General features: G+C 51.8%; 1 protein-coding gene across 1 annotated transcript; it reads left to right on the forward strand.

Moving 5' to 3' along the window:
- The first annotated feature begins 32,331 nt into the window (after positions 1–32,331).
- Positions 32,332–58,105, forward strand: LOC130336635 (mucin-2-like). The gene is made up of 6 exons (XM_056553934.1): positions 32,332–33,136; positions 54,756–56,587; positions 56,673–56,746; positions 56,942–57,078; positions 57,162–57,283; positions 57,511–58,105. The coding sequence occupies exons 1-6, from the start codon at positions 33,073–33,075 to the stop codon at positions 57,667–57,669; spliced, it is 2,388 nt and encodes a 795-aa protein (XP_056409909.1). The 5' UTR covers positions 32,332–33,072; the 3' UTR covers positions 57,670–58,105.
- The last annotated feature ends 13,984 nt before the right edge of the window (positions 58,106–72,089 follow it).

Consider the following 72,089-nt stretch of genomic DNA (forward strand, 5'->3'; position numbering starts at 1 on the left):
ATGTATATATGTGAGTGATTGTATGTCAGTGTATGTATATATGTGAGTGATTGTATGTCAGTGTATGTATATATGTGAGTGATTATATGTCAGTGTATGTATATATGTGAGCGATTGTATGTCAGTGTGTGTATGTATATATGTCAGTGTGTGTGTGTATATATGTGAGTGATTGTATGTCAGTGTATGTATATATGTGAGTGATTGTATGTCAGTGTGTGAATGTATATATGTCAGTGTGTGTGTGTATATATGTGAGTGATTGTATGTCAGTGTGTGTGTATGTATATATGTCAGTGTGTGTGTGTATATATGTGAGTGATTGTATGTCAGTGTGTGTGTATGTATATATGTCAGTGTGTGTGTGTGTGTATATATGTGAGTGATTGTATGTCAGTGTGTGTGTATGTATATATGTCAGTGTGTGTGTATGTATATATGTGTGTGTTTGTGTGTGTGTGTATATCTCTATGTATATGCCTATATATGTGAGCAAGTGAATCTATGTATGTATAGGTGTGTGTGTGTGTATATATATGTGTGTGTGTGTGTATATATATATATATATATGTGTGTGTGTGTATATCTATATATATATGTGTGTGTGTGTATGTATATATATATGTGTGTGTGTGTATGCATGTATGTATATGTGTGTGTATGTATGTGTGTACATATATATATATGCAAGTGTCTCTATGTATATGTGTATATTACCTATGTACTGTATGTGTCTTTATGTTATGTGCTTGTATGTATTGTATGAAGCACATTATTAGGGAATTATTGGAGGAATGTAAGCACAGTATATAGGGAATTTATGGAAGCACAGTATATATTTCATTGTATTGGAACATTATATTTTTTATGTATGCTGGCACTGTGTATAGATCCTTAGGGTGCGTTCACATGTGCTTATTTTTGCTGCAGATTTTGCTGCTGCAGATTTTGCTTCCCATTGACAATGGAAAGAGAAATCTGCTAAAGCAAATCTGCAGCAGAAAATACGCACGTGTGAACGCACCCTTAGTGGTGGCACAGTATAGTTAAATAATAGTGGCACAGTATATAGTTCATTAATGGTGGTACAGTATATAGGGAATTAATAGATGAATGGTGGCACAGTATATAGGGAATTAATAGATGAATGGTGGCACAGTATATAGGGAATTAATAGATGAATGGTGGCACAGTATATAGGGAATTAATAGATGAATGGTGGCACAGTATATAGGGAATTAATAGATGAATGGTGGCACAGTATATAGGGAATTAATGGTGGCACAGTATATAGGGAATTAATAGATGAATGGTGGCACAGTATATAGGGAATTAATAGATGAATGGTGGCACAGTATATAGGGAATTAATGGTGGCACAGTATATAGGGAATTCATAGATGAATGGTGGCACAGTATATAGGGAATTAATAGATGAATGGTGGCACAGTATATAGGGAATTAATGGTGGCACAGTATATAGGGAATTAATAGATGAATGGTGGCACAGTATATAGGGAATTAATGGTGGCACAGTATATAGGGAATTAATAGATGAATGGTGGCACAGTATATAGGGAATTAATGGTGGCACAGTATATAGGGAATTAATAGATGAATGGTGTCACAGTATATAGGGAATTAATAGATGAATGGTGGCACAGTATATAGTTCATTAATGGTGGCACAGTATATAGGGAATTAATAGATGAATGGTGGCACAGTATATAGGGAATTAATAGATGAATGGTGGCACAGTATATAGTTCATTAATAGATGAATGGTGGCACAGTATATAGTTCATTAATGGTGGCACAGTATATAGTTCATTAATAGATGAATGGTGGCACAGTATATAGTTCATTAATAGATGAATGGTGGCACAGTATATAGGGAATTAATAGATGAATCGTGGCACAGTATATAGGGAATTAAGGGGGGTATGGTATATAATTAAAGGGAAACTGACAGGCTGTTTACTCGCACTAAACCCAATAAACCAGGTTACGGTGCATATATACAAAAATTGGTCTTTCCATTTTCTAGGTATTGCCCCACATTGCTAGTATGCGAAGTCAGTCTTGTGCGCAATGGAGGTGGAGCTTCCCTGCCTCCATCCTGTATGCTGTGCTATGCCTGGACGTCTTTGTATATTTATAATTCTTTTTTTTGCCAACTCTTGTATATTGTAGACTGTAAGCATATATTTGTTGTCACGATTCGGCTTACAGGTAGTGGATCCTCTGTGTCAGCGAGGGATTGGCGTGGACCGTGCCGTTGGACCGGTTCTAAGATGCTACTGGTATTCACCAGAGCCCGCCGCAAAGCGGGATGGTCTTGCTGCGGCAGTAGCAACCAGGTCGTATCCACTAGCAACGGCTCAACCTCGCTGACTGCTGAGAAGGCGTGGGACAGAAGGACTAGGCAGAGGCAAGGTCAGACGTAGCAGAAGGTCGGGGCAGGCGGCAAGGTTCGTAGTCAGGGTGGATAGCAGAAGTTCTGGTACACAGGCTTTGGACACACTAAACGCTTTCACTGGCACAAGGCAACAAGATCCGGCAAGGGAGTGCATGGGAGGAGGTCAGATATAGCCAGGGAGCAGGTGGAAGCCAATTAAGCTAATCGGGCCAGGCGTACCAATCATTGGTGCACTGGCCCTTTAAGTCTCAGAGAGCTGGCGCGCGCGCGCCCTAGAGGGCGGAGCCGCGCGCGCCAGCACATGATAGCAGGGGACCGGGACGGGTAAGTGACTTGGGATGCGACTCGCGAGCGGGCGCGTCCCGCTGTGCGAATCGCATCCCCGACGGCCATGTCAGTGCAGCGCTCCCGGTCAGCGGGACCGACCAGGGCGCTGCAGGAAGAGAGACGCCGTGAGCGCTCCGGGGAGGAGCGGGGACCCGGAGCGCTCGGCGTAACATTTGTGTGGTGTCCATCTCTTGTGTAAGAACCAGAGCTGTGTGGAGATTCCTGCATAAGGTGGGTGATTGGTGCTGGGTGATTGGTAACTGGTGATGGGTGCTGGGTGATTGGTAACTGGTGATGGGTGCTGGGTGATTGGTAACTGGTGATGGGTGATTGGTGCTGGGTGATTGGTAACTGGTGCTGGGTGATTGGTACTGGGTGATGGGTGCTGGGTGCTGGGTGATTGGTAACTGGTGATGGGTGATTGGTGCTGGGTGATTGGTGCTGGGTGATGGGTGCTGGGTGATGGGTGCTGGGTGATGGGTGATTGGTGCTGGGTGCTTGGTGCTGGGTGATTGGTGCTGGGTGATTGGTAACTGGTGATTGGTGCTGGGTGATTGGTGCTGGGTGCTTGGTGCTGGGTGATTGGGGATGGGATCTGTCATATAGAGCTCAGGTGGGGGCATATAGGGGGAGATTTATTAAAACCTTTGCAGAGGAAAAGCCCTCTGCAAAACGATCTGATTGGTTGCTATGGGCGACTGCTCCGCTCTTTCTCTGCACAGGTTTTGATGAATCTCCTCTATAATACAGTATATTATAGGGCAGCTGTCACATGTTTTCTGTAAATAAGACTGACAGCACAGACAAAGTGTATATACACATGGCCGACCTCAGAGAAACTGTTCTTGACTCGATTTTACAAAAACACCAACTTTTATGGGGATAGGAATGTCGAGGAGGCCTGGCGGGAGTCCACTGTGTCCCTGGGCCGCAGCACATCTGCCCATTAAGTCTGGCAGACGTTTTTTAAATTATGAAAAGTGCCCTCTTTTTTTTACTTGAGCCCCTGCCCTTCAAAATGTCTGTGCACGTCCCTGACTGGGCCAGTACCTGTATGACCGAGCCGGTGCCTGCATGACTGGGGAATGACCCCATTCCCTGAAACCTGACCTTGAGTGGACCAATAATGTCTCATCTCAGGCCCGGTTACAGTCCCGGTGTGGCCAACAATCCGACCATCTTGTTACCAGCAGATACAAAGAGTAACAATAGACCCCACTCATACTTCATTGGATTGCTCCCACACCCAGCTCCTCCTCCGTCTTCTAATTAGCGGGATCACCAGGGTTGAATCATTCATTCTCCTCAGCCTTCTACAATATGGTGGCCTTACTTTTGGATCTTTGGTTTCCTCTTAAGTCCCTGTGAGATCCTCAACACAACAGGTGTTGTCCACCAAAGAACCTGGATCTGAGATGAGATGGTGCCCGCACTGGACCTGCACAAAATCCCCTCATGACCAGGCAGCATGTCTACCATCCAGATGGGTGCAGAGGACAGGAGTAGTGGCTTCAGTGTGAATACGCATAACCTACTCCCTGATGACCAATGGAAACAATTCACACCTGACAGTCTAGATGCTGTAGACACTCTCTGCTGGGCCCCTCATTGTCTATAGTGTCTGAATGATAAGGTCAGTACCTGTATGACTGGGTCAGTACCTGTATGTCTGGGTCAGTACCTGTATGTCTGGGTCAGTACCTGTATGTCTGGGTCAGTACCTGTATGTCTGGGTCAGTACCTGTAATTCTGGGTCAGTACCTGTATGACTGGGTCAGTACCTGTATGACTTGGCTGGTGTCTGTATGATGAGGCCGGTGCCTGTATGATGAGACTGGTGTCTGCATGACTGGACCGGTGCCTGTATGATGAAGCCGGTGCCTGTATGACGAGGCCGGTGCCTGTATGAACAGGCCGGTGCCTGTATGACGAGGCCGGTGCCTGTATGACTGGGCCAGTGCCTGTATGACTGGGCCGGTGCCTGTATGATGAGGATGGTGCCTGTATGATGAGGCCGGTGCCTGTATGACCAGGCTGGTGTCTGTATGATGAGGCTGGTGTCTGTATGATGAGGCCTGTGCCTGTATGACTGGGCTGGTGTCTGTATGATGAGGCCGTTGTCTGTATGATGAGGACGGTGCCTCTATGACCAGGCCGCCGGTGTCTGTATGACCAGGCTGGTGTCTGAATGATGAGGCTGGTGTCTGTATGATGAGGCCTGTGCCTGTATGACTGGGCTGGTGCCTGTATGATGAGGCCGATATCTGTATGATGAGGCTGGTGTCTGTATGATGAGGCCGGTGTCTGTATGATGAGGCTGGTGTCTGTATGATGAGGCCGGTGTCTGTATGATGAGGACGGTGCCTGTATGACTGGGCTGGTGCCTGTATGATGAGGCCGGTGCCTGTATGATGAGGCCGGTGCCTGTATGATGAGGCCGGTGTCTGTATGATGAGGCCGGTGTCTGTATGATGAGGCCGGTGTCTGTATGATGAGGATGGTGTCTGTATGATGAGGCTGGTGTCTGTATGATGAGGCCGGTGCCTGTATGATGAGGCCGGTGCCTGTATGATGAGGCCGGTGCCTGTATGATGAGGCCGGTGCCTGTATGATGAGGCCGGTGCCTGTATGATGAGGCCGGTGCCTGTATGATGAGGCCGGTGTCTGTATGATGAGGATGGTGTCTGTATGACCGGGCTGGTGCCTGTATGATGAGGCTGGTGTCTGTATGATGAGGACGGTGTCTGTATGATGAGGACGGTGTCTGTATGATGAGGCCGGTGCCTTTATGATGAGGCCGGTGCCTGTATGATGAGGACGGTGTCTGTATGATGAGGACGGTGTCTGTATGATGAGGACGGTGTCTGTATGATGAGGCCGGTGTCTGTATGACCGGGCTGGTGCCTGTATGATGAGGACGGTGTCTGTATGATGAGGACGGTGTCTGTATGATGAGGATGGTGTATGTATGACCGGGCTGGTGCCTGTATGACCGGGCTGGTGCCTGTATGACCGGGCTGGTGTCTGTATGATGAGGCTGGTGTCTGTATGATGAGGACGGTGTCTGTATGATGAGGCTGGTGTCTGTATGATGAGGACGGTGCCTGTATGACCGGACCGGTGCCTGTATGACTGGGCTGGTGCCTGTATGATGAGGCTGGTGTCTGTATGATGAGGCTGGTGTCTGTATGATGAGGCCGGTGTCTGTATGATGAGGATGGTGTCTGTATGATGAGGCTGGTGTCTGTATGAAGAGGCTGGTGTCTGTATGATGAGGCTGGTGTCTGTATGATGAGGACGGTGCCTGTATGACCGGACCGGTGCCTGTATGACTGGGCTGGTGCCTGTATGATGAGGCCGATATCTGTATGATGAGGCTGGTGTCTGTATGATGAGGCTGGTGTCTGTATGATGAGGCTGGTGTCTGTATGATGAGGCTGGTGTCTGTATGATGAGGACGGTGCCTGTATGACTGGGCTGGTGTCTGTATGATGAGGCTGGTGTCTGTATGATGAGGCTGGTGTCTGTATGATGAGGATGGTGTCTGTATGATGAGGACGGTGCCTGTATGACTGGGCTGGTGCCTGTATGATGAGGCTGGTGTCTGTATGATGAGGCTGGTGTCTGTATGATGAGGATGGTGCCTGTATGACTGGGCTGGTGCCTGTATGATGAGGCCGGTGCCTGTATGATGAGGCCGGTGCCTGTATGATGAGGCCGGTGTCTGTATGATGAGGCCGGTGTCTGTATGATGAGGCCGGTGTCTGTATGATGAGGATGGTGTCTGTATGATGAGGCTGGTGTCTGTATGATGAGGCCGGTGTCTGTATGATGAGGATGGTGTCTGTATGATGAGGCTGGTGTCTGTATGATGAGGCCGGTGCCTGTATGATGAGGCCGGTGCCTGTATGATGAGGCCGGTGTCTGTATGATGAGGATGGTGTCTGTATGACCGGGCTGGTGCCTGTATGATGAGGCTGGTGTCTGTATGATGAGGACGGTGCCTGTATGATGAGGCTGGTGTCTGTATGATGAGGATGGTGTCTGTATGATGAGGACGGTGCCTGTATGACTGGGCTGGTGCCTGTATGATGAGGCTGGTGTCTGTATGATGAGGCTGGTGTCTGTATGATGAGGATGGTGCCTGTATGACTGGGCTGGTGCCTGTATGATGAGGCCGGTGCCTGTATGATGAGGCCGGTGCCTGTATGATGAGGCCGGTGTCTGTATGATGAGGCCGGTGTCTGTATGATGAGGCCGGTGTCTGTATGATGAGGATGGTGTCTGTATGATGAGGCTGGTGTCTGTATGATGAGGCCGGTGCCTGTATGATGAGGCCGGTGCCTGTATGATGAGGCCGGTGCCTGTATGATGAGGCCGGTGCCTGTATGATGAGGCCGGTGTCTGTATGATGAGGATGGTGTCTGTATGACCGGGCTGGTGCCTGTATGATGAGGCTGGTGTCTGTATGATGAGGACGGTGTCTGTATGATGAGGACGGTGCCTGTATGACCGGACCGGTGCCTGTATGACTGGGCTGGTGCCTGTATGATGAGGCCGATATCTGTATGATGAGGCTGGTGTCTGTATGATGAGGCTGGTGTCTGTATGATGAGGCTGGTGTCTGTATGATGAGGCTGGTGTCTGTATGATGAGGACGGTGCCTGTATGACTGGGCTGGTGCCTGTATGATGAGGCCGGTGCCTGTATGATGAGGCCGGTGCCTGTATGATGAGGCCGGTTTCTGTATGATGAGGCCGGTGTCTGTATGATGAGGCCGGTGTCTGAATGATGAGGATGGTGTCTGTATGATGAGGCTGGTGTCTGTATGATGAGGCCGGTGCCTGTATGATGAGGCCGGTGCCTGTATGATGAGGCCGGTGTCTGTATGATGAGGATGGTGTCTGTATGACCGGGCTGGTGCCTGTATGATGAGGCTGGTGTCTGTATGATGAGGACGGTGTCTGTATGATGAAGACGGTGTCTGTATGATGAGGCCGGTGCCTGTATGATGAGGCCGGTGCCTGTATGATGAGGCCGGTGCCTGTATGATGAGGCCGGTGCCTGTATGATGAGGCTGGTGCCTGTATGATGAGGCCGGTGCCTGTATGATGAGGCCGGTGTCTGTATGATGAGGCCGGTGTCTGTATGACCGGGCTGGTGCCTGTATGATGAGGACGGTGTCTGTATGATGAGGACGGTGTCTGTATGATGAGGATGGTGCATGTATGACCGGGCTGGTGCCTGTATGACCGGGCTGGTGCCTGTATGACCGGGCTGGTGTCTGTATGATGAGGCTGGTGTCTGTATGATGAGGACGGTGTCTGTATGATGAGGCTGGTGTCTGTATGATGAGGACGGTGCCTGTATGACCGGACCGGTGCCTGTATGACTGGGCTGGTGCCTGTATGATGAGGCTGGTGTCTGTATGATGAGGCTGGTGTCTGTATGATGAGGACGGTGCCTGTATGATGAGGCTGGTGTCTGTATGATGAGGCTGGTGTCTGTATGATGAGGCCGGTGTCTGTATGATGAGGATGGTGTCTGTATGATGAGGCTGGTGTCTGTATGAAGAGGCTGGTGTCTGTATGATGAGGCTGGTGTCTGTATGATGACGACGGTGCCTGTATGACTGGGCTGGTGCCTGTATGACTGGGCTGGTGCCTGTATGATGAGGCTGGTGTCTGTATGATGAGGCTGGTGTCTGTATGATGAGGCCTGTGCCTGTATGACTGGGCTGGTGCCTGTATGATGAGGCCGGTGTCTGTATGATGAGGCCGGTGTCTGTATGATGAGGATGGTGTCTGTATGATGAGGCTGGTGTCTGTATGATGAGGCCGGTGTCTGTATGATGAGGCCGGTGCCTGTATGATGAGGCCGGTGCCTGTATGATGAGGATGGTGTCTGTATGATGAGGCTGGTGTCTGTATGATGAGGCCGGTGTCTGTATGATGAGGACGGTGTCTGTATGATGAGGATGGTGCCTGTATGACCGGGCCGGTGCCTGTATGATGAGGACGGTGTCTGTATGATGAGGACGGTGTCTGTATGATGAGGCCGGTGCCTGTATGATGAGGCCGGTGTCTGTATGATGAGGACGGTGTCTGTATGATGAGGATGATGAGGACGGTGTCTGTATGATGAGGACGATGTCTGTATGATGAGGACGGTGTCTGTATGATGAGGCCGGTGCCTGTATGATGAGGCCGGTGTCTGTATGATGAGGCCGGTGTCTGTATGATGAGGACGGTGTCTGTATGATGAGGACGGTGTCTGTATGATGAGGCCGGTGCCTGTATGATGAGGATGGTGTCTGTATGATGAGGCCGGTGCCTGTATGATGAGGCCGGTGTCTGTATGATGAGGCCGGTGCCTGTATGATGAGGACGGTGTCTGTATGATGAGGACGGTGTCTGTATGATGAGGACGGTGTCTGTATGATGAGGACGGTGTCTGTATGATGAGGCCGGTGCCTGTATGATGAGGCCGGTGTCTGTATGATGAGGCCGGTGTCTGTATGATGAGGCTGGTGTCTGTATGATGAGGCTGGTGTCTGTATGATGAGGACGGTGTCTGTATGATGAGGATGGTGTCTGTATGATGAGGCCGGTGCCTGTATGATGAGGACGGTGTCTGTATGATGAGGCCGGTGCCTGTATGATGAGAACGGTGTCTGTATGATGAGGATGGTGCCTGTATGACCGGACCGGTGCCTGTATGATGAGGCCGGTGTCTGTATGAAGAGGCTGGTGTCTGTATGATGAGGCTGGTGTCTGTATGATGAGGCTGGTGTCTGTATGATGAGGACGGTGTCTGTATGATGAGGATGGTGTCTGTATGATGAGGCCGGTGCCTGTATGATGAGGACGGTGTCTGTATGATGAGGCCGGTGCCTGTATGATGAGAACGGTGTCTGTATGATGAGGATGGTGCCTGTATGACCGGGCCGGTGCCTGTATGATGAGGCCGGTGTCTGTATGAAGAGGCTGGTGTCTGTATGATGAGGACGGTGTCTGTATGATGAGGACGGTGTCTGTATGATGAGGCCGGTGCCTGTATGATGAGGACGGTGTCTGTATGATGAGGACGGTGTCTGTATGATGAGGACGGTGTCTGTATGATGAGGCCGGTGTCTGTATGATGAGGATGGTGTCTGTATGATGAGGCCGGTGCCTGTATGATGAGGACGGTGTCTGTATGATGAGGCTGGTGTCTGTATGATGAGGCTGGTGTCTGTATGATGAGGACGGTGTCTGTATGATGAGGATGGTGTCTGTATGATGAGGCCGGTGCCTGTATGATGAGGACGGTGTCTGTATGATGAGGCCGGTGCCTGTATGATGAGAACGGTGTCTGTATGATGAGGATGGTGCCTGTATGACCGGGCCGGTGCCTGTATGATGAGGCCGGTGTCTGTATGAAGAGGCTGGTGTCTGTATGATGAGGACGGTGTCTGTATGATGAGGACGGTGTCTGTATGATGAGGACGGTGTCTGTATGATGAGGACGGTGTCTGTATGATGAGGACGGTGCCTGTATGATGAGGACGGTGTCTGTATGATGAGGACGGTGTCTGTATGATGAGGACGGTGTCTGTATGATGAGGCAAGGTATTTTAGGCCCTGTCAGATTGGGACCTCCAGTGTCCTGGGGTCTCTCCTGCAGGGATTCAACCATTTCTAATGTGTATTTGCACTGTTATAACTTAATAATCTCTTATTAGGTATCTGTAGCTTTAAGTATGTTACCTAGCAACCTCATGCTCAGTCAGGGTATGTGAGAGTGGAGGACTGAGGGCTAGACTAAACGTTTGTGTAAGGTGTTATATTATGTTATTTGTATGTAACTTTATTGTAAATCCTAAAGGGGATACAGATAACTCTATGATCCACAGCTGCCTGACCAATGGGCTTTAGTTTAGCCTTCCCTTATAAGGGGTGGTATTTCCTGTGTAGTGGAGTGCAGGAGTTCAGAGGTGGAGTACAGAAGGGATCAGAGTTCAGGTGTGGAGAGAAGCTGAGTAGAGTGAAGAAACAGCAACTCATTTCAGTTCAGAGTACAGAGTGGAGGAATATCCAGCCTTTACTTCAGCCTTGATCAGAGGATTCCTAAAGGACAATTCATTATCTTCTGTCAGTCAGAGTACAGAGCAGAGGAATATCCAGCCTTTACTTCAGCCTTGATCAGAGGATTCCTAAAGGACAATTCATTATCTTCTGTCAGTCAGAGTACAGAGTGGAGGAATATCCAGCCTTTACTTCAGCCTTGATCAGAGGATTCCTAAAGGACAATTCATTATCTTCTGTCAGTCAGAGTACAGAGTGGAGGAATATCCAGCCTTTACTTCAGCCTTGATCAGAGGATTCCTAAAGGACAATTCATTATCTTCTGTCAGTCAGAGTACAGAGTGGAGGAATATCCAGCCTTTACTTCAGCCTTGATCAGAGGATTCCTAAAGGACAATTCATTATCTTCTGTCAGTCAGAGTACAGAGTGGAGGAATATCCAGCCTTTACTTCAGCCTTGATCAGAGGATTCCTAAAGGACAATTCATTATCTTCTGTCAGTCAGAGTACAGAGTGGAGGAATATCCAGCCTTTACTTCAGCCCTGATCAGAGGATTCCTAAAGGACAATTCATTATCTTCTGTCAGTCAGAGTACAGAGCAGAGGAATATCCAGCCTTTACTTCAGCCTTGATCAGAGGATTCCTAAAGGACAATTCATTATCTTCTGTCAGTCAGAGTACAGAGCAGAGGAATATCCAGCCTTTACTTCAGCCTTGATCAGAGGATTCCTAAAGGACAATTCATTATCTTCTGTCAGTCAGAGTACAGAGCAGAGGAATATCCAGCCTTTACTTCAGCCTTGATCAGAGGATTCCTAAAGGACAATTCATTATCTTCTGTCAGTCAGAGTACAGAGTGGAGGAATATCCAGCCTTTACTTCAGCCTTGATCAGAGGATTCCTAAAGGACAATTCATTATCTTCTGTCAGTCAGAGTACAGAGCAGAGGAATATCCAGCCTTTACTTCAGCCTTGATCAGAGGATTCCTAAAGGACAATTCATTATCTTCCGGCGAAAATCCACAAATCTACCGACACTTCAGTAAGTGACTTTAATCTCAAGCCTAATATAGCGCAGACCTAACACTCCTAGTCCGGCCGTAAGAGCCAAGCATATATGTAATATCAAGTCCAGGCACTGCAAGCTGTGTGGTCCTCTAGAGACTGTCTGTTAACCCTTTGGCAGACTTTGGTTGAGCGCTGTGGAGATTGTACCATCTATCTTCAAGTTAGTAAAGCCTCCGTGATATTACAACCTAGTGTGGAGTCCATTCTTTCCTTGCTAGCCTGTGGGGAGACGGAGTTCCCCGGACCTGTAGTACCTCGGGAGATACCAAGACTACATTGGCGTCACGTTACATTAAGGGTTAATACCATCCGACCCTGGGTTCATAACCCCCCCAAGAACCAAGTAGCTAACCCCAGCGTAGCGGTGGCTGTGGACCTCACCTGTGGCCACCACATCGTTTTTGGCGTCCACGAACAGGATTCGGGTGTACGCCTTAACTATTCAGCCACTAAATCAAGTCCTTCCCCCAAGTCTGAACTGTGTACGGGACTGTATTATTGAAAGAAATTTGTCTAACAAGGCGCAAATACAAGTGGTGGGGAAGGTGAAGGAGAGACTGTTAGCTGCCAGTACTAAGCGTAAAAAGTCCATACCTGAAGGGGTTAAATTGTTTCCACCATTCCCCAGCGGTGACGCCTCTTCAGTGTGTGAGCCGGGACTAAAGAATCCGCCCTGTGTTGCACAGGGGAAACATTTACTGACCGGACCAAGCAGGAAACTGCCTGGCGCAGCCACAGCAACGCGTCCGGCGATCATCACCGAAGCTGCAAAAGACCAGCAAGTACCCGCGGCAGCGCATGCTGAGTACGGAAGCCTCCGATATCTCCAGCATTAACCCTGGGCTGCACGGCACGCAGACACTCCCGCAGTATCCAGCCAGCTTAACCCCTTAAGGACTCAGGGTTTTTCCGTTTTTGCACTTTCGTTTTTTCCTCCTTACCTTTTAAAAATCATAACCCTTTCAATTTTCCACCTAAAAATCCATATTATGGCTTATTTTTTGCGTCGCCAATTCTACTTTGCAGTGACATTAGTCATTTTACCCAAAAATGCTCGGCGAAACGGAAAAAAATAATCATTGTGCGACAAAATCGAAAAAAAAAACGCCATTTTGTAACTTTTGGGGGCTTCCGTTTCTACGCAGTGCATATTTCGGTAAAAATTACACCTTATCATTATTCTGTAGGTCTATACGGTTAAAATGATCCCCTACTTATATAGGTTTGATGTCGTCGCACTTCTGGAAAAAATCATAACTACATGCAGGAAAATTTATACGTTTAAAAATGTCATCTTCTGACCCCTATAGCTTTTTAATTTTTCCGCGTACAGGGCGGTATGAGGGCTCATTTTTTGCACCATGATCTGAAGTTTTTATCGGTATGATTTTTGTTTTGATCGGACTTTTTGATCACTTTTTATTCCTTTTTTTAATGGTATAAAAAGTGACCAAAATACGCTTTTTTGGACTTTGGAATTTTTTTGCGCGTACGCCATTGACCGTGCGGTTTAATTAATTATATATTTTTATAGTTCGGACATTTACGCACGCGGCGATACCACATATGTTTATTTATTTATTTTTTTACACTGTTTTATTTTTTTTATGGGAAAAGGGGGGTGATTCAAACTTTTATTAGGGAAGGGGTTAAATGACCTTTATTAACACTTTTTTTTGCATTGTTATAGGTCCCATAGGGACCTATAACACTGCACACACTGATCTCCTATGCTGATCACTGGCGTGTATTAACACGCCTGTGATCAGCATTATCGGCGCTTGACTGCTCCTGCCTGGATCTCAGGCACGGAGCAGTCATTCGTAGATCGGACACCGAGGAGGCAGGTAAGGCCCTCCCGGTGTCCGGGCAGCTGTTCGGGACGCCGCGATTTCACCGCGGCGGTCCCGAACAGCCCGACTCAGCAGCCGGGTCACTTTCAGTTTCACTTTAGAAGCGGCGGTCAGCTTTGACCGCCGCTTCTAAAGGGTTAATACCCCACATCGCCGCGATCGGCGATGTGTGGTATTAGCCGCGGGTCCCGGCCGTTGATGAGCGCCGGGACCGACGCGATATGATGCAGGATCGCGGCGCGATCCCGCTTCATATCGCGGGAGCCGGCGCAGGACGTAAATATACGTCCTGCGTCGTTAAGGAGTTAAAGAGACAGCGCACTCAACGACGGCGCACTCAAAATTCCTTAAAGCGACAGCGCACTCAATCAAGTCGACAAAATGTCAGATCTAAGATCACCGGACGCAGGTGATGTTCCAGATCCTCTTGTGGCTCCAGTGCAGGCTATCCCTCCGGGATCACCCCCGGCTAGGTCCTTCCCTGTTGCACCACCTCTTGCAGGGCCATCTTCAGCCAGATCGTCGCCTGTTTCAGAAGGTCGGAGACTGCTGCCCTCCTCCCCTCCAGCACGACGCCATGATGGCGGGGCTCCTCCATTCTACCTGGGGAAGCCTGTACTTCCTAACTACAGAGGGGATCCCTTTTCACTTAAAGATTTTCAAGAGAGCTTCCAGAGCATCTTTTCTCTTTAGTCTCTTCCCCCCAACCAACAGGTGCTGTTACTCATGGGGCAACTGCAGGGACCTGCACGTGAAGAAGTTCGCACCTGGCCCACTTCTTTTTTTTTAATTTTATTTATTTATTTATTTATTTATTTTTTTATTATTAACAACAAACATACATACGATTTACAATTAAACATCACAAATCATAAAAAGAGAACAGAGAATAAAGGTAATATGTCCCCAAAAAAGTAGCAATTTCACTATTTCAGCTTAATCTTACAAAAATGCAAGAAAAAAGGAGAGAAAAAGAAAAAAAAAGAGTAACAGAAAAGGCTTAAAAGACCACCACAAATCTATCGCTCGTCAAGTTAAAGCTCATCAAAGTTAAAGCTCATCTGTCAAGGGCTTGTATGCACCTGGCCCACTTCTGAGAGGACTACAGTAGAGCAGATCTTCGAGGGATTGCACCAGGTATTTGAGTCCCACTCCCCCTAAGAGGTCCGCCTCCGACTATATGGGAGGCGACAAAAGCCAGGTGAGACACTACGGGCATACGCAGTAGCCTTAAAAAATACCCTGGAGGCAGTTCAAAAATTAGATAGCATAACCCCCGATCAGGGTAATAAACTTTTGCTGGACAGATTTATTGAAGGGGTCCAAAATAAATGGGACAAGGCCCAGTTAAAGATGTTGGCTGTATAGAACCCCAATATGTCTTTCTCTGCGTTTAAGCATCTAGCCCTTCAAGTTATAGAGCAGGGGGCAGACCCTGAGAAAAGTCCTGACCCTAGATCAGAGCCCATGGGTGCGGCGGCTTGCTCTACGCCAATGTTACCAACAACCCCCACACCCGTGGCTGACACTCAAACCCCCGCCACAATTTCTGAAATCCAAGGGATCAAGCAGGACATTGCCCAGCTCACTCAAGTGGTAAAGGAGCTAGCTAATCATGCTACTAGGGTCGATAGAGAGCCTCCAGTGACTAAGAGACCTACCCCTGCTCCTTCTTCCCGTTCTAGTGGCTCTCGCCCGGCCCCTTCTAGTCGGCCTTTTTGTGAGTATTGCAACAAACCCAGGCATCGGAAGATGCAGTGCTGGGCTTTAAACGGGCATCTCCTGAGGTTGAGGGCCGGCCTTCAGGAAAACGAATCACAGGTCCAGCAAAAGAGCAACCCCACTCAGGACAATCATTGTACATTGCATCCTGCCCCTATGTAAATGTTACTATAGATGGTATCCAGCTGCAGGCACTGATTGACACAGGCTCGCAGGTGTCTACAATTTTTAAGGGCCTATTTTATAAATATTGGAATGTTTATTCATTGTGTGAGCCAGACGGTATGGATTTTAGTGTCATGACAGGAGACGGGAAACCAGTTCCCAGACATGGGTACTGGGAGCCCACAATTCAGTTGAGAGGTCACACACTTAGGGGGCAAGGAATAATTTGTTACCGATGTGACGGTACCAGGGGCCACAGAGTTCATTCTAGGGATGAACATTATGAGACATTGCTTCACTGATATTGTAGATGCTTTGCATGCCTCTCTCCCTTACATGTCTCCTTCTAGACAAAGGACTGCGCAGCACCATCTCAAAATTCTGCGGGCGAAGCAGAAGTTCGTGAACCAAAAAGGAGAGATCTGTAAAGTCCGGATCCAGGACATGAAATCAGTGACCTTACAGCCAAATACGGAAACAATTTTATGGTGTCGAGCGCGCCCTGGCATAAGGAACCAAGACTATCAAGCCTTGTTAGAACCTTTGCAGTCTGAAGATCACCCCTTGGTGCGAGCTGCAAGAAGCTTAGTGACGGTAGTGGATGGACGAGTCCCCGTTCGCTTAGTTAATCTGTCCAGGGTAGCCACCGTGTTGCCAAAATATACCCCAGTGGCCCAACTCCTCTTCCTGGACTCCAGTGATATTCTGTCCTCACGTAAGGTGGCTCAACAACAGACTGCTCAAACTACACGGGGCCATACCGAAGTTTCTCCAGAACCTTGGTGGCGTCAGCTACAAGTAGGAGGCTCCCTTACCCCACCAGAACAAGTCAAAGGGGTCATTGAAGTGGCGAAGAGGTATCAAGATGCCTTCAGCAAACATCCAACCGATTTTGGGCGAACTTCTATGATCAAGCATCGAATCTTGACTGGTGATAAACCTCCCATCAAAGAAAGGCATCGGCCCGTCGCACCGGGTATGTACCAAACAGTCAAGAAGTTGTTAACCGACATGAAGGAAGCGGATGTGATCCAAGAAAGTCAGAGTCCCTGGGCCTCTCCCATGGTGTTGGTCAAGAAGAAAGATGGGACCATTCGTTTCTGTGTCAATTACAGAAAATTGAATATCACCCATAAAGACGCATACCCTCTCCCCCGGATTGAGGTTCTGCAGCATACTTCTCCACGTTGGATTTGACCAGCGGGTACTGGCAAGTGCCCATGGCCGTAGAAGATAGAGAAAAGACAGCCTTTGTAACCCCCATGGGTTTGTTCGAATTCAAGAGCATGCCCTTTGGGCTATGCAACGCTCCGGCTACCTTCCAACGGCTGATGGAACGATGACTAGGGCACCTTAACTTTCAGAGTGTCCTACTCTATCTTGATGATGTGATCGTGTACTCCAAGTCTTACCAAGAACATCTGACTCACCTGTCTGATGTATTTCAAGTGTTGATCCAGCATGGTTTAAAAGTTAAGCCCTCCAAGTGTCACTTACTCAAGCCACAACTACATTACCTGGGCCATGTCATCAGCGCTGAAGGGGTTCAACCTGACCCGGCTAAAGTGGAAGTCATCAAGAACTGGCCTACCCCACGCACTGTCAAGGATATCAGGAGCTTCCTAGGATTTGCGGGGTATTATCGCCGCTTTATCCCTCATTTTGCCCAAATTGCCGAGCCGTTGACCTCTCTCTAGCGAGGCACAGCGAAAGAGAATTATAATGGGAAGCTACCTGTGGAATGGGCTAAAGAACAAGAGGTGGCCTTTCAAGCCCTGAAACATCTATTGACAGAGCCCCCCCATCCTGGCCTTTCCGACTGTATACAGATGCCAGTTTTGAAGGACTAGGGGCGGTGTTATCCCAGATGCAAGTGAAACAAGAACGAGTGATAGCTTACACCAGCCGGAACCTGTGAGGAGCCAAGAGAAATGATTCCAATTACAGTTCATTCAAGTTGGAGCTCCTGCCCTCTTGTGGGCGGTCACCGAAAAATTCAAGGACTACTTGGCAGCAACCTCGTTCACTGCTTATACCTATAACAACCCCCTGGCTCACCTGAACACCGCCAAACTAGGGGCTCTGGAACAAAGATGAGCCTCCAGGCTGGCCAACTATGACTTCTCTATTAAATATCGAAGTGGCAAATCCAATGTCAATGCGGATGTGCTATCTCGAATGACTCCCGGCGAAGAACCCCCGGTGGAGGACAGGTGGGAAGATGTGGAGATGCCCCCATTCTATCAGAGGTTCGTGAACCAAGATGTTGCAACCACCCTCGAGGGGAGGGAGTCTAGGTCTAAAAGAGTCCAGGAGGACTTGTATACCTGGAGGACCTTACAAGAAGAAAGTCAGACCATGGGGGATCTGTTAGAGTACTTATTGACCAGAAGGGTACCTCCCCGTCTACGCCGGAGTCAGAGTGACTATGAATTGAAGCGTCTGTGGCGCCAGAGAAAAAGGCTATTTGTGCACAAGGGAATGGTGTACAGGAACTTCTTGAACCCAGTGTCTGGCGAAAGGCTACATCAGATCCTGATCCCTCGGAGAGATGTTGCAATGGTTCTGAATGCCTACCACGATCAGTCAGGACACTTTGGGGTTCACAAGACAGAAGCCACCGTCCGATGCCGGTTCTACTGGATTGGAATGAGAAGTGATGTCGAAAAATGGTGCAGTGAGTGCGCAGTATGCAGTATCACCAAGAATGGCCGCAAGGAGGCCCGAGCACCCCTCCATTCCATCCAGAGTGAGAGGCCTAACCAATTGGTCACATTGGATCATGTCAAGCTATCGCCTTCCCGGTCCGGGTATTCGTATGCCCTCACCATGGTGGATCACTACTCCAAGTGGGTAGTGGTTGTGCCAGTCAAAGATCTAACGGCCAAGACCACAGCCCAGATGTTCTACACCCATTGGGTACAGATACTCGGATGTCCTGAGACTGTCTTGTCCGACCGAGGACCGGCCTTTGAGGCCCAACTATTCCAGGAATTGTGCCAGTTCCATGCGTGTAAGAAACTCGGAACCACTGCTTATCACCCGCAAGAGAATGGACTTTTTGAAAGAATCAACCAGGTGTTCATCCACATGCTGAGAGCTGCATCTGTGTCTCGACCTGAAGAGTGGCCTCGATTGATGCCCGAGTTGTTGGAAATTTATAACAATACCATTCACTGCTCCACGGGATACATTCCATTTTATCTAATGATGGGCCGACATGGCCAACTGCCCAAGGACAGGATCTTTGGCCTTCAAGCACCTTTCAACAACTCGCCACAAGCCTCTATGGAATGGGTCTCTGAACACCAGAAAAGGATTCAAGAAGCAAAAGAGATTGTCAACAAAAAAATGGGTGAGGCACACTATAGACAGCAACAGGACTATAACCGCCATGCCTCTGCCCAGCCATTGCAGATTGGTGACAAAGTTTGGTTGAAGAAATTCCCCAGGACTCATAAATTGGACTCCATTTGGGAAACGGAACCTTATACTGTGATCGCCGTACCCTACCCAGACACCGATGTCTACACAGTCCAAAAAGTATGGTATGAACCGCAAGTTATTCACCGGAACAAGATGTATCATAAAAGGGCTTTGCCTGTATTGCCGCCTTCTTCTGCACTCCCAAATCTTCAACCTCCAGTTCAGCCAGCACAAGTCCAGCCAGCAAGAACAGTTGAGTCTGAGAGACCGTTCCTAATGTTTGAAGATGATCCTCTCTTCCCTCCAGATCAAACTGTCTTCTTCGGCTACGTGCCAGCCAAGGCTCCCCCATCAATCCCAGTCTTGGCGCCAGAAGCCTCAGAGTTTACTCCAGTCATCCATCCACCTGCCTCAATTTCATCTGAACCTTCCAATGTGGGAGAATGCTCTGTGAATCAGGAATCATCACCTGTCCCAGTTGCCGAGAACGAAAGCGCTGTTGCCAGTCCAGCAGAATCAAACCCTCAAGAGGAAATTGCTGCTCCAGAAAATTCAGAGATGTTGTTGCGTAGATCCACACGTTCTAATTTTGGACAACCCCCAGCAAGATATAAGGATTAGTCTAAAAACATGTACATAAACATATGTAGATAAACTACATACACATAAGTCAGTATACACCTCAAGTATACATCTTTGATAATTTACCTTAAAGGTATCTAATGTGTAACCAGTTACCTTTTAACCCTGTTTGTGCACAGGAACCTACCTGGCCAGTAAGTATCCTGTCCCTAACCTAAGCACTACAGTAAAGAAAAAGGGTTATATAAAAATGTCTAGCTTTGTATTACATGCATACATAAAAATGTCTAGCATAAAATAAAATGTGTTCTGGGGAGAAGTGCTTGATCGCCCAAGGGCCCCAGTAGCCAAGGCATTGAGTAGAGAGCCTCCGGCAGCCCAATCCTCACCTATTAGTATAAGAAATGTATCTAATGTTACATAATATAAGGTGATATAATGTACAGTAAAGTTATGTCTGTATATTCAACTAAAAAATTGTCTAGTTAGACATGTCCATTGTGTATAGTGTATCATATGTATAGTCCACTTATAGAAATTACATAGAAAGGTCTTTACAAATGTATATACATATGTACAGGTTATAAATAGTAAAATAGCTAAATCTTATTAATAAGAACCCTTCAATACTCTGGGTAATCAGTCTACTAACCCAGTCTGTTAGTATACTTGGATAAATGCTATCCCATTTACACCTACTTATTATACAGGTGACATAGCAAAGCATATAATGACAATAATATCCTAGTTATAACTATAAATATAAATAGTGTATACACATAGGTATAGTCTAAAGGTTATGTTAGAGGTCCAACTAAAAAAAAAAAAAAAATCCTGTTCGAAACACTTTGATCAGATATAATAGGTGTATATTCTGTCTGGGACCCAAATAACCACGTATCCTACACCAATAATGTTTCGTATCCTACCTCTAAAAGCCTGACATGGACGTTTGTGTGTAGAATGCCTCAGGACTTATTATGTGTTTATTTCTCCAAAGCCTGAAATGGACGTTTGTGCATAAAATGCCTCAGGACTTCTTATGGCCCCAAGGCCACTTCACTCTTCAATCCGACAGTACCTTTATCGTCGAGGACGACTTCTGTTTAGTGGTGGGGATTGTGGTGTCCCAGTACAGGTACATTGTGTCAAGGTATTTTAGGCCCTGTCAGATTGAGGCCTCCAGTGTCCTGTTATAACTTAATAATCTGTTATTAGGTATCTGTAGCGTTAAGTATGTTACCTAGCAACCTCATGCTCAGTCAGGGTATGTGAGAGTGGAGGACTGAGGGCTAGACTAAACTTTTGTGTAAGGTGTTATATTATGTTATTTGTATGTAACTTTATTGTAAATCCTAAAGGGGATACAGATAACTCTATGATCCACAGCTGCCTGGCCAATGGGCTTTAGTTTAGCCTTCCCTTATAAGGGGTGGTATTTCCTGTGTAGTGGAGTGCAGGAGTTCAGAGGTGGAGTACAGAAGGGATCAGAGTTCAGGTGTGGAGAGAAGCTGAGTAGAGTGAAGAAACAGCAACTCATTTCAGTTCAGAGTACAGAGTGGAGGAATATCCAGCCTTTACTTCAGCCTTGATCAGAGGATTCCTAAAGGACAATTCATTATCTTCTGTCAGTCAGAGTACAGAGCAGAGGAATATCCAGCCTTTACTTCAGCCTTGATCAGAGGATTCCTAAAGGACAATTCATTATCTTCTGTCAGTCAGAGTACAGAGTGGAGGAATATCCAGCCTTTACTTCAGCCTTGGTCAGAGGATTCCTAAAGGACAATTCATTATCTTCTGTCAGTCAGAGTACAGAGCAGAGGAATATCCAGCCTTTACTTCAGCCTTGATCAGAGGATTCCTAAAGGACAATTCATTATCTTCCGGCGAAAAGCCACAAATCTACCGACACTTCAGTAAGTGACTTTAATCTCAAGCCTAATATAGCGCAGACCTAACACTCCTAGTCCGGCCATAAGAGCCAAGCATATATGTAATATCAAGTCCAGGCACTGCAAGCTGTGTGGTCCTCTAGAGACTGTCTGTTAACCCTTTGGCAGACTTTGGTTGAGCGCTGTGGAGATTGTACCATCTATCTTCAAGTTAGTAAAGCCTCCGTTATACTGCAACCTAGTGTGGAGTCCATTCTTTCCTTGCTAGCCTGTGGGGAGACTGAGTTCCCCGGACCTGTAGTACCTCGGGAGATACCAAGACTACATTGGCGTCACGTTACATTAAGGGTTAATACAATCAGACCCTGGGTTTATAACCCCCCCAAGAACCAAGTAGCTAACCCCAGCGTAGCGGTGGCTGCAGACCTCACCCGTGGCCACCACAGATGTGTGAAGGGTGCGAGCCCACCAGGACAGGGCAGGGATGTGTGAAGGGTGCGAGCCCACCAGGACAGGGCGGGGATGTGTGAAGGGTGCGAGCCCACCAGGACAGGGCGGGGATGTGTTAAGGGTGCGAGCCCACCAGGACAGGGCGGGGATGTGTGAAGGGTGCGAGCCCACCAGGACAGGGCAGGGATGTGTGAAGGGTGCGAGCCCACCAGGACAGGGCGGGGATGTGTGAAGGGTGCGAGCCCACCAGGACAGGGCGGGGATGTGTGAAGGGTGCGAGCCCACCAGGACAGGGCGGGGATGTGTTAAGGGTGCGAGCCCACCAGGACAGGGCGGGGATGTGTGAAGGGTGCGAGCCCACCAGGACAGGGCAGGGATGTGTGAAGGGTGCGAGCCCACCAGGACAGGGCGGGGATGTGTGAAGGGTGCGAGCCCACCAGGACAGGGCGGGGATGTGTTAAGGGTGCGAGCCCACCAGGACAGGGCGGGGATGTGTGAAGGGTGCGAGCCCACCAGGACAGGGCAGGGATGTGTGAAGGGTGCGAGCCCACCAGGACAGGGCAGGGATGTGTTAAGGGTGCGAGCCCACCAGGACAGGGCAGGGATGTGTGAAGGGTGCGAGCCCACCAGGACAGGGCAGGGATGTGTGAAGGGTGCGAGCCCACCAGGACAGGGCGGGGATGTGTTAAGGGTGCGAGCCCACCAGCACAGGGCAGGGATGTGTGAAGGGTGCGAGCCCACCAGCACAGGGCAGGGATGTGTGAAGGGTGCGAGCCCACCAGGACAGGGCGGGGATGTGTTAAGGGTGCGAGCCCACCAGCACAGGGCAGGGATGTGTGAAGGGTGCGATCCCACCAGTACAGGGATGTGTGAAGGGTGCGAGCCCACCAGGACAGGGCAGGGATGTGTGGTAGGCCTCTGGGGTAGGGGTAGTGTAGTCAGGGTTTTGCTTCAGTATATCAGGGGTTAAGGTTAACCCTATTGTTCGTGATGTCAGGCTAAGGGCTAGTAAGCTGAGGTAATTCTCCGGCCTATCGCCGCCCTTCCCGGTAACGATAGATGCATGCATAAAATGACTGAAGGTCCACAAGATAGTTGAACTTGAATAAACTGTACTTAAAGACTTGTGGTACATCCAATGAACAGTAACAGTCTCATTAATACAGTCTCCATACACTTCAGTGACTGACAGTTGTTGCGGACCTTGACTTTTGATATAAGTCTCTGAATTTAGGATAATTTGCGAAGATCCGTCCGGATTTAGGGGTTAGATACGGTCCGGTGATCTTGCAGAGTGCTTAGGGATTGATTACACTCACAGTTTTGTAGAGATCAGCCGTCGCCGCAAGGCTCGGGCCTAAACGCACTGATGACAGCAGCACAGATCCTTCCCTGTCAACAGTCCACGAGGAAAGAAAGAGAGTAATGGCCGCGGCTCCCTTCTATGGGCAGGGGCTGCCCGTTTTGGATTGGTCCATGTCAGCTGTCACTCACCGTTACAAAGCATGGTGGGTGATCACCTGACTACCTCCAAAGGTCCTTGAGTAAAAACCATAGAGTTCTGGAACGTGTCACGTGACCCACAGGTCCTGCGACACTAACAACAAAGTACACTTTATATACATATATAGACAATTAGAATTTGAATAATTTTAATTATTAAAGGGGTGACTATGGGCTAACTATGGATGAGGATCCCACTGGTACCTAGGGACTCTGATTTTGGCGACCTCACCACTCACCACAAGGTAATGGATGCAATCCGGTACCGGGACACCACAGATGTGTGAAGGATGCGAGGCCACCAGGACAGGGCAGGGATGTGTGAAGGGTGCGAGCCCACCAGGACAGGGCAGGGATGTGTGAAGGGTGCAAGCCCACCAGGACAGGGCAGGGGATGTGTGAAGGGTGCAAGGCCACCAGGACAGGGCAGGGATGTGTGAGGGTTGTGGGGCCACCAGGACAGGGCAGGGATGTGTGAGGGTTGTGGGGCCACCAGGACAGGGATGTGTGAAGGGTGCAAGGCCACCAGGACAGGGCAGGGATGTGTGAGGGTTGCGGGGCCACCAGGACAGGGCAGGGATGTGTGAGGGTTGTGGGGCCACCAGGACAGGGCAGGGATGTGTGAGGGTTGTGGGGCCACCAGGACAGGGCAGGGATGTGTGAGGGTTGTGGGGCCACCAGGACAGGGCAGGGATGTGTGAGGGTTGTGGGGCCACCAGGACAGGGCAGAGATGTGTGAGGGTTGTGGGGCCACCAGGACAGGGCAGGGATGTGTGAGGGTTGTGGGGCCACCAGGACAGGGATGTGTGAAGGGTGCAAGGCCACCAGGACAGGGCAGGGATGTGTGAGGGTTGCGGGGCCACCAGGACAGGGCAGGGATGTGTGAAGGGTGCAAGGCCACCAGGACAGGGCAGGGATGTGTGAGGGTTGAGGGGCCACCAGGACAGAGCAGGGATGTGTGAGGGTTGCGGGGCCACCAGGACAGGGCAGGGATCTGTGAAGTGTGCAGGGCCACCAGGACAGGGCAGGGATGTGTGAGGGGTGCGGGGCCACCAGGACAGGGCAGGGATGTGTGAAGGGTGCGAGGCTACCAGGACAGGGCATGGATCAGTGAAGGGTGTGAGGCTACCAAGACAAGGCCTGGATATGTGAGGGGTGCGGGGCCACCAGGACAGGGCAGGGATGTGTGAGGGGTGGGGGGTCACCAGGGCAGGGATGAGTGAGTAGTGCGGGGCCACCAGGACAGGGCAGGGATGTGTGAGGGGTGTGAGGCCACCAGGACAGGGCATGAATGTGTGAGGGGTGCGGGGCCACCAGGGCAGGGATGAGTGATGGGTGCAGGGCCACCAGGACAGGGCAGGGATGTGTGAGGGTGCGGGGCCACCAGGACTGGGCAGGGATGTGTGAGGGGTGCGGGGCCACCAGGACTAGGCAGGGATGTGTGAGGGGTGCGGGGCCACCAGGACAGGGCACCGATGAGTGAAGGGTGTGAGGCCACCAGGACAGGGCAGGAATGTGGGAAGTGTACGGGGCCACCAGGACTGGGCAGGGATGTGTGAGGGTTGCGGGGAAACCAGGACTGGGCAGGGATGTGTGAGGGTGCGGGGCCACCAGGACAGGGCCGGGGTGAGTCAGGGGCGCGGGCCTGGGGGCGGGGTCACATCATTAAAGAGGGAAATACCAGGGACAGACCTCACAGAGATGGAAGGAAGCGTCACACAAGTCTCCTCCACCTGCAGAGTCAGTAATGGCCGCCATGACGGTGGTCCCTGAGGCATGATGCTCGTGACCGGAGGCGCTGTCATCACATGGCACACACTGGCGCCACGCTCCAGCTACACACGTGTTCACAGCACAACACTTCTCTACAGCAGCTCATGGAAAATAATCCACCCGCGACCGGGGTCCCTCCATGTACATAGTCAGGAAGGAGCCTTTCCGGCACTGTGGGCACTGCAATGTGCGGCAGATGGTGTAGAGAATGATCCTGGTGACTCTGCTCTGCCACTGACACTCCTTTATCTGATAACACAGAACCCCCATCCTGCTCCCCCCTAGACCTGCCCTTCATCCACAGCGCCCCCATCCTGCTCCCCCACCAGAAATGCCCTTCACCCACAGCACCTCCATCCTGCTACCACACCAGACCTGCCCTTCACCCACAGCGCCCCCATCCTGCTCCCCCACCAGACCTGCCCTTCACCCACAGCACCTCCATCCTGCTACCACACCAGACCTGCCCTTCACCCACAGCGCCCCCATCCTGCTCCCCCACCAGACCTGCCCTTCACCCGCAGCGCCCCCATCCTGCTCCCACACCAGATCTGCCCTTCACCCACAGCGCCCCCATCCTGCTCCCACACCAGACCTGCCCATCACCCACAGCGCCCCCATCCTGCTCCCCCACCAGACCTGCCCTTCACCCACAGCGCCCCCATCCTGCTCCCACACCAGATCTGCCCTTCACCCACAGCGCCCCTATCCTGCTCCCACACCAGACCTGCCCATCACCCACAGCGCCCCCATCCTGCTCCCCCACCAGACCTGCCCTTCACCCACAGCGCCCCCATCCTGCTCCCACACCAGATCTGCCCTTCACCCACAGCGCCCCTATCCTGCTCCCCCACCAGACCTGCCCTTCACCCACAGCGCCCCCATCCTGCTCCCACACCAGACCTGCCCTTCACCCACAGCACCCCCATCCTGCTCCCCCACCAGACCTGCCCTTCCTCCACAGCGCCTTCATTCTGGTGCTCCCCCACCAGGCCTGCCCTTCACCCACAGCACCCCCATCCTGCTCCCACACCAGATCTGCCCTTCACCCACAGCGCCCCCATCCTGCTCCCCCACCAGACCTGCCCTTCACCCACAGCGCCCACATCCTGCTCCCCCACCAGACCTGTCCTTCACCCATAGCACCCCCATCCTGCTCCCCCACCAGACCTGCCCTTCACCCACAGCACCCCCATCCTGCTCCCTCACCAGACTTGCCGTTCACCCACAGCACCCCCATCCTGCTCCCCCACCAGACCTGCCCTTCACCCACAGCGCCCCCATCCTGCTCCCCCACCAGACCTGCCATTCACCCACAGCACCCCCATCCTGCTCCCCCACCAGACCTGCCCTTCACCCACAGCACCCCCATCCTGCTCCCCCACCAGACCTGCCCTTCACCCACAGCGCCCACATCCTGCTCCCCCACCAGACCTGTCCTTCACCCACAGCACCCCCATCCTGCTCCCCCACCAGACCTGCCCTTCACCCACAGCGCCCCCATCTTGCTCCCCCACCAGACCTGTCCTTCACCCACAGCGCCCCCATCCTGCTCCCTCACCAGACTTGCCGTTCACCCACAGCACCCCCATCCTGCTCCCCCACCAGACCTGCCCTTCACCCACAGCGCCCCCTTCCTGCTCCCCCACCAGACCTGTCCTTCACCCACAGCGCCCCCTTCCTGCTCCCACACCAAACCTGCCCTTCACCCACAGCGCCCCCATCCTGCTCCCATACCAGACCTGCCCTTCACCCAATGCACCCCATCCTGCTCCCCCACCAGACCTGCCCTTTACCCACAGCACCCCCATGTTGCTCCCCCACCAGATCTGCCTTTCACCCACAGCGCCCCCATCCTGCTCCCACACCTGACCTGTCGCTCCCCCACCAGACTTGCCCTTCACCCACAGCGCCCCCATCCTGCTCCCCCACCAGACCTGCCCTTCACCCACAGGGCCCCCATCCTGCTCCCCCACCAGACTTACCCTTCACCCACAGCGCCCCCATCCTGCTCCCACACCAGACCTGCCCTTTACCCACAGCGCCCCCATCTTGCTCCCCCACCAGACCTGCCATTCATCCACAGCGCCCCCCATCCTGCTCCCCCACCAGACCTGCCCTTCATCCACAGCGCCCCCCATCCTGCTCCCCCACCAGACCTGCCCTTCATCCACAGCGCCCCCCATCCTGCTCCCCCACCAGACTTGCCCTTCACCCATAGCGCCCCAATCCTGCTCCCACACCAGACCTGCCCTTCACCCACAGCGCCCCCATCCTGCTCCCTCACCAGACCTGCCCTTCACTCACATCACCCCCATCCTGCTCCCACACCAGACCTGTCCTTCACCCACAGCACCCCCATCCTGCTCCCCCACCAGACCTGCCCTTCACCCACAGCACCCCCATCCTACTCCCCCACCAGACCTGCCCTTCATCCGCAGCGCCCCCATCCTGCTCCCCCACCAGACCTGCCCTTCACCCACAGCGCCCCCATCCTACTCCCCCACCAGACCTGCCCTTCATCCGCAGCGCCCCCATCCTGCTCCCCCACCAGACCTGCCCTTTACCCAAAGCGCCCCCCATCCTGCTCCCCCCTAGACCTGTCCTTCACCCACAGCACCCCCATCCTGCTCCCCCACCAGACCTGCCCTTTACCCACAGCGCCCCCCATCCTGCTCCCCCCTAGACCTGCCCTTAACCCACAGCACCCCCATCCTGCTCCCACAAGAGACCTACCCTTCACCCACAGCACCCCCATCCTGCTCCCACAACAGACCTGCCCTTCACCCACAGTGCCCCCATCCTGCTCCCCCACCAGACCTGCCCTTCATCCACAGCGCCCCCATCCTGCTCCCTCACCAGACCTGCCCTTCACCCACAGCACCCCCATCCTGCTCCCACACCAGACCTGCCCTTCATCCACAGCGTCCCCATCCTACTCCCCCCTAGACCTGCCCTTCACCCACAGCGCCCCCATCCTGCTCCCCGACCAGACCTGCCCTTCATCCACTGCACCCCCATCCTGCTCCCCCACAAGACCTGCTCTTCACCCACAGTTTCCCCATCCTGCTCCCCCACCAGACCTGCCCTTCACCCACAGCACCCCCTTCCTACTCTCATACCAAACCTGCCCTTCATCCACAGCGCCCCCATCCTGCTCCCCCACCAGACCTGCCTTTCATCCACAGCACCCCCATCCTGCTCCCCCACCAGACCTGCCCTTCACCCACAGCACCCCCATCCTGCTCCCACACCAGACCTGTCTTTAACCCACAGCGCCCCCATCCTACTTCCCCACCAGACCTGCCCTTCATCCACAGCGCTCCCATCCTGCTCCCCCCTAGACCTGCCCTTCACCCACAGTGCCCCAATCCTGCTCCCCACCAGACCTGCCCTTCACCCACAGCGCCCCCATCCTGCTCCCACACCAGACCTGCCCTTCACCCACAGTGCCCCCTTCACCCACAGCACCCCCTTCCTGCTCCCCCACCAGACCTGCCCTTCACCCACATTGCCCCCTTCCTGCTCCCCACCAGACCTGCCCTTCACCCACAGCACCCCCATCCTGCTCCCACACCAGACCTGCCCTTCACCCACAGCGCCCCCATCCTGCTCCCCCACCAGACCTGCCCTTCATCCACAGCGCCCCCATCCTGCTCCCCCACCAGACCTGCCCTTCACCCACAGCGCCCCCATCCTGCTCCCCCACCAGACCTGCCCTTCACCCACAGCTCCCCCATCCTGCTCCCCCACCAGACCTGCCCTTCACCCACAGCACCCCCATCCTGCTCCCACACCAGACCTGTCCTTAACCCACAGCGCCCCCATCCTACTCCCCCACCAGACCTGTCCTTCACCCACAGCACCCCCATCCTGCTCCCCCACCAGACCTGCCCTTTACCCACAGCGCCCCCCATCCTGCTCCCCCCTAGACCTGCCCTTCACCCACAGCACCCCCATCCTGCTCCCACAACAGACCTGCCCTTCACCCACAGTGCCCCCATCCTGCTCCCCCACCAGACCTGTCCTTCACCCACAGCGCCCCCATCCTGCTCTCCCACCAGACTTGCCCTTCATCTGCAACGCCCCCATCCTGCTCCCCCACCAGACCTGCCCTTCACCCACAGTGCCCCCATCCTACTCCCCCACCAGACCTGTCCTTCACCCACAGCACCTCCATCCTGCTCCCCCACCAGACCTGCCCTTCATCCACAGCGTCCCCATCCTACTCCCCCCTAGACCTGCCCTTCACCCACAGCGCCCCCATCCTGCTCCCCACCAGACCTGCCCTTCACCCACAGCGCCCCCATCCTGCTCCCACACCAGACCTGTCTTTAACCCACAGCGCCCCCATCCTGCTCCCCCACCAGACCTGCCCTTCACCCACAGCACCCCCTTCCTGCTCCCACACCAGACCTGTCTTTAACCCACAGCGCCCACATCCTGCTCCCCCACCAGACCTGCCCTTCATCCACAGCACCCCCATCCTGCTCCCCCACCAGACCTGCCCTTCATCCACAGCACCCCCATCCTGCTCCCCCACCAGACCTGCTCTTCACCCACAGTTTCCCCATCCTGCTCCCCCACCAGACCTGCCCTTCATCCACAGCACCCCCATCCTGCTCCCCCACCAGACCTGCCCTTCATCCACAGCGCCCCCTTCCTACTCTCATACCAAACCTGCCCTTCATCCACAGCACCCCCATTCTGCTCCCCCACCAGACCTGCCCTTCATCCACAGCGCCCCCATCCTGCTCCCCCACCAGACCTGCCTTTCATCCACAGCACCCCCATCCTGCTCCCCCACCAGACCTGCCCTTCACCCACAGCACCCCCATCCTGCTCCCACACCAGACCTGTCTTTAACCCACAGCGCCCCCATCCTACTTCCCCACCAGACCTGCCCTTCATCCACAGCGCCCCCATCCTGCTCCCCCACCAGACCTGCCCTTCATCCACAGCGCCCCCATCCTGCTCCCCACCAGACCTGCCCTTCACCCACAGTGCCCCCTTCACCCACAGCACCCCCTTCCTGCTCCCCCACCAGACCTGCCCTTCACCCACATTGCCCCCTTCCTGCTCCCCACCAGACCTGCCCTTCATCCACAGCACCCCCATCCTGCTCCCACACCAGACCTGCCCTTCACCCACAGCACCCCCATCCTGCTCCCACACCAGATCTGCCCTTCACCCACAGCGCCCCCATCCTGCTCCCCCACCAGACCTGCCCTTCACCCACAGCGCCCCCATCCTGCTCCCCCACCAGACCTGCCCTTCACCCACAGCGCCCCCATCCTGCTCCCCCACCAGACCTGCCCTTCATCCACAGCGCCCCCATCCCCCCATCCTGCTCCCACACCAGACCTGCCCTTCACCCACAGTGCCCCCTTCACCCACAGCACCCCCTTCCTGCTCCCCCACCAGACCTGCCCTTCACCCACAGCGCCCCCATCCTGCTCCCCCACCAGACCTGCCCTTCACCCACAGCGCCCCCATCCTGCTCCCCCACCAGACCTGCCCTTCATCCACAGCACCCCCATCCTACTCTCATACCAAACCTGCCCTTCATCCACAGCGCCCCCATCCTGCTCCCTCACCAGACCTTCCCTTCACCCACAGCGCCCCCATCCTGCTCCCCCACCAGACCTGCCCTTCACCCACAGCGCCCCCATCCTGCTCCCCCACCAGACCTGCCCTTCATCCACAGCACCCCCATCCTACTCTCATACCAAACCTGCCCTTCACCCACAGCGCCCCCATCCTGCTCCCTCACCAGACCTTCCCTTCACCCACAGCGCCCCCATCCTGCTCCCACACCAGATCTGCCCTTCACCCACAGCACCCCCATCCTGCTCCCCCACCAGACCTGCCCTTCATCCACAGCGCCCCCATCCCCCCATCCTGCTCCCACACCAGACCTGCCCTTCACCCACAGTGCCCCCTTCACCCACAGCACCCCCTTCCTGCTCCCCCACCAGACCTGCCCTTCACCCACATTGTCCCCTTCCTGCTCCCCACCAGACCTGCCCTTTACCCACAGCACCCCCATCCTGCTCCCCCACCAGACCTGCCCTTCACCCACAGCACCCCCATCCTGCTCCCCCACCAGACCTGCCCTTCACCCACATTGTCCCCTTCCTGCTCCCCACCAGACCTGCCCTTCACCCACAGCGCCCCCATCCTGCTCCCCCACCAGACCTGCCCTTCACCCACAGCACCCCCATCCTGCTCCCCCACCAGACCTGCCCTTCACCCACAGCGCCCCCATCCTACTCCCCCACCAGACCTGCCCTTCACCCACAGCACCCCCATCTTGCTCCCCCACCAGACCTGCCCTTCACCCACAGCGCCCCCATCCTGCTCCCCCACCAGACCTGCCCTTCACCCACAGCACCCCCATCCTGCTCCCCCACCAGACCTGCCCTTCACCCACAGCGCCCCCATCCTACTCCCCCACCAGACCTGCCCTTCACCCACAGCGCCCCCATCTTGCTCCCCCACCAGACCTGCCCTTCACCCACAGTGCCCCCTTCCTGCTCCCCCACCAGACCTGCCCTTCACCCACAGCGCCCCCATCCTGCTCCCCCACCAGACCTGCCCTTCACCCACAGCACCCCCATCCTGCTCCCCCACCAGACCTGCCCTTCACCCACAGCGCCCCCATCCTACTCCCCCACCAGACCTGCCCTTCACCCACAGCACCCCCATCTTGCTCCCCCACCAGACCTGCCCTTCACCCACAGCGCCCCCATCCTGCTCCCCCACCAGACCTGCCCTTCACCCACAGCACCCCCATCCTGCTCCCCCACCAGACCTGCCCTTCACCCACAGCGCCCCCATCCTACTCCCCCACCAGACCTGCCCTTCACCCACAGCGCCCCCATCTTGCTCCCCCACCAGACCTGCCCTTCACCCACAGCACCCCCATCCTGCTCCCCCACCAGACCTGCCCTTCACCCACAGCGCCCCCATCCTACTCCCCCACCAGACCTGCCCTTCACCCACAGCGCCCCCATCTTGCTCCCCCACCAGACCTGCCCTTCACCCACAGTGCCCCCTTCCTGCTATTCATTCATTGAGCCCTGGACAGACTATCCACCTCCATCCAGAAACTGGCTAACCCTTGATATATGGTACACTGTGACACCCCCACCCCCTGTAAAAGACTTCATTGACCACTATTGTCCAGAGCTGCAGGACGCACAGGAGACAATGGACAATGTATACAGAGCAGGAACACCCCCATCATCTCCACCAGGAACAGAATAAGAAGGGTGGACACCCCAGTCTGAGCAATCCCATAATGCACTGTGCTGCTGAGCCTGTTTATCTAATCTTATCATGTGCGATACTGACTGCCGAGCCTGTGTATCTAATCTTATCATGTGTAATACTGTCTGTTGAGCCAGGTATCTAAGCTGCTGATGTGGGATACAGTGATGTGTGCCAGGAGGAAGCTGGGGATTAGCAGACAGTTACAGAGTAAACATTCGCTGGATCCAGGACGTCTCTGGAATTCTTCCCTGCAGTATTGGGGCCCCGTGGGCTCTAGCTGTGGGTCCCTCCAGGGGCCCGTCTTGTGTGGTCAAGAAGGGGTGAATCAGGGCAGGTATGGAGCTAAAAATAGATCTGGACAAATTTGCTTAGTGACCTCAGTGAGTGACGGGGGGACTCGGCCTATGGGGCGGGGTGGGGACGTGCACCTGCCTACAGGGGGACTCGGCCTATGGGGCGGGGTGGGGACGTGCACCTGCCTACAGGTGGCTCTAGCACCAAAACCTAACGTCACAGGCGCAGCAGACTCCAGCCGAATCACACAGGTGCAGGATGGCTTCCACTATGACAATGACTACTACTCTCCTCATCATCATCTCCTGTTCTCATCTCTTCTGTAAGTCACATCTGTAATGTATTAATGGCAGGCGGTTGCCGGGAAGTCCTGGGCTTATATATTGAGGGACATATGGATGTGTATATAGGATACCGGACCAGGTCCAGGCTGTATAGAGGGACATATGGATGTGTATATAGGATAAAGGACCAGGTCCGGGCTGTATAGAGGGATATATAGATGTGTATATAGGATACATGACCAGGTCCAGGCTGTATAGATGGACATATAGATGTGTATATAGGATAAAGGACCAGGTCCGGGCTGTATAGAGGGACATATAGATGTGTATATAGGATAACGGACCAGGTCCGGGCTGTATAGAGGGACATAGAGATGTGTATATAGGATACATGACCAGGTCCAGGCTGTATAGAGGGACATATAGATGTGTATATAGGATAACGGACCAGGTCCGGGCTGTATAGAGGGATATATAGATGTGTATATAGGATACATGACCAGGTCCAGGCTGTATAGATGGACATATAGATGTGTATATAGGATAAAGGACCAGGTCCGGGCTGTGTAGAGGGATATATAGATGTGTATATAGGATAAAGGACCAGGTCCGGGCTGTATAGATGGACATATAGATGTGTATATAGGATAAAGGACCAGGTCCAGGCTGTATAGAGGGATATATAGATGTGTATATAGGATACCGGACCAGGTCCAGGCTGTATAGAGGGACATATGGATGTGTATATAGGATAAAGGACCAGGTCCGGGCTGTATAGAGGGATATATAGATGTGTATATAGGATACATGACCAGGTCCAGGCTGTATAGATGGACATATAGATGTGTATATAGGATAAAGGACCAGGTCCGGGCTGTATAGAGGGACATATAGATGTGTATATAGGATAACGGACCAGGTCCGGGCTGTATAGAGGGACATAGAGATGTGTATATAGGATACATGACCAGGTCCAGGCTGTATAGAGGGACATATAGATGTGTATATAGGATAACGGACCAGGTCCGGGCTGTATAGAGGGATATATAGATGTGTATATAGGATACATGACCAGGTCCAGGCTGTATAGATGGACATATAGATGTGTATATAGGATAAAGGACCAGGTCCGGGCTGTGTAGAGGGATATATAGATGTGTATATAGGATAAAGGACCAGGTCCGGGCTGTATAGATGGACATATAGATGTGTATATAGGATAAAGGACCAGGTCCAGGCTGTATAGAGGGATATATAGATGTGTATATAGGATACCGGACCAGGTCCAGGCTGTATAGAGGGACATATGGATGTGTATATAGGATAAAGGACCAGGTCCGGGCTGTATAGAGGGATATATAGATGTGTATATAGGATACATGACCAGGTCCAGGCTGTATAGATGGACATATAGATGTGTATATAGGATAAAGGACCAGGTCCGGGCTGTATAGAGGGATATATAGATGTGTATATAGGATACCGGACCAGGTCCAGGCTGTATAGAGGGACATATGGATGTGTATATAGGATAAAGGACCAGGTCTGGGCTGTATAGAGGGACATATGGATGTGTATATAGGATAAAGGACCAGGTCCGGGCTGTATAGAGGGACATATGGATGTGTATATAGGATAAAGGACCAGGTCCGGGCTGTATAGAGGGACATAGAGATGTGTATATAGGATACATGACCAGGTCCAGGCTGTATAGAGGGACATATAGATGTGTATATAGGATAAAGGACCAGGTCCGGGCTGTATAGAGGGATATATAGATGTGTATATAGGATACATGACCAGGTCCAGGCTGTATAGATGGACATATAGATGTGTATATAGGATAAAGGACCAGGTCCGGGCTGTATAGAGGGATATATAGATGTGTCTATAGGATACATGACCAGGTCCGGGCTGTATAGAGGGACATATGGATGTGTATATAGGATAAAGGACCAGGTCCGGGCTGTATAGAGGGATATATAGATGTGTCTATAGGATACATGACCAGGTCCGGGCTGTATAGAGGAACATATGGATGTGTATATAGGATAAAGGACCAGGTCCGGGCTGTATAGAGGGATATATAGATGTGTCTATAGGATACATGACCAGGTCCGGGCTGTATAGAGGGACATATGGATGTGTATATAGGATAAATGACCAGGTCCGGGCTGTATAGAGGGACATATGGATGTGTATATAGGATAAAGGACCAGGTCCAGGCTGTATAGAGGGACATATGGATGTGTATATAGGATAAAGGACCAGGTCCGGGCTGTATAGAGGGATATATAGATGTGTATATAGGATACATGACCAGGTCCAGGCTGTATAGATGGACATATAGATGTGTATATAGGATAAAGGACCAGGTCCGGGCTGTGTAGAGGGATATATAGATGTGTATATAGGATACATGACCAGGTCCAGGCTGTATAGATGGACATATAGATGTGTATATAGGATAAAGGACCAGGTCCGGGCTGTATAGAGGGATATATAGATGTGTATATAGGATACATGACCAGGACCGGGCTGTATAGATGGATATATAGATGTGTATATAGGATAAAGGACCAGGTCCGGGCTGTATAGATGGACATATAGATGTGTATATAGGATCCAGGACCAGGTCTGGGCTGTATAGAGGGATATATAGATGTGTATATAGGATAAAGGACCAGGTCTGGGTTGTATAGAGGGATATATAGATGTGTACAGAGGATAAAGGACCAGGTCCGGGCTGCATAGAGGGATATATAGATGTGTATATAGGATAACAGACCATGTCTGGGCTGTATAGAGGGATATATAGATGTGTATATAGGATAAAGGACCAGGTCCGGGCTGTATAAAGGGACATATGGATGTGTATATAGGATACAGGTCCGGGCGGTATAGAGGGACATATAGATGTGTATATAGGATACAGGACCAGTTCCGGGCTGTATAGAGGGTCCGGGCTGTATAGATGGACATATAGATGTGTGTATAGGATAAAGGACCAGGTCCGGGCTGTATAGAGAGATATATAAATGTGTGTATAGGATAAAGGACCCGGTCCGGGCTGTAAAGAGAGATATATAGATGTGTATATAGGATAAAGGACCAGGTCCGGGCTGTATAGAGGGACATATGGATGTGTATATAGGATACAGGTCCGGGCTGTATAGAGGGATATATAGATGTGTATATAGGAGAAAGGACCAGGTCTGGGCTGTATAGAGGGATATATAGATGTGTATATAGGATAAAGGACCAGGTCCGGGCTGTATAGAGGGATATATAGATGTGTATATAGGATAAAGGACCAGGTCCGGGCTGTATAGAGGGATATATAGATGTGTATATAGGATAAAGGACCAGGTCTGTGCTGTATAGAGGGATATATAGATGTGTATATAGGATAATGGACCAGGTCCGGGCTGTATAGAGGGATATACAGATGTGTATATAGGATAACGGACCAGGTCCGGCCTGTATAGAGGGACATATAGATGTATATATAGGATACAGGTCCGGGCTGTATAGAGGGACATATGGATGTGTATATAGGATACAGGTCCAGGCTGTATAGATGGACATATAGATGTGTATATATGATAGAGGACCAGGTCCGGGCTGTATAGAGGGATATATAGATATGTATATAGGATACAGGACCAGGTCCGGGCTGTATAGAGGGACATATGGATGTGTATATAGGATACAGGACCAGGTCCAGGCTGTATAGAGGGATATATAGATGTGTATATAGGATAAAGGACCAGGTCTGGGCTGTATAGAGGGACATATAGATGTGTATATAGGATAAAGGACCAGGTCCGGGCTGTATAGAGGGATATATAGATGTGTATATAGGATAAAGGACCAGGTCTGGGCTGTATAGAGGGACATATAGATGTGTATATAGGATAAAGGACCAGGTCCGGGCTGTATAGAGGGATATATAGATGTATATAAAGGATACAGGACCAGGTCTGGGCTGTATAGATGGACATATAGATGTGTATATAGGATAAAGGACCAGGTCCGGGCTGTATAGAGGGACATATGGATGTGTATATAGGATACATGACCAGGTCCGGGCTGTATAGAGGGACATAGAGATGTGTATATAGGATACAGGACCAGGTCCAGGCTGTATAGAGGGATATATAGATGTGTATATAGGATAAAGGACCAGGTCTGGGCTGTATAGAGGGACATAGAGATGTGTATATAGGATAAAGGACCAGGTCCGGGCTGTATAGAGGGACATATGGATGTGTATATAGGATACAGGACCAGGTCCAGGCTGTATAGAGGGACATATGGATGTGTATATAGGATACATGACCAGGTCCGGGCTGTATAGAGGGATATATAGATGTGTATATAGGATACAGGACCAGGTCCAGGCTGTATAGAGGGACATATGGATGTGTATATAGGATAAAGGACCAGGTCCGGGCTGTATAGATGGACATATAGATGTGTATATAGGATAAAGGACCAGGTCTGGGCTGTATAGAGGGACATATGGATGTGTATATAGGATAAAGGACCAGGTCCGGGCTGTATAGATGGACATATAGATGTGTATATAGGATAAAGGACCAGGTCCAGGCTGTATAGAGGGACATATGGATGTGTATATAGGATAAAGGACCAGGTCCGGGCTGTATAGATGGACATATAGATGTGTATATAGGATAAAGGACCAGGTCCGGGCTGTATAGAGGGACATATAGATGTGTATATAGGATAAAGGACCAGGTCCGGGCTGTATAGAGGGACATATAGATGTGTATATAGGATAAAGGACCAGGTCCGGGCTGTATAGAGGGATATATAGATGTGTATAGGATAAAGGACCAGGTCTGGGCTGTATAGAGGGATATATAGATGTGTATATAGGATAAAGGACCAGGTCTGGGCTGTATAGATGGACATATAGATGTGTATATAGGATAAAGGACCAGGTCTGGGCTGTATAGATGGACATATAGATGTGTATATAGGATAAAGGACCAGGTCCGGGCTGTATAGATGGACATATAGATGTGTATATAGGATAAAGGACCAGGTCTGGGCTGTATAGATGGACATATAGATGTGTATATAGGATAAAGGACCAGGTCTGGGCTGTATAGAGGGATATATAGATGTGTATAGGATAAAGGACCAGGTCTGGGCTGTATAGAGGGATATATAGATGTGTATATAGGATAAAGGACCAGGTGGCAGTATATAGGGTGCTGGGTGTATATGAAGCAGTGATGTTTTTGCACCTTTATAACCTCCAAACATCATGTCAGCAAATACAACCTGAGCTCTGCTACATCGTCACACAGAACACAGGACACGGAGCCCTGGGCAGTAAATGAGAGAATATCGGTCATATTTGGTTAAATAAGAACAAGATGATGTAGCAGAGCTGATGGCGCACTCAGGGGATCAGTACATGGATCAGCTGTAGTGAGAGGATCTCCTCCTTATTGGGGTACATGTGGGGTACAGTGCTGCCCAATATACCCCGTGTGACACCACACACTATGAGAGGAGGTTCTGCCAATATATAATCTGATGAGACCCTTCTAATTCAGGGGTCACCCGCTCACAGTCATCTGAAAAGTTCTATACGGTCGGAGGATCTTTCATAATGACACAAAGTCAGTGACCAGAATCACCTGACCGAAAGGGAAGTGCAGAGATGAGTTAGTCTGATAAGTGACAGCACGGTGGACAGGGTGTGGAGCTGGCATCAGGCGGTGGATATCCATTCATCTGTGCGCACCCTCCAAACCCTTCTGTCCTCCAGACCCCTCTATCCTTCTCCTCCCTCCAGACTCCTCTGTCCTCCTCCTCCAGACTCCTCTGTCCTCCTCCTCCAGACCCCTCTATCCCCTCCCTCCAGACTCCTCTATCCTTCTCCTCCCTCCAGACTCCTCTGTCCTCCTCCTCCAGACCCCTCTATCCCCTCCCTCCAGACTCCTCTATCCTTCTCCTCCCTCCAGACTCCTCTGTCCTCCTCCTCCAGACCCCTCTATCCCCTCCCTCCAGACTCCTCTGTCCTCCTCCTCCAGACCCCTCTATCCCCTCCCTCCAGACCCCTCTGTCCTCCTCCTCCAGACCCCTCTATCCCCTCCCTCCAGACTCCTCTGTCCTCCTCCTCCAGACCCCTCTATCCCCTCCCTCCAGACTCCTATGTCCTCCTCCTCCAGACCTCTCTATCCCCTCCCTCCGGACTCCTCTATCCTTCTCCTCCTCCAGACCCCTCTATCCCCTCCCTCCAGATCCCTCTGTCCTCCTCCTCCAGACTCCTCTGTCCTCCTCCTCCAGACTCCTCTGTCTTCCTCCTCCAGACTCCTCTTTCCTCCTCCAGACTCCTCTGTCCTCCTCCTCCAGACTCCTCTGTCTTCCTCCTCCAGACTCCTCTTTCCTCCTCCAGACTCCTCTTCCTCCTCCAGACTCCTCTGTCCTCCTCCTCCAGACTCCTCTGTCCTGCTTCAGACTCCTCTGTCCTCCTCCTCCAGACTCCTCTGTCCTCCTCCTCCAGACTCCTCTGTCCTCCTCCCTCCAGACTCCTCTGTCCTCCTCCCTCCAGACTCCTCTGTCCTCCTCCCTCCAGACTCATCTGTCCTCCTCCTCCAGACTCCTCTGTCCCCTGCCCTCCAGACTCCTCTGTCCTCCTCCTCCTGACTCCTCTGTCCCCCCCCAGACTCCTCTATCCCCTCCTTCCGGACTCCTCTGTCCTCCTCCAGACTCCTCTATCCCCTCCCTCTGGACTCGTCTTTCCCCTCCCTCCGGACTCCTCTGTCCTCCTCCTCCAGACTCCTCTATCCCCTCCCTCTGGACTCATCTTTCCCCTCCTTCCGGACTCCTCTGTCCTCCTCCAGACTCCTCTATCCCCTCCCTCCGGACTCCTCTGTCCTCCTCCTCCAGACTCCTCTGTCCTCCTCCAGACTCCTCTATCCCCTCCCTCCGGACTCCTCTGTCCTCCTCCTCCGGACTCCTCTGTCCTCCTCCTCCAGACTCCTCTATCCCCTCCCTCTGGACTCGTCTTTCCCCTCCCTCCGGACTCCTCTGTCCTCCTCCTCCAGACTCCTCTGTCCTCCTCCTCCAGACTCCTCTGTCTTCCTCCTCCAGACTCCTCTTTCCTCCTCCTCCAGATCCCTCTGTCTTCCTCCTCCAGACTCCTCTTCCTCCTCCAGACTCCTCTGTCCTGCTCCAGACTCCTCTGTCCTCCTTCTCCAGACTCCTCTGTCCTCCTCCTCCAGACTCCTCTGTCCTCCTCCCTCCAGACTCCTCTGTCCTCCTCCCTCCAGACTCCTCTGTCCTCCTCCTCCAGACTCCTCTGTCCCCTGCCCCAGACTCCTCTATCCCCTCCTTCCGGACTCCTCTGTCCTCCTCCAGACTCCTCTATCCCCTCCCTCTGGACTCGTCTTTCCCCTCCCTCTGGACTCCTCTGTCCTCCTCCTCCAGACTCCTCTATCCCCTCCCTCCAGACTCATCTTTCCCCTCCTTCCGGACTCCTCTGTCCTCCTCCAGACTCCTCTATCCCCTCCCTCCGGACTCCTCTGTCCTCCTCCTCCAGACTCCTCTGTCCTCCTCCAGACTCCTCTATCCCCTCCCTCCGGACTCCTCTGTCCTCCTCCTCCGGACTCCTCTGTCCTCCTCCTCCAGACTCCTCTATCCCCTCCCTCTGGACTCGTCTTTCCCCTCCCTCCGGACTCCTCTGTCCTCCTCCTCCAGACTCCGCTATCCCCTCCCTCCGGACTCCTCTGTCCTCCTCCAAACATTTCTTACAGCAGTTTATCCCCCATGAGATGAAGAATAGACATGGTGACTCTGTGAATCTCTGTAGTTGGGGGGCAGTTTCAGGGAACCTCTTGAAATGATCTTTGGATGAACCCAGTAATATCCGGGGGGCTCAACGTCTCTTATGTGGAAACATTTACATGATCTAGAACAAGACAACACAGGGACCGCTGGCATAAGTGTGGCCTTCTCTGTTTCTGGGAAAGCTGGGTGCTGGTCTCTGTGTTGTGAATTCCTTTCTGTGGAGGGTTTTAGGCTGCTGAGCGCCCGATGACGCACAACGCCCCTTGGTTTGTTTATTGCATTTTCCTGCCTTAATTTCCTCCTTGTGGTGACTTACTCTCTCTCCTCTTGTTGACTTTTATTTTCAGTATTTACCCCTCAGGGCGGTTTCTGAAGCTTTTCCGTCCCTCAGATCTCTGAACCGTGTACGACCTTTCTGCAGGCTTTTGGGTTCTTTATTCTTCATCTACCTCAAGTATTTGGGATAACAGTGGTGGACTGGGAACACACAGATTATGGGGTCCTGTATATACAGGGGGGTCCTGTACAGAGGGGTTATAGGGTCCTGTATATACAGAGGGGTCCTGTACAGAGGGGTTATAGGGTCCCGTATATACAGAGGGGTCCTGTACAGAGGGGTTATAGGGTCCTGTATATACAGAGGGGTCCTGTACAGAGGGGTCATGGGGTCCTGTATATACAGAGGGGTCCTGTACAGAGGGGTCATGGGGTCCTGTATATACAGAGGGGTCCTGTACAGAGGGGTTATAGGGTCCTGTATATACAGGGGGGTCCTGTACAGAGGGGTTATAGGGTCCTGTATATACAGAGGGGTCCTGTACAGAGGGGTTATGGGGTCCTGTATATACCGAGGGGTCCTGTACAGAGGGGTTATAGGGTCCTGTATATACAGAGGGGTCCTGTACAGAGGGGTTATGGGGTCCTGTATATACCGAGGGGTCCTGTACAGAGGGGTTATAGGGTCCTGTATATACAGAGGGGTCCTGTACAGAGGGGTTATAGGGTCCTGTATATACAGAGGGGTCCTGTACAGAGGGGTTATAGGGTCCTGTATATACAGAGGGGTCCTGTACAGAGGGGTTATAGGGTCCTGTATATACAGAGGGGTCCTGTACAGAGGGCTCATGGGGTCCTGTATATACAGAGGGGTCCTGTACAGAGGGGTTATGGGGTCCTGTATATACAGAGGGGTCCTGTACAGAGGGGTTATAGGGTCCTGTATATACAGAGGGGTCCTGTACAGAGGGGTTATAGGGTCCTGTATATACAGAGGGGTCCTGTACAGAGGGGTTATAGGGTCCTGTATATACAGAGGGGTCCTGTACAGAGGGGTTATAGGGTCCTGTATATACAGAGGGGTCCTGTACAGAGGGGTTATAGGGTCCTGTATATACAGAGGGGTCCTGTACAGAGGGGTTATAGGGTCCTGTATATACAGAGGGGTCCTATACAGAGGGGTTATAGGGTCCTGTGTATATAGAGGGGTCCTGTACAGAGGGGTTATGGGGTCCTGTATATACAGAGGGGTCCTGTACAGAGGGGTTATGGGGTCCTGTATATATAGAGGGGTCCTGTACAGAGGGGTTATGGGGTCCTGTATATACAGAGGGGTCCTGTATAGAGGGGTCATGGGGTCCTGTATATACAGAGGGGTCCTGTACAGAGGGGTTATGGGGTCCTATATATATAGAGGGGTCCTGTACAGAGGGGTTATAGGGTCCTGTATATACAGAGGGGTCCTGTACAGAGGGGTTATGGGGTCCTGTATATACAGAGGGGTCCTGTACAGAGGGGTTATAGGGTTCTGTATATACAGAGGGGTCCTGTACAGAGGGGTTATGGGGTCCTGTATATACAGAGGGGTCCTGTACAGAGGGGTTATGGGGTCCTGTATATACAGAGAAGTCCTGTACAGAGGGGTTATGGGGTCCTGTATATACAGAGGGGTCCTGTACAGAGGGGTTATGGGGTCCTGTATATACAGAGGGGTCCTGTACAGAGGGGTTATGGGGTCCTGTATATACAGAGGGGTCCTGTACAGAGGGGTTATAGGGTTCTGTATATACAGAGGGGTCCTGTACAGAGGGGTTATGGGGTCCTATATATACAGAGGGGTCCTGTACAGAGGGGTTATAGGGTTCTGTGTATATATATATATATATATATATAGAGGGGTCCTGTACAGAGGGGTTATAGGGTCCTGTATATACCGAGGGGTCCTGTACAGAGGGGTTATGGGGTCCTGTATATACCGAGGGGTCCTGTACAGAGGGGTTATGGGGTCCTGTATATACAGAGGGGTCCTGTACAGAGGGGTTATAGGGTCCTGTATATATAGAGGGGTCCTGTACAGAGGGGTTATGGGGTCCTGTATATACAGAGGGGTCCTGTACAGAGGGGTTATAGGGTCCTGTATATACAGAGGGGTCCTGTACAGAGGGGTTATAGGGTCCCGTATATACAGAGGGGTCCTGTACAGAGGGGTTATAGGGTCCTGTATATACAGAGGGGTCCTGTACAGAGGGGTTATAGGGTCCTGTATATACAGAGGGGTCCTGTACAGAGGGGTTATGGGGTCCTGTATATACAGAGAAGTCCTGTACAGAGGGGTTATAGGGTCCTGTATATACAGAGGGGTCCTGTACAGAGGGGTTATAGGGTCCTGTATATACAGAGGGGTCCTGTACAGAGGGGTCATGGGGTCCTGTATATACAGAGGGGTCCTGTACAGAGGGGTTATAGGGTCCTGTATATACAGAGGGGTCCTGTACAGAGGGGTTATAGGGTCCTGTATATACAGAGGGGTCCTGTACAGAGGGGTCATGGGGTCCTGTATATACAGAGGGGTCCTGTACAGAGGGGTTATGGGGTCCTGTATATATAGAGGGGTCCTGTACAGAGGGGTTATGGGGTCCTGTATATACAGAGGGGTCCTGTACAGAGGGGTCATGGGGTCCTGTGTATATAGAGGGGTCCTGTACAGAGGGGTTATAGGGTCCTGTATATACAGATGGGTCCTGTACAGAGGGGTTATGGGGTCCTGTACAGAGGGGTTATGGGGTCCTGTATATATAGAGGGGTCCTGTACAGAGGGGTTATGGGGTCCTGTATATACAGAGGGGTCCTGTACAGAGGGGTTATGGGGTCCTGTATATACAGAGGGGTCCTGTACAGAGGGGTTATGGGGTCCTGTACAGAGGGGTTATGGGGTCCTGTATATATAGAGGGGTCCTGTACAGAGGGGTTATGGGGTCCTGTATATACAGAGGGGTCCTGTACAGAGGGGTTATAGGGTCCTGTATATACAGAGGGGTCCTGTACAGAGGGGTTATGGGGTCCTGTACAGAGGGGTTATGGGGTCCTGTATATACAGAGGGGTCCTATACAGAGGGGTTATAGGGTCCTGTATATATAGAGGGGTCCTGTACAGAGGGGTTATGGGGTCCTGTATATACAGAGGGGTCCTGTACAGAGGGGTTATAGGGTCCTGTATATACAGAGGGGTCCTGTACAGAGGGGTTATGGGGTCCTGTACAGAGGGGTTATGGGGTCCTGTATATACAGAGGGGTCCTATACAGAGGGGTTATAGGGTCCTGTATATATAGAGGGGTCCTGTACAGAGGGGTTATGGGGTCCTGTATATACAGAGGGGTCCTGTACAGAGGGGTTATAGGGTTCTGTATATACAGAGGGGTCCTGTACAGAGGGGTTATGGGGTCCTGTATATACAGAGGGGTCCTGTACAGAGGGGTTATGGGGTCCTGTATATACAGAGGGGTCCTGTACAGAGGGGTTATAGGGTTCTGTATATACAGAGGGGTCCTGTACAGAGGGGTTATGGGGTCCTGTATATACAGAGGGGTCCTGTACAGAGGGGTTATAGGGTTCTGTATATACAGAGGGGTCCTGTACAGAGGGGTTATAGGGTCCTGTATATACAGAGGGGTCCTGTACAGAGGGGTTATGGGGTCCTGTATATACCGAGGGGTCCTGTACAGAGGGGTTATGGGGTCCTGTATATACAGAGGGGTCCTGTACAGAGGGGTTATAGGGTCCTGTATATACCGAGGGGTCCTGTACAGAGGGGTTATGGGGTCCTATATATATAGAGGGGTCCTGTATACATAGAGGGGTCCTGTACAGAGGGGTTATGGGGTCCTGTATATATAGAGGGGTCCTGTACAGTTATGGGGGGTTATGGGGGGTCTTTACGGATGATTTCCTTCTTCTGATAGGAGGTAAAATGTTGGATCTAGCACCTATCTGACGTCTGTAGAGCAGTCTGGTCACATGAAGACGCTGCACGCCTGGTGACTATAGGGAATGATATATGAACGTAGCTGTTCATGGTCCATTCTGCTGATAGTCGCTCTGGACATTTTGTTTTGTATCTGAAGGGGGTGCAGTCACATCCAGTGTCTGAGGGTTCCCACATGGACAACAGTATTATGAGTGTTATGTGATGGCCGGAGGGTGCAGAGTTCTCATTGGGGTATAAGGTCGTACTCATTGTACTGTCCAGTCAAGAGTTCTCGATGTTCCCTGTGGGGCCATCATACTCCATATGGGAGTGAGATTTATGCCCCTGTGACCAATGGCTGGTCGCATCTTTGACCTAGCTAGGACTGAAGGATGAGTTGTAGATAGTGAGGTGGGGGTCCTGTCCTGTGCTCGAGGCACTTATATAAAGATCAGGCTGGAGGACATAGTCCTGGATGTAGATAGTGGGGTCCTGTACTGTCCTGTCAGCACGTGTATAGAGATCAGACTGGAGGACACAGTCCTGGATGTAGATAGTGGGGTCCTGTGCTGGAGGCACTTGTATAGAGATCAGACTGGAGAACACAGTCCTAGATTTAGATAGTGGGGTCCTGTACTGTGCTGGAGGCACTTGTATAGAGATCAGACTGGAGGACACAGTCCTGGATGTAGATAGTGGGGTCCTGTCCTGGAGGCACTTGTATAAAGATCAGGCTGGAGGACATAGTCCTGGATGTAGATAGTGGGGTCCTGTACTGTCCTGTCAGCACGTGTATAGAGATCAGACTGGAGGACACAGTCCTGGATGTAGATAGTGGGGTCCTGTGCTGGAGGCACTTGTATAGAGATCAGGCTGGAGGACACAGTCCTAGATGTAGATAGTGGGGTCCTGTACTGTGCTGGAGGCACTTGTATAGAGATCAGACTGGAGAACACAGTCCTAGATGTAGATAGTGGGGTCCTGTACTGTCCTGGAGGCACTTGTATAGAGATCAGACTGGAGGACACAGTCCTGGATGTAGATAGTGGGGTCCTGTGCTGGAGGCACTTGTATAGAGATCAGACTGGAGAACACAGTCCTAGATGTAGATAGTGGGGTCCTGTACTGTCCTGGAGGCACTTGTATAGAGATAACACTGGAGGACACAGTCCTGGATGTAGATAGTGGGGTCCTGTACTGTGCTGGAGGCACTTGTATAGAGATAACACTGGAGGACACAGTCCTGGATGTAGATAGTGGGGTCCTGTACTGTGCTGGAGGCACTTGTATAGAGATGAGGCCGGAGGACACAGTCCTGGATGTAGATAGTGGGGTCCTGTCCTGGAGGCACTTGTATAGAGATCAGATTGGAGGACACAGTCCTGGATGTAGATAGTGGGGTCCTGTACTGTGCTGGAGGCACTTGTATAGAGATAACACTGGAGGACACAGTCCTGGATGTAGATAGTGGGGTCCTGTCCTGTGCTTGAGGCACTTGTATAGAGATCAGATTGGAGGACACAGTCCTGGATGTAGATAGTGGGGTCCTGTACTGGAGGAACTTGTATAGAGATCAGATTGGAGGACACAGTCCTGGATGTAGATAGTGGGGTCCTGTACTGTGCTGGAGGCACTTGTATAGAGATCAGGCCGGAGGACACAGTCCTGGATGTAGATAGTGGGGTCCTGTCCTGGAGGCACTTGTATAGAGATAACACTGGAGGACACAGTCCTGGATGTAGATAGTGGGGTCCTGTACTGTGCTGGAGGCACTTGTATAGAGATAACACTGGAGGACACAATCCTGGATGTAGATAGTGGGGTCCTGTACTGTGCTGGAGGCACTTGTATAGAGATCAGGCTGGAGGAAACAGTCCTGGATGTAGATAGTGGGGTCCTGTGCTGGAGGTACTTGTATAGAGATAACACTGGAGGACACAATCCTGGATGTAGATAGTGGGGTCCTGAACTGTCCTGGAGGCACTTGTATAGAGATCAGGCTGGAGGACATAGTCCTGGATGTAGATAGTGGGGTCCTGTGCTGGAGGCACTTGTATAGAGATCAGGCTGGAGGACACAGTCCTGGATGTAGATAGTGGGGTCCTGTACTGCGCTGGAGGCACTTGTATAGAGATCAGGCCGGAGGACACAGTCCTGGATGTAGATAGTGGGGTCCTGTCCTGGAGGCACTTGTATAGAGATCAGACTGGAGGACTTAGTCCTGGACGTAGATAGTGGGGTCCTGTCCTGTGCTTGAGGCACTTGTATAGAGATCAGATTGGAGGACACAGTCCTGGATGTAGATAGTGGGGTCCTGTACTGGAGGAACTTGTATAGAGATCAGATTGGAGGACACAGTCCTGGATGTAGATAGTGGGGTCCTGTACTGTGCTGGAGGCACTTGTATAGAGATCAGGCCAGAGGACACAGTCCTGGATGTAGATAGTGGGGTCCGGTCCTGTCCTGGAGGCACTTGTATAGAGATCAGACTGGAGGACACAGTCCTGGATGTAGATAGTGGGGTCCTGTCCTGTGCTTGAGGCACTTGTATAGAGATCAGGCTGGAGGACATAGTCCTGGATGTAGATAGTGGGGTCCTGTGCTGGAGGCACTTGTATAGAGATCAGGCTGGAGGACACAGTCCTGGATGTAGATAGTGGGGTCCTGTCCTGTGCTGGAGGCACTTGTATAGAGATCAGGCTGGAGGACATAGTCCTGGATGGAGATAGTGGGGTCCTGTGCTGGAGGCACTTGTATAGAGATCAGGCTGGAGGACACAGTCCTGGATGTAGATAGTGGGGTCCTGTACTGTGCTGGAGGCACTTGTATAGAGATCAGGCTGGAGGACACAGTCCTGGATGTAGATAGTGGGGTCCTGTCCTGTCGGCACTTGTATAGAGATCAGGCTGGAGGACATAGTCCTGGATGTAGATAGTGGGGTCCTGTGCTGGAGGCACTTGTATAGAGATCAGACTGGAGGACACAGTCCTGGATGGAGATAGTGGGGTCCAGTACTGTGCTGGAGGCACTTGTATAGAGATCAGGCTGGAGGACATAGTCCTGGATGTAGATAGTGGGGTCCTGTGCTGGAGGCACTTGTATAGAGATCAGGCTGAGGACACAGTCCTGGATGTAGATAGTGGGGCCCTGTACGGTCCTGGAGGCACTTGTATAGAAATAACGCTGGAGGACACAGTCCTGGATGTAGATAGTGGGGTCCTGTACTGTGCTGGAGGCACTTGTATAGAAATAACGCTGGAGGACACAGTCCTGGCTGTAGATAGTGGGGTCCTGTCCTGTCCTGGAGGCACTTGTATAGAGATCAGGCTGGAGGACACAGTCCTGGATGTAGATAGTGGGGTCCTGTACTGTGCTGGAGGCACTTGTATAGAAATAACGCTGGAGGACACAGTCCCGGATGTAGATAGTGGGGTCCTGTACTGTCCTGGAGGCACTTGTATAGAGATCAGGCTGGAGGACACAGTCCTGGATGTAGATAGTGGGGTCCTGTACTGGAGGCACTTGTATAGAGATCAGGCTGGAGGACACAGTCCTGGATGTAGATAGTGGGGGCCTGTCCTGTCCTGGAGGCGCTTGTATAGAGATCAGACTGGAGGACACAGTCCTGGATGTAGATAGTGGGGTCCTGTACTGGAGGCACTTGTATAGAGATAACACTGGAGGACACAGTCCTGGATGTAGATAGTGGGGTCCTGTACTGTGCTAGAGGCACTTGTATAGAGAGCAGGCTGGAGGACACAGTCCTGGATGTAGATAGTGGGGTCCTGTCCTGTACTGGAGGCACTTGTATAGAGATAACACTAGAGGACACAGTCCTGGATGTAGATAGTGGGGTCCTCTAGAGATCAGGCTGGAGGACACAGTCCTGGATGTAGATAGTGGGGTCCTGTCCTGTACTGGAGGCGCTTGTATAGAGATCAGACTGGAGGACACAGTCCTGGATGTAGATAGTGGGGTCCTGTACTGTCCTGGAGGCACTTGTATAGAGATCAGACTGGAGGACATAGTCCTGGATGTAGATAGTGGGGTCCTGTCCTGGAGGCACTTGTATAGAGATCAGGCTGGAGGACACAGTCCTGGATGTAGATAGTGGGGTCCTGTGCTGGAGGCACTTGTATAGAGATCAGGCTGGAGGACACAGTCCTGGATGTAGATAGTGGGGTGCTGTACTGTCCTGGAGGCACTTGTATAGAGATCAGACTGGAGGACATAGTCCTGGATGTAGATAGTGGGGTCCTGTCCTGTCGGCACTTGTATAGAGATCAGACTGGAGGACATAGTCCTGGATGTAGATAGTGGGGTCCTGTCCTGGAGGCACTTGTATAGAGATCAGACTGGAGGACACAGTCCTGGATGTAGATAGTGGGGCCCTGTCCTGTCCTGGAGGCACTTGTATAGAGATCAGACTGGAGGACACAGTCCTGGATGTAGATAGTGGGGCCCTGTACTGTGCTGTAGGCGCTTGTATAGAGATCAGGCTGGAGGACACAGTCCTGGATGTAGATAGTGGGGTCCTGTCCTGGAGACACTTGTATAGAGATCAGACTGGAGGACACAGTCCTGGATGTAGATAGTGGGGTCCGGTCCTGTCCTGGAGGCACTTGTATAGAGATCAGACTGGAGGACACAGTCCTGGATGTAGATAATGGGGTCCTGTGCTGGAGGCACTTGTATAGAGATCAGACTGGAGGACACAGTCCTGGATGTAGATAGTGGGGTCCTGTCCTGGAGGCACTTGTATAGAGATCAGACTGGAGGACACAGTCCTGGATGTAGATAGTGGGGTCCGGTCCTGTCCTGGAGGCACTTGTATAGAGATCAGACTGGAGGACACAGTCCTGGATGTAGATAATGGGGTCCTGTGCTGGAGGCACTTGTATAGAGATCAGTCCTGGATGTAGATAGTGGGGTCCTGTGCTGGAGGCACTTGTATAGAGATCAGTCCTGGATGTAGATAGTGGGGTCCTATGCTGGAGGCACTTGTATAGAGATTAGACTGGAGGACACAGTCCTGGATGTAGATAGTGGGGTCCTGTGCTGGAGGCACTTGTATAGAGATCAGTCCTGGATGTAGATAGTGGGGTCCTGTGCTGGAGGCACTTGTATAGAGATCAGACTGGAGGACATAGTCCTGGATGTAGATAGTGGGGTCCTGTGCTGGAGGCACTTGTATAGAGATCAGTCCTGGATGTAGATAGTGGGGTCCTATGCTGGAGGCACTTGTATAGAGATCAGACTGGAGGACACAGTCCTGGATGTAGATAGTGGGGTCCTGTGCTGGAGGCACTTGTATAGAGATCAGTCCTGGATGTAGATAGTGGGGTCCTGTGCTGGAGGCACTTGTATAGAGATCAGACTGGAGGACACAGTCCTGGATGTAGATAGTGGGGTCCTGTGCTGGAGGCACTTGTATAGAGATCAGTCCTGGATGTAGATAGTGGGGTCCTGTGCTGGAGGCACTTGTATAGAGATCAGACTGGAGGACACAGTCCTGGATGTAGATAGTGGGGTCCTGTGCTGGAGGCACTTGTATAGAGATTAGACTGGAGGACACAGTCCTGGATGTAGATAGTGGGGTCCTGTCCTGTCCTGGAGGCACTTGTTATGGGCCTGCACTCCTCCAGGTGTAGCAGAGGGGGCACTCCAGCACTGTAAAGGAGGCTGAGATGGGGGGGAGATGGCTGAACCATGACAGTAGCCGACCAGTAAATACTTCACAGTGGTCTTGGCATGGTGCGCCCCCCACAGGGGCCATGCATTCTCTTCTGCCTGCTCACCCCAACCTAGTACATACCTGCCTGAGATCTGTCACATGATGGGAGTTGTAATGTGGGATGAGATCTGTCACATGATGGGAGTTGTAATGTCGGATGAGATCTGTCACATGATGGGAGTTGTAATGTCGGATGAGATCTGTCACATGATGGGAGTTGTAATGTCGGATGAGATCTGTCACATGATGGGAGTTGTAATGTGGGATGAGATTTGTCACATGATGGGAGTTGCAATGTGGGATGAGATCTGTCACATGATGGGAGTTGTAATGTCGGATGAGATCTGTCACATGATGGGAGTTGTAATGTCGGATGAGATCTGTCACATGATGGGATTTGTAATGTGGGATGAGATCTGTCACATGATGGGAGTTGTAATGTCGGATGAGATCTGTCACATGATGGGAGTTGTAATGTCGGATGAGATCTGTCACATGATGGGATTTGTAATGTGGGATGAGATCTGTCACATGATGGGAGTTGTAATGTGGGATGAGATTTGTCACATGATGGGAGTTGTAATGTCGGATGAGATCTGTCACATGATGGGATTTGTAATGTGGGATGAGATCTGTCACATGATGGGAGTTGTAATGTTGTATGAGATATGTCCCATGATGGGAGTTGTAATGTTGGATGAGATCTGTCACATGATGGGAGTTGTAATGTTGGATGAGATCTGTCAAATGATGGGAGTTGTAATGTCGGATGAGATCTGTCACATGATGGGAGTTGTAATGTGGGATGAGATCTGTCCCATGATGGGAGTTGTAATGTTGGATGAGATCTGTCACATGATGGGAGTTGTAATGTGGGATGAGATCTGTCACATGATGGGAGTTGTAATGTCGGATGAGATCTGTCACATGATGGGAGTTGTAATGTGGGATGAGATCTGTCACATGATGGGAGTTGTAATGTGGGATGAGATCTGTCACATGATGGGAGTTGTAATGTCGGATGAGATCTGTCACATGATGGGAGTTGTAATGTTGGATGAGATCTGTCACATGATGGGAGTTGTAATGTCGGATGAGATCTGTCACATGATGGGAGTTGTAATGTTGGATTATATCTGTCACAGTCTTATCCTCTCTCTGTGGTCTGTTCTCTCCACAGTCTCATTCTCTCTCCGTGGTCTGTTCTCTCTCCAGTCTCATCCTCCCTCAGTGGTCTGTTCTCTCCACAGTCTCATCCTCCCTCAGTAGTCTCTTCTCTTTCCATAGTCTCATTCTCTCTCCGTGGTCTGTTCTCTCTCCAGTCTTATCCTCCCTCCGTGGTCTCTTCTCTCTCCATAGCCTCATTCTCTCTCCGTGGTCTGTTCTCTCTCCAGTCTCATCCTCCCTCAGTGGTCTGTTCTCTCCACAGTCTCATCCTCCCTCCGTGGTCTCTTCTCTCTACACAGTCTCATGCTTCCTCCATGGTCAGGTCTTTTTCTCTCTCCACAGTGTTGTCCTCATTTCTGGTCAGGTCTGTTCTCTCTCTCTCTCTCTACAGTCTCAACCTCCCTCCATGGTCAGGTCCATTGTCTCTCTACAGTCTTGTCCTCTGGTCATAGTCAGGTCAGTTGGCTCTCCACAGTCTTGTCCTCTGGTCATAGTCAGGTATGTTTTCTCTCTCCACAGTCTCGTTCTCTGGTCATGGTAAGGTCTGTTATCTCTCCACAGTCTTGTCCTCTCGCCAGGGTCAGGTCTGTTGTCTCTCCACATTATCGTCCTCACTTCATGGTCAGGTCTGTTCTCTCTCCACAGTCTTGTTCTCTCTCCACAGTCTTGTCCTTCCTCCATGTTGAGGTCTGTTGTCTCTCCACAGTCTCGTCCTCTGGTCATGGTCAGCTCAGTTGGCTCTCCACGGTCTTGTCCTTACTCCACGGTCAGGTCTGTTCTCTCTCCACAGTCTTGTTCTCTCTCCATGGTCAGGTCTGTTCTCTCTCTCCACAGTCTTGTCCTCTGGTCATGGTCAGGTCTGTTTTCTCTCTCTACAGTCTTGTCCTCCCACCATGGTCAGGTCTGTTGCCTCTCCACAGTATCGTCCTCACTCCATGGTCAGGTCTGTTCTCTCTCCACAGTCTCATCCTTCCTCCATGGTCAGGTCTGTTTTCTCTCCAAAGTCTCGTTCTCTCTCCATGGTCAGGTCTGTTCATTCTCCACAGTCTTGTCCTCTGGTCATGGTCAGGTCAGTTGGCTCTACACAGTCTTGTCCTTCCTCCATGGTCAGGTCTGTTCTCTCTCCACAGTCTCGTTCTCTCTCCATGGTCCGGTTTGTTCTCTCTCCACAGTCTCGTTCTCTCTCCATGGTCCGGTCTGTTCTCTCTCCACAGTCTCATCCTCTGGTCATGGTCAGGTCAGTTGGCTCTCCACAGTCTTGTCCTTCCTCTATGTTCATGTCTGTTCTCTCTCCACAGTCTTGTCCTCTCGCCAGGGTCAGGTCTGTTTTCTCTCTCTCTCCAATTTGTCCTCCCACCATGGTCAGGTCTGTTGCCTCTCTACATTACCGTCCTCACTCCATGGTCAGGTCTGTTCTCTCTCCACAGTCTTGTTCTCTCTCCATGGTCAGGTCTGTTCTCTCTCCATGGTCAGGTCTGTTCTCTCTCCACAGTCTTGTCCTTCCTCCATGTTGAGGTCTGTTGTCTCTCCACAGTCTTGTCCTTCCTCTATGGTAAGGTCTGTTCTCTCTCCACAGTCTTGTCCTCTGGTCATGGTCAGGTCTGTTTTCTCTCTCTACAGTCTTGTCCTCCCACCATGGTCAGGTCTGTTGCCTCTCCACAGTATCGTCCTCACTCCATGGTCAGGTCTGTTCTCTCTCCACAGTCTCATCCTTCCTCCATCGTCAGGTCTGTTTTCTCTCCAAAGTCTTGTTCTCTCTCCATGGTCAGGTCTGTTCATTCTCCACAGTCTTGTTCTCTCTCCATGGTCTGGTCTGTTCTCTCTCCACAGTCTCATCCTCTGGTCATGGTCAGGTCAGTTGGCTCTCCACAGTCTTGTCCTTCCTCTATGCTCAGGTCTGTTCTCTCTCCACAGTCTTGTCCTTCCTCTATGTTTAGGTCTGTTCTCTCTCTACAGTCTCGTTCTCTAGTCATGGTCAGGTCTGTTCTCTCTCCACAGTCTCGTTTTCTGGTCATAGTCAGGCCTGTTCTTTCTGCACAGTCTTGTTCTGTGGTAATGGTCAGATCTGTTCTCTCTCCACAATCTCGTTCTCTGGTCATGGTCCGGTCTGTTCTCCCTCCACAGTCTCGTTCTCTGGTCATGGTCTCCGACTAGTCTTTCTTCTGTCATTCTCCTACTCCAAGTGAATTCTGACCAAACACATGTGTTTTTGGCACCAGCTCCTACATCTTAAACCAGTGACATGTACTGAAAGAAGGAGAAAGGAGAAGTTGAAAGACGTGGGAGAGAAGAGACTCCATTTAATGTTTTATGTATAAACATAGAGAAAGTTCCACATGGCCAAAAAGCTCTGTAGAGGGTTATTGATGTTAGAGGTTAATTGTCCAGAACTTGGGGTGTGAAGTTCGGACATAAACAGATGTTTCAGCATAGGCAAGAGAAGGAGGGATCTGGTTGGTACCGTGTTTTGGGTCACTTCCTGCCCATCGTTATCTATGAATGGACCAAATCCAAGTACCCAACGGGGAGACACCTAGAGATGAGATCCATCACATCAGGATCTGCTTATACAGGACAAAGTGGTCATCATTGAGGTGTCACCCAAATATCCACAGGAAATATGGGAAACAGGAACCAAAGAAGGGCACAAAGATGAGTGGTTTAATGTATTTATCTCTATTTCAGATACAAACGCACAATCAGATGGAAGTACAACACAACCAATCACAACGGGTCTTCAAAATGCAACAGTTGTAACAACACCAGACAATGTCACAGTAACCACTGCACGCAATGTTACAACAACAGCAGGTCAAAATACAACAGTACTCACCACATCCGGTCCTCAGAATACCACAGCCAATACAACTGGTGGTACCAGTGCTACTGTACTCACTACAACCAGTTCTCAGAATATCACAGCCAATACAACTGGAAGTACTATTATTACTGTACTCACCACAACCAGTCCTCATAATACCACAGCCAATACAACTGGAGGTACTATTATTACTGTACTCACCACAACCAGTCCTCATAATACCACAACCAATACAACTGGAGGTACTATTGTTACAGTACCCACCATAACCAGTCCTCATAATACCACAGCCAATACAACTGGAGGTACTATTGTTACTGTACTTGCCACAATCAGTCCTCAGAATACCACAGCCAATATAACTGGAGGTACTATTGTTACTGTACTCACCACAACCAGTCCTCATAATACCACAGCCAATACAACTGGAGGTACCAGTGCTACTGTACTCACCACAACCAGTCCTCATAATACCACAGCCAATACAACTGGTGGTACCAGTGCTACTGTACTCACCACAACCAGTCCTCAGAATACCACAGCCAATACAACTGGAGGAACAATTGTTACTCTACCCACCACAACCAGTCCTCAGAATACCACAGCCAATACAACTGGAGGTACTATTGTTACTATACTCACCACAGTCAGTCCTCAGAATACCACAGCCAATACAACTGGAGGTACTATTTTTACTGTACTCACCACAACTAGTCCTCAGAATACCACAGCCAATACAACTGGAGGCACTATTGTTACTGTACTCACCACAGCCAGTCCTCAGAATACCACAGCCAATACAACTGGAGGTACTATTGTTACTGTACCCACCACAACCAGTCCTCAGAATACCACAGCCAATACAACTGGAGGTACTATTGTTACTGTACCCACCACAACCAGTCCTCAGAATACCACAGCCAATACAACTGTTGGTACTATTGTTACTGTCCCCACCACAATTAGTCCTCAGAATACCACAGCCAATACAACTGGAGGTACTATTGTTACTGTGCCCACCACAACCAGTCCTCAGAATACCACAGCCAATACAACTGGAGGTTCTATTGTTACTGTGCACACCACAACCAGTCCTCAGAATACCACAGCCAATGCAACTGGAGGTACCAGTGCTACTGTACTCACCACAACCAGTCCTCAGAATACCACAGCCAATACAACTGGAGGTACTATTGTTACTGTACTTACCACAGCCAGTCCTCAGAATACCACAGCCAATACAACTGGAGGTACCAGTGCTACTGTACTCACCACAACTAGTCCTCAGAATACCACAGCCAAAACAACTGGAGGTACCATTATTACTGTACTCACCATAACTAGTCCTCAGAATACCACAGCCAATACCACTGGAGGTACCATTATTACAGTACTCACCACAATTAGTCCTCAGAATACCACACCCAATACAACTGGAGGTACTATTGTTACAGTAACCACAACAAGCCCAAATACTAAAACACACCAAAATGAAACAGGACCCACAACAAGTCCTCACAGCAACTCAACCGCAAGTGTCAAAGCCACTGAACACACCACAACGACAGCATCTACCCAACCAGCAATTACGAACATCTACATACAAATGCATATTATCAATGTTGATTACTCCGTCTTCCTGACTGACCCCACCACTGAACCTTTTAAGACCCTGGAGGCTAGAATTAAACAAGCGGTAAGTAGCCTTGTAGTGGTATTGGTTAAACGCTTTTTTTTTTTGCTTATTATTATACAGATTTTGATACTTTTGTCTCCTGCAGTTCAATGATGTCTATAACTGTTCCACCTGCTCCACCAATAAGACATATGCTGGAGTATTCATTCTGACTTTCAGGTGAGTACCGTGAGAAACTCTTTACACTATGGTGAAGACAATGGAGGCCATCACATTATTGATGACCAACAGGCTAAATACCATGGCACAGTCTGGCCTTCAGCCACCAGTGAGTGGCCACCCATAGTGTTCACGATGCTTCCTTATACAGTGTTTTCCTTCTTTGGCAAGTAATATAATGTTTTCTCCTATCAGCCCTGGATCTGTGATCGCCGACACTAGAGTGGAATTTACAGGGTCTCAAAGTGCAGCAGAGGCCCAAACAATCCTAGATAATGCGCTGTCCAAAAACGAAAACACGATCAGTGGACTCCAAGTAGGCAGTTCACAAGGTAAGAATTATGGGTCTCAACTGTAGGGCTACATAAAATATACCAATATTATCAGGATGTGACTATGGTTCTCGTCTTTACAGTCAGTTCCTCTCCAATATCATCAAGTGCCACCCCATCATCCACAGTCCCTGGGTGGGGAATCGCTCTTCTGGTTCTTGCTGCTGTCATCCTGCTGGTTGCCATTGTTTTCCTTTTGATCATGGTGAGTTTAATCCCCAATCTACATAATTTAACTTTGACTGTGACTGAGGGATGGGACCATCGTGACCTATGAAGAGCATTAGCCCAGTTACCACCATAAATGATGAGTAAAGGACTAAAGTCCATGTTGTCATCATTCATCAGTTCTGGTTCTCCAGAGGTCGTCTCATGGCTCCTGTTGTCCCTCCTACATTCACTTGTCCCCTGTTTACTCTGTCTTCTCCTCAGTCGGTCATGCTATGCAGAAGAAGGTCTCGAGGGTACATGGATGTTTTTGCGACACGTGGCTCCTACCACTCCATGAATGACTATACATCCTACCAAACACATGGACGTTATGTGGCCCCAGCCAAACTTGAGGTAAGTTCTAGCAAAAAAAAAAAATAGGATGGTGGGAGCTACCCTTTAATTTTATTGGAATGAGACAGTAGAGAATTAAACAGACTTCCAAAAATGATGTAGAACCAGACCAGATGCAGATGTTGTGGTTCTATCTGTGAAGGAGTCTATTGTCAAGTAAATTGTGGCTCAGTGAATAGAGGTGGCTCTTCTCAGGGCCGGTGGTTGCATGTATAGAGGTGGCTCCGTTCAGGGCCAGTGGTTCCATGTATAGAGGTGGCTCCTCTCAGGGCCAGTGGTTCCATGTATAGAGGTGGCTCCTCTCAGGGCCAGTGGTTCCATGTATAGAGGTGGCTCCTCTCAGGGCCAGTGGTTCCATGTATAGAGGTGGCTCCTCTCAGGGCCAGTGGTTCCATGTATAGAGGTGGCTCCTCCCAGGGTCAGTAGTTTCATGTTTAGAGGTGGCTCTTCTCCTCTGATACTGTCCCCTTTCAGCTGTGGCATTTCTGCTCTTGCTGTTGCTCTGGGTTAATGATTGACTCTTCAGCTTGGCACCCGGAGGACATGTGAACAGAACAGGTGACAAAATAAGGCAGCCGCCACCGACTGGAGTCTTATGTTATAATCCCAATGACTTTTGTGCTTGTTGCATCTATAAACAAGGTGACGAGTCCAGAACTTTGAGGGTGGGTGAACATTGAAGGTAATGGTTGGAGATGTGTACAGTCCATCCCAATAATTAGACCCCACATGATAACTCCTGTAGAAGTTTATGTAACATGATAACTCTCGTAGAAGTATGAGGTCACATGACAATTCCTGTAGAAGTATAAGGTCACATGATAACTCCCATAGAAGTATGAGGTCACATGATAACTCCCGTAGAAGTATGAGGTCACATGATAACTCCCATAGAAGTATGAGGTCACATGATAACTCCTGTAGAAGTATGAGGTCACATGATAACTCCTGTAGAAGTATGAGGTCACATGATAACTCCCATAGAAGTATGAGGTCACATGATAACTCCTGTAGAAGTATGAGGTCACATGATAACTCCTGTAGAAGTATGAGGTCACATGATAACTCCTGTAGAAGTATGAGGTCACATGATAACTCCCGTAGAAGTATGAGGTCACATGATAACTCCCATAGAAGTATGAGGTCACATGATAACTCCTTTAGAAGTATAAGGTCACATGATAACTCTTGTAGAAGTATGAGGTCACATGATAATTCCAGTAGAAGTATGAGGTCACATGATAACTCCGGTAGAAGTATAAGGTCACATGATAACTCCCATAAAAGTATGAGGTCACATGATAATTCCGGTAGAAGTATGAGGTCACATGATAATTCCGGTAGAAGTATGAGGTCACATGATAATTCCGGTAGAAGTATGAGGTCACATGATAATTCCGGTAGAAGTATGAGGTCACATGATAATTCCGGTAGAAGTATGAGGTCACATGATAATTCCGGTAGAAGTATGAGGTCACATGATAATTCCGAAAGAAGTATTAGGTCACATGATAATTCCGGTAGAAGTATGAGGTCACATGATAATTCCGGTAGAAGTATGAGGTCACATGATAATTCCGGTAGAAGTATGAGGTCACATGATAATTCCGGTAGAAGTATGAGGTCACATGATAATTCCGGTAGAAGTATGAGGTCACATGATAATTCCGGTAGAAGTATGAGGTCACATGATAATTCCGGTAGAAGTATGAGGTCACATGATAATTCCGGTAGAAGTATGAGGTCACATGATAATTCCGGTAGAAGTATGAGGTCACATGATAATTCCGGTAGAAGTATGAGGTCACATGATAATTCCGAAAGAAGTATGAGGTCACATGATAATTCCGAAAGAAGTATGAGGTCACATGATAATTCCGGTAGAAGTATGAGGTCACATGATAATTCCGAAAGAAGTATTAGGTCACATAGGTTGCACTTGATGGACTCTGGTCTTTTTTCAACCTTATGAACTACATTACATGATAATTCTCGCAGGTCACATGCACTGATGGACTCGCTCTATACTAACATGTCACTCTGTTTCTTGGCGGATCCTTCTGACCGCTAATCAATTAACAAACCATTTCCGTGTCCTCCATTATTAACGAACCGCCCCTCCTCGCCTGCAGGTCACATTTATCCTGTCCTTGTTGGCAGAGCAACTGGTTCAAGCAGGATAACTGAGCCACCGCAGAACATTACAACATCACATTAACATTAACAGTGACCCCAGCAGCTCCTCCCCTCTCCACCAGTCACACCAGCAGCTCCTCCCCTCTCCACCAGTCACACCAGCAGCTCCTCCCCTCTCCACCAGTGACACCAGCAGCTCCTCTCCTCTCCACCAGAAGCTCTTCCCCTCTCCACCAGTGACACCAGCAGCTCCTCCCCTCTCCACCAGTGACACCAGCAGCTCCTCTCCTCTCCACCAGAAGCTCCTCCCCTCTCCACCAGTGACACCAGCAGCTCCTCCCCTCTCCACCAGTGACACCTGCAGCTCCTCTCCACCAGTGACACCAGCAGCTTCTCCCCTCTCCACCAGCAGCTCCTCCCCTCTCCACCAGTGACACCAGCAGCTCCTCCCCTTTCCACCAGTGACACCAGCAGCTCCTCCCCTCTCCACCAGTGACACCAGCAGCTCCTCCCCTCTCCACCAGTGACACCAGCAGCTCCTCCTCTCTCCACCAGTGACACCAGCAGCTCCTCCTCTTTCCACCAGTGACACCAGCAGCTCCTCTCCACCAGTGACACCAGCAGCTCCTCTCCTCTCCACCAGTGACACCAGCAGCTCCTCCTCTCTCCACCAGTGACACCAGCAGCTCCTCCTCTCTCCACAAGTGACACCAGCAGCTCCTCCTCTCTCCACCAGTGACACCAGCAGCTCCTCCCCTCTCCACCAGCAGCTCCTCCTCTCTTCACTAGTGACACCAGCAGCTCCTCCCCTCTCCCCCAGTGACACCAGCAGCTCCTCCCCTCTCCTCCAGTGACACCAGCAGCTCCTCTCCTCTCCACCAGCAGCTCCTCTCCTCTCCACCAGTAACACCAGCAGCTCCTCCCCTCTCCACCACTGACACCAACAGCTCCTCCCCTCTCCTCTAATGACACCAACAGCTCCTCCTCTCTCCACCAGTGACACCAACAGCTCCTCCTCTCTCCACCAGTGACACCAGCAGCTCCTCTCCTCTCCACCACTGACACCAACAGCTCCTCCCCTCTCCTCCAGTGACACCAGCAGCTCCTCCCCTCTCCACCAGTGACACCAGCAGCTCCTGTCCTCTCCACCAGTGACACCAGCAGCTTCTTCCCTCTCCACCAGTGACACCAGCAGCTCCTCCCTTCTCCACCAGTGACACCACCAGCTCCTCCCCTCTCCACCAGTGACACCAGCAGCTCCTCCCCTCTCCACCAGTGACACCAGCAGCTCCTCCCCTCTCCACCAGTGACACCAGCAGCTCCTCTCCTCTCCACCAGTGACACCAGCAGCTCCTCTCCTCTCCACCAGTGACACCAGCAGCTCCTCTCCACCAGTGACACCAGCAGCTCCTCTCCTCTCCACCAGTGACACCAGCAGCTCCTCTCCTCTCCACCAGTGACACCAACAGCTCATCTCCTCTCCACCAGTGACACCAGCAGCTCCTCTCCACCAGTGACACCAGCAGCTCCTCTCCTCTCCACCAGTGACACCAGCAGCTCCTCCCCTCTCCACCAGTGACACCAGCAGCTCCTCCCCTCTCCACCAGTGACACCAACAGCTCATCTCCACCAGTGACACAAGCAGCTCCTCCCCTCTCCACCAGTGACACCAGCAGCTCCTCTCCACCAGTGACACCAGCAGCTCCTCTCCTCTCCACCAGTGACACCAGCAGCTCCTCTCCACCAGTGACACCAGCAGCTCCTCTCCTCTCCACCAGTGACACCAGCAGCTCCTCTCCTCTCCACCAGTGACACCAGCAGCTCCTCTCCTCTCCACCAGTGACACCAGCAGCTCCTCTCCTCTCCACCAGTGACACCAGCAGCTCCTCTCCTCTCCACCAGTGACACCAGCAGCTCCTCTCCTCTCCACCAGTGACACCAGCAGCTCCTCTCCTCTCCACCAGTGACACCAGCAGCTCCTCTCCTCTCCACCAGTGACACCAGCAGCTCCTCTCCTCTCCACCAGTGACACCAGCAGCTCCTCTCCTCTCCACCAGTGACACCAGCAGCTCCTCTCCTCTACATCAATGAAACCTGTTATACCCAAACGAACAACTATGACCTGGGAAAGAAAAATTGTATCTATGCAGTATATAAGTGACCAAGCACTATCGGTTGGCCCAGGTACTAGTATTGGCTATAAGTGTGTGAACTCCACACTATCAATGAAACCTGTAACGGAGCCCTTATACCCCAACTGAGTAGCTCCGTGTTGTCTTGAGATCATGTGATCCTTATGTCCCCTCAGAGAAGACACCAGAACCATGTGATCCTTATGTCCTCTCAGAGAAGACACCAGAACCATGTGATCATTATGTCCCCTCAGAGAAGACACCAGAACCATGTGATCCTTATGTCCTCTCAGAGAAGACCCCAGAACCATGTGATCCTTATGTCCTCTCAGAGAAGACACCAGAACCATGTGATCCTTATGTCCTCTCAGAGAAGACACCAGAACCATGTGATCATTATGTCCCCTCAGAGAAGACACCAGAACCATGTGATCATTATGTCCCCTCAGAGAAGACACCAGAACCATGTGATCCTTATGTCCTCTCAGAGAAGACACCAGAACCATGTGATCATTATGTCCTCTCAGAGAAGAACCCAGAACCATGTGATCATTATGTCTCCTCAGAGAAGACACCAGAACCATGTGATCCTTATGTCCTCTCAGAGAAGACACCAGAACCATGTGATCCTTATGTTCTCTCAGAAAAGACACCAGAACCATGTGATCCTTATGTCCCCTCAGAGAAGACACCAGAACCATGTGATCCTTATGTTCTCTCAGAAAAGACACCAGAACCATGTGATCCTTATGTTCTCTCAGAAAAGACACCAGAACCATGTGATCCTTATGTCCCCTCAGAGAAGACACCAGAACCATGTGATCATTATGTCCCCTCAGAGAAGACACCAGAACCATGTGATCATTATGTCCTCTCAGAAAAGACACCAGAACCATGTGATCCTTATGTCCCCTCAGAGAAGACACCAGAACCATGTGATCATTATGTCCTCTCAGAGAAGACACCAGAACCATGTGATCCTTATGTTCTCTCAGAGAAGACACCAGAACCATGTGACCCTTATGTCCTCTCAGAGAAGACCCCAGAACCATGTGATCCTTATGTCCCCTCAAAGAAGACACCAGAACCATGTGATCCTTATGTCCCCTCAGAGAAGACACCAGAACCATGTGATCATTATGTCTCCTCAGAGAAGACCCCAGAGCCATGTGATCATTATTTACCCCTCAGAGAAGACACCAGAACCATGTGATCCTTATGTCCCCTCAGAGAAGACACCAGAACCATGTGATCCTTATGTCCCCTCAGATAAGACACCAGAACCATGTGATCATTATGTCTCCTCAGAGAAGACTCCAGAGCCATGTGATCCTTATGTCCGCTCAGAGAAGACACCAGAACCATGTGATCATTATGTTCTCTTAGAGAAGCCACCAGAACCATGTGATCATTATGTTCTCTCAGAGAAGACACCAGAACCATGTGATCATTATGTCCTCAGAGAAGACACCAGAACCATGTGATCATTATGTCCTCAGAGAAGACACCAGAACCATGTGATCATTATGTTCTCTCAGAGAAGACACCAGAACCATGTGATCATTATGTCCCCTCAGAGAAGACACCAGAACCATGTGATCATTATGTCCCCTCAGAGAAGACACCAGAACCATGTGATCATTATGTCCCCTCAGAGAAGACACCAGAACCATGTGATCCTTATGTCTCCTCAGAGAAGACACCAGAACCATGTGATCATTATGTTCTCTCAGAGAAGACACCAGAACCATGTGATCATTATGTCCTCTCAGAGAAGACACCAGAACCATGTGATCATTATGTCCTCTCAAAGAAGACACCAGAACCATGTGATCATTATGTCCCCTCAGAGAAGACACCAGAACCATGTGATCATTATGTCCTCTCAGAGAAGACACCAGAACCATGTGATCATTATGTCCTCTCAAAGAAGACACCAGAACCATGTGATCATTATGTCCCCTCAGAGAAGACACCAGAACCATGTGATGATCATTATGTTCTCTCAGAGAAGACACCAGAACCATGTGATCATTATGTCCCCTCAGAGAAGACACCAGAACCATGTGATCCTTATGTCTCCTCAGAGAAGACACCAGAACCATGTGATCATTATGTTCTCTCAGAGAAGACACCAGAACCATGTGATCATTATGTCCTCTCAGAGAAGACACCAGAACCATGTGATCATTATGTCCTCTCAAAGAAGACACCAGAACCATGTGATCATTATGTCCTCTCAGAGAAGACCCCAGAACCATTTGATCCTTATGTCCCCTCAGAGAAGACCCCAGAACCATGTGATCATTATGACCCCTCAGACCCCAGAACCATGTGATCATTATGTCCCCTCAGACCCCAGAACCATGTGATCATTATGTCCTCTCAAAGAAGACCCCAGAACCATGTGATCATTATGACCCCTCAGACCCCAGAACCATGTGATCATTATGTCCCCTCAGACCCCAGAACCATGTGATCATTATGTCCTCTCAAAGAAGACCCCAGAACCATGTGATCATTATGACCCCTCAGACCCCAGAACCATGTGATCATTATGTCCCCTCAGAGAAGACCCCAGAACCATGTGATCCTTATGTCCTCTCAGAGAAGACACCAGAACCATGTGATCATTATGTCCTCTCAGAGAAGACACCAGAACCATGTGATCATTATGTCCCCTCAGAGAAGACCCCAGAACCATGTGATCATTATGTTCTCTCAGAGAAGACCCCAGAACCATGTGATCCTTATGTCCTCTCAGAGAAGACACCAGAACCTTGTGATCATTATGTCCCCTCAGAGAAGACACCAGAACCATGTGATCATTATGTCCCCTCAGAGAAGACACCAGAACCATGTGACCCTTATGTTCTCTCAGAGAAGACCTCAGAACCATGTGATCATTATGTCCCCTCAGAGAAGACACCAGAACCATGTGATCATTATGTCCCCTCAGAGAAGTCCCCAGAACCATGTGATCATTATGTCCCCTCAGAGAAGACCTCAGAACCATGTGATCCTTATGTTCTCTCAGAGAAGACACCAGAACCATGTGATCATTATGTCCTCTCAGAGAAGACCCCAGAACCATGTGATCCTTATGTTCTCTCAGAGAAGACCTCAGAACCATGTGATCATTATGTCCTCTCAGACCCCAGAACCATGTGATCCTTATGTCCTCTCAAAGAAGACATCACTCACCTCTGGTCCATTTGAACTCAGAACATAAACTGATTTATTGAGGTAAACAGCAGTTTTCATATCCCCCTCCATGAGGTAAAACAGTTTCTAATCCCCCCCTCCCTCAAGGTACATCACATGACATTACACATTCCATTGCCCTTATAAGGACTCATGTTTGGTCTGTTGTTGCCGGTGCATTGCCGTAGAATGAGATTTGCCATAGAATGAGATGGTCCGCCTCCATCACATCCTATTGGCTCTCTCTTGTCACGTGACATATTTAAACATCACGCATCGATGCGCACAGCAGTGTCAGTTTGGATCTCCTCTCCCTGTGATAGGTGAAGCTGTACGGAGCTCTCATGGCGAGCGCCCCACGCCCGCAGCTCTACTCCCCGTCCCGTTAACGCTCCAGGAGCGGGGAACAGAAAGTAGAGCATCGGGCGCAGGTAAAGTAGTACTGCGCATGCGCAGCACTGCACGAATAACTTAACCTGCGCCCGATGCTCTACTTTCTGTTCCCCGCTCCCGGAGCGTTAACGGGACGGGGAGTAGAGCTGCGGGGGACGGGGAGTAGAGCTGCGGGGGACGGGGAGTAGAGCTGCGGGGGACGGGGAGTAGAGCTGCGGGCGTGGGGCGCTCGCGGGGACGCACACTGATGACAGCGCCATTGGGCGTAGGAATCCCCATAGCGCTGTGGATCAACAGTAAATGTATATGAGGCAGCCGTATGAGCTGCGTACGTGTGTGAACTTCTGTGGGGCCACAGAGGCCATGAGAGCTCCGTACAGCTTCACCTATCACAGCGAGAGGAGATCCAAACTGACACTGCTGTGCGCATCGATGCGTGATGTTTAAATATGTCACGTGACAAGAGAGAGCCAATAGGATGTGATGGAGGCGGACCATCTCATTCTATGGCAAATCTCATTCTACGGCAATGCACCGGGCAGAGTCTCCTCAGGGGATGGTGGTTACACACAGCCATGTCACATGATCTCCTGATGACATGTGACACCAGCAGCTCCTCCCCTCTCCACCAGTCACACCAGCAGCTCCTCCCCTCTCTACCAGTGACACCAGCAGCTCCTCCCCTCTCCACCAGTGACACCGGCAGCTCCTCCCCTCTCCACCAGTGACACCAGCAGCTCCTCCCCTCTCCACCAGTGACACCGGCAGCTCCTCCCCTCTCCACCAGTGACACCGGCAGCTCCTCCCCTCTCCACCAGTGACACCAGCAGCTCCTCCCCTCTCCACCAGTGACACCAGCAGCTCCTCCCCTCTCCACCAGTGACACCAGCAGCTCCTCCCCTCTCCACCAGTGACACCAGCAGCTCCTCCCCTCTCCACCAGTGACACCAGCAGCTCCTCCCCTCTCCACCAGTGACACCAGCAGCTCCTCCCCTCTCCACCAGTGACACCAGCAGCTCCTCCCCTCTCCACCAGTGACACCAGCAGCTCCTCCCCTCTCCACCAGTGACACCACCAGCTCCTCCCCTCTCCACCAGTGACACCAGCAGCTCCTCTCCTCTCCACCAGTGACACCAGCAGCTCCTCCCCTCTCCACCAGTGACACCAGCAGCTCCTCCCCTCTCCACCAGTGACACCACCAGCTCCTCCCCTCTCCACCAGTGACAACACCAGCTCCTCCCCTCTCCACCAGTGACATCAGCAGCTCCTCCCCTCTCCACCAGTCACACCGGCAGCTCCTCCCCTCTCCACCAGTCACACCGGCAGCTCCTCCCCTCTCCACCAGTGACACCGGCAGCTCCTCCCCTCTCCACCAGTGACACCGGCAGCTCCTCCCCTCTCCACCAGTGACACCGGCAGCTCCTCTCCACTCCACCAGTGACACCGGCAGCTCCTCCCCTCTCCACCAGTGACACCGGCAGCTCCTCCCCTCTCCACCAGTGACACCTGCAGCTCCTCCCCTCTCCACCAGTGACACCAGCAGCTCCTCCCCTCTCCACCAGTGACACCACCAGCTCCTCCCCTCTCCACCAGTGACACCAGCAGCTCCTCTCCTCTCCACCAGTGACACCAGCAGCTCCTCCCCTCTCCACCAGTCACACCAGCAGCTCCTCCCCTCTCCACCAGTGACACCAGCAGCTCCTCCCCTCTCCACCAGTGACACCGGCAGCTCCTCCCCTCTCCACCAGTGACACCAGCAGCTCCTCTCCTCTCCACCAGTGACACCAGCAGCTCCTCCTCTCCACCAGTGACACCAGCAGCTTCTCTCCTCTCCACCAGTGACACCAGCAGCTTCTCTCCTCTCCACTAGTGACATTAGCAGCTCCTCTCCTCTCCACCAGTGACGTCAGCAGCTCCTCCCCTCTCCACCAGTCACACCAGCAGCTCCTCCCCTCTCCACCAGTGACACCGGCAGCTCCTCCCCTCTCCACCAGTGACACCGGCAGCTCCTCCCCTCTCCACCAGTGACACCACCAGCTCCTCCCCTCTCCACCAGTGACACCGGCAGCTCCTCCCCTCTCCACCAGTGACACCGGTAGCTCCTCCCCCTCCACCAGTGACACCGGCAGCTCCTCCCCTCTCCACCAGTGACACCGGCAGCTCCTCCCCTCTCCACCAGTGACACCGGCAGCTCCTCCCCTCTCCACCAGTGACACCGGCAGCTCCTCCCCTCTCCACCAGTGACACCGGCAGCTCCTCCCCTCTCCACCAGTGACACCGGCAGCTCCTCCCCTCTCCACCAGTGACACCGGCAGCCCCTCCCCTCTCCACCAGTGACACCGGCAGCCCCTCCCCTCTCCACCAGTGACACCGGCAGCTCCTCCCCTCTCCACCAGTGACACCGGCAGCTCCTCCCCTCTCCACCAGTGACACCAGCAGCTCCTCCCCTCTCCACCAGTGACACCAGCAGCTCCTCCCCTCTCCACCAGTGACACCAGCAGCTCCTCCCCTCTCCACCAGTGACACCACCAGCTCCTCCCCTCTCCACCAGTGACACCAGCAGCTCCTCTCCTCTCCACCAGTGACACCAGCAGCTCCTCCCCTCTCCACCAGTGACACCACCAGCTCCTCCCCTCTCCACCAGTGACACCAGCAGCTCCTCTCCTCTCCACCAGTGACATCAGCAGCTCCTCCCCTCTCCACCAGTCACACCAGCAGCTCCTCCCCTCTCCACCAGTCACACCAGCAGCTCCTCCCCTCTCCACCAGTGACACCAGCAGCTCCTCCCCTTTCCACCAGTGACACCAACAGCTCCTCCCCTCTCCTCTAATGACACCAACAGCTCCTCCTCTCTCCACCAGTGACACCGGCAGCTCCTCTCCTCTCCACCAGTGACACCGGCAGCTCCTCCCCTCTCCACCAGTGACACCGGCAGCTCCTCCCCTCTCCACCAGTGACACCGGCAGCTCCTCCCCTCTCCACCAGTGACACCGGCAGCTCTTCCCCTCTCCACCAGTGACACCGGCAGCTCCTCCCCTCTCCACCAGTGACACCTGCAGCTCCTCCCCTCTCCACCAGTGACACCAGCAGCTCCTCCCCTCTCCACCAGTGACACCACCAGCTCCTCCCCTCTCCACCAGTGACACCAGCAGCTCCTCTCCTCTCCACCAGTGACACCAGCAGCTCCTCCCCTCTCCACCAATCACACCAGCAGCTCCTCCCCTCTCCACCAGTGACACCAGCAGCTTCTCTCCTCTCCACCAGTGACACCAGCAGCTTCTCTCCTCTCCACTAGTGACATCAGCAGCTCCTCTCCTCTCCACCAGTGACGTCAGCAGCTCCTCCCCTCTCCACCAGTCACACCAGCAGCTCCTCCCCTCTCCACCAGTGACACCGGCAGCTCCTCCCCTCTCCACCAGTGACACCGGCAGCTCCTCCCCTCTCCACCAGTGACACCACCAGCTCCTCCCCTCTCCACCAGTGACACCAGCAGCTCCTCCCCTCTCCACCAGTGACACCAGCAGCTCCTCCCCTCTCCACCAGTGACACCACCAGCTCCTCCCCTCTCCACCAGTGACACCAGCAGCTCCTCCCCTCTCCACCAGTGACACCAGCAGCTCCTCCCCTCTCCACCAGTGACACCAGCAGCTCCTCCCCTCTCCACCAGTGACACCGGCAGCTCCTCCCCTCTCCACCAGTGACACCAGCAGCTCCTGTCCTCTCCACCAGTGACACCAGCAGCTTCTTCCCTCTCCACCAGTGACACCAGCAGCTCCTCCCTTCTCCACCAGTGACACCACCAGCTCCTCCCCTCTCCACCAGTGACACCAGCAGCTCCTCCCCTCTCCACCAGTGACACCGGCAGCTCTTCCCCTCTCCACCAGTGACACCGGCAGCTCCTCCCCTCTCCACCAGTGACACCTGCAGCTCCTCCCCTCTCCACCAGTGACACCAGCAGCTCCTCCCCTCTCCACCAGTGACACCACCAGCTCCTCCCCTCTCCACCAGTGACACCAGCAGCTCCTCTCCTCTCCACCAGTGACACCAGCAGCTCCTCCCCTCTCCACCAATCACACCAGCAGCTCCTCCCCTCTCCACCAGTGACACCAGCAGCTTCTCTCCTCTCCACCAGTGACATCAGCAGCTCCTCTCCTCTCCACCAGTGACGTCAGCAGCTCCTCCCCTCTCCACCAGTCACACCAGCAGCTCCTCCCCTCTCCACCAGTGACACCGGCAGCTCCTCCCCTCTCCACCAGTGACACCGGCAGCTCCTCCCCTCTCCACCAGTGACACCACCAGCTCCTCCCCTCTCCACCAGTGACACCAGCAGCTCCTCCCCTCTCCACCAGTGACACCAGCAGCTCCTCCCCTCTCCACCAGTGACACCACCAGCTCCTCCCCTCTCCACCAGTGACACCAGCAGCTCCTCCCCTCTCCACCAGTGACACCAGCAGCTCCTCCCCTCTCCACCAGTGACACCAGCAGCTCCTCCCCTCTCCACCAGTGACACCGGCAGCTCCTCCCCTCTCCACCAGTGACATCAGCAGCTCCTGTCCTCTCCACCAGTGACACCAGCAGCTCCTCCCCTCTCCACCAGTGACACCAGCAGCTCCTCCCTTCTCCACCAGTGACACCACCAGCTCCTCCCCTCTCCACCAGTGACACCAGCAGCTCCTCCCCTCTCCACCAGTGACACCAGCAGCTCCTCCCCTCTCCACCAGAAGCTCCTCCCCTCTCCACCAGTGACACCAGCAGCTCCTCTCCTCTCCACCAGAAGCTCCTCCCCTCTCCACCAGTGACACCAGCAGCTCCTCCCCTCTCCACCAGTGACACCAGCAGCTTCTCTCCTCTCCACCAGTGACACCAGCAGCTTCTCTCCTCTCCACCAGTGACACCAGCAGCGCCTCCCCTCTCCACCAGTGACACCAGCAGCTTCTCTCCTCTCCACCAGTGACACCAGCAGCTCCTCTCCTCTCCACCAGTGACACCAGCAGCTCCTCCCCTCTCCACCAGTGACATCAGCAGCTCCTGTCCTCTCCACCAGTGACACCAGCAGCTCCTCCCCTCTCCACCAGTGACACCAGCAGCTCCTCCCTTCTCCACCAGTGACACCACCAGCTCCTCCCCTCTCCACCAGTGACACCAGCAGCTCCTCCCCTCTCCACCAGTGACACCAGCAGCTCCTCCCCTCTCCACCAGAAGCTCCTCCCCTCTCCACCAGTGACACCAGCAGCTCCTCTCCTCTCCACCAGAAGCTCCTCCCCTCTCCACCAGTGACATCAGCAGCTCCTCCCCTCTCCACCAGTGACACCAGCAGCTTCTCTCCTCTCCACCAGTGACACCAGCAGCTTCTCTCCTCTCCACCAGTGACACCAGCAGCGCCTCCCCTCTCCACCAGTGACACCAGCAGCTTCTCTCCTCTCCACCAGTGACACCAGCAGCTCCTCTCCACCAGTGACACCAGCAGCTCCTCTCCACCAGTGACACCAGCAGCTCCTCTCCATCATTCTTTGGTTGGGTTGTATGTGTTCCTGGTCAGACATGGAGTGAGTGGTCCTACAAGAGGACTGACATACCCTAATTTTAGTTATCTTGTATCTGAGCTCCTGGTGGTATTTACCTTCTGATGTCACACGTCTACCTACCTTCTGAGGTCACACCTCTACCTAACTTCTGAGGTCACACGTCTACCTACCTTCTGAGGTCACACATTTACCCACCTTCTGAGGTCACACATTTACCCACCTTCTGAGGTCACACCTCTACCTACCTTCTGAGGTCACACGTCTACCTACCTTCTGAGGTCACACGTCTACCTACCTTCTGAGGTCACACATTTACCCACCTTCTGAGGTCACACATTTACCCACCTTCTGAGGTCACACCTCTACCTACCTTCTGAGGTCACACGTCTACCTACCTTCTGAGGTCACACGTCTACCCACCTTCTGAGGTCACACCTCTACCTACCTTCTGAGGTCACACGTCTACCTACCTTCTGAGGTCACACATTTACCTACCTTCTGAGGTCACACGTCTACCTACCTTCTGAGGTCACACATTTACCCACCTTCTGAGGTCACACCTCTACCTACCTTCTGAGGTCACACCTCTACCTACCTTCTGAGGTCACACCTCTACCTACCTTCTGAGGTCACACATTTACCTACCTTCTGAGGTCACACCTCTACCTAACTTCTGAGGTCACACGTCTACCTACCTTCTGAGGTCACACATTTACCTACCTTCTGAGGTCACACATTTACCCACCTTCTGAGGTCACACATTTACCTACCTTCTGAGGTCACACCTCTACCTACCTTCTGAGGTCACACATTTACCTACCTTCTGAGGTCACACATTTACCTACCTTCTGAGGTCACACCTCTACCTACCTTCTGAGGTCACACATTTACCTACCTTCTGAGGTCACACATTTACCTACCTTCTGAGGTCACACCTCTACCTACCTTCAGAGGTCACACCTCTACCTACCTTCAGAGGTCACACCTCTACCTACCTTCAGAGGTCACACCTCTACCTACCTTCAGAGGTCACACCTCTACCTACCTTCAGAGGTCA

The sequence above is a fragment of the Hyla sarda genome, unplaced genomic scaffold (assembly GCF_029499605.1).
Source record: "Hyla sarda isolate aHylSar1 unplaced genomic scaffold, aHylSar1.hap1 scaffold_487, whole genome shotgun sequence".
Taxonomy (NCBI): Eukaryota; Metazoa; Chordata; class Amphibia; order Anura; family Hylidae; genus Hyla; species Hyla sarda.

Excerpts from the sequence above, each read along its gene's own strand:
- LOC130336635 (XM_056553934.1), top strand. The coding sequence starts at position 33,073 with ATGGCTTCCACTATGACAATGACTACTACTCTCCTCATCATCATCTCC. Across the intron at positions 33,137-54,755 it reads CTCCTGTTCTCATCTCTTCT|ATACAAACGCACAATCAGAT; the intron begins GTAAGTCACATC and ends TCTCTATTTCAG. Across the intron at positions 56,747-56,941 it reads GTATTCATTCTGACTTTCAG|CCCTGGATCTGTGATCGCCG; the intron begins GTGAGTACCGTG and ends TTCTCCTATCAG.